The 72089-nt window shown below is 38.3% G+C and overlaps 2 protein-coding genes across 2 annotated transcripts; one reads left to right on the top strand and one right to left on the bottom strand.

The window, feature by feature from the left end:
- Positions 1 to 14007: 14007 nt before the first annotated feature.
- LOC127108114 (mitochondrial import inner membrane translocase subunit TIM44-2) lies at positions 14008 to 21519 on the top strand. The gene is made up of 14 exons (XM_051045528.1): positions 14008 to 14291; positions 14369 to 14463; positions 17204 to 17287; positions 17428 to 17503; positions 17863 to 17907; positions 17982 to 18386; positions 18466 to 18534; positions 18758 to 18822; positions 19812 to 19880; positions 19978 to 20050; positions 20374 to 20478; positions 20639 to 20710; positions 20817 to 20879; positions 21022 to 21519. The coding sequence occupies exons 1-14, from the start codon at positions 14226 to 14228 to the stop codon at positions 21151 to 21153; spliced, it is 1419 nt and encodes a 472-aa protein (XP_050901485.1). The 5' UTR covers positions 14008 to 14225; the 3' UTR covers positions 21154 to 21519.
- Positions 21520 to 25412: 3893 nt separating this feature from the next.
- On the bottom strand, positions 25413 to 28486 carry LOC127108113 (uncharacterized). Its single transcript, XM_051045527.1, has 5 exons — positions 28239 to 28486; positions 28017 to 28158; positions 26701 to 26927; positions 25926 to 26183; positions 25413 to 25823 (listed from the first exon to the last, which is right to left on the bottom strand). Exons 1-5 carry the CDS (start codon positions 28428 to 28430, stop codon positions 25518 to 25520), a joined length of 1125 nt encoding a protein of 374 aa, XP_050901484.1. The 5' UTR covers positions 28431 to 28486; the 3' UTR covers positions 25413 to 25517.
- Between the last annotated feature and the right edge of the window lie 43603 nt (positions 28487 to 72089).

Here is a 72089-nt window from a genome sequence, read left to right as displayed (position 1 = left end):
AGTGAATTATAGAACATCGTAAGGTACGATGTACTTAAGTAGAATACAAAATATGGTAAGGTACCACACGCTTAAGTGATTTTGGCATATCATAAGATATGAGCCACATACACTTAAGTGGGATTTTTAGCTTGCAGCCCACACAAATGGTTCTATAAATAGAACCCTTGTGTAGAAGCATTTGTGCAGTTGAAATTTTGTTTCTCTCTCTCTCTCTCACACACACACACACACACTCAAAGCCTTCATTTGTAGCAGCTAGCACTGAGATTGAAGGAATCCGTTCATGTGGACTGAGTAGAGGTGTTGTCACCATTAACGTTCGTGATCACTCCTTAGATATGCATCAAAGGTTTCAATCGCCACAAGAGGTAACGATTCTATCACTGATCATGCCCATTCGTAAGGATCACTAAAGGAGAAAATTTTAATTTCCGTTGCATTTTGGATCGCTATTCTCCTTCACTAAGGGCACCAAGTGAAGGCCCAAATGAGAGTGACAAGTTAGCATGGGTGTAGGAAAATCGAAATCCCAAAAAGCACAAAATTGACACATTTGGATACAAGTCAAATAAGCTTCAGCAGGTGTAGGGACCATAATTGTCTCATCAAAAGCATCATATTTGCATAACAAAGTGGTGGAAGAGGAATTGCAGAGCAGACATCACCCACCCTTAGCCAACAAGTTTGGTTTTTTACACATTTTTGGGCTCATACCAAATCAAAGTTTCCAACCCTAACACCTCACCCTAATCACTCCCTCAGTTTCCTTATATATAGAGCATCATTCTCCCTTAAATGATCAAGATTTACAGCCATCGAAACCCTGTTGAAAACACATCTCACTTCCCTAAAAAAACAGAGCATTTAGTCTGAACCTTAGAGCCATTTTCAAAACCATAAAAGCATTCCAACACCTTCCTTGAATCTTCCTGAAGCTAATTGAATCCATATAAATGGTTGAGACCCCCCCCCCCCCCCCCGCCACACACACACACACTCACATGAGCTCCCCATATATGTTGGAATCACCATCTGAACCTTTTTCCGATAAGGTAGTTAACACTATCATTTCATTCCAAACAAGTTACACTTTATTCTTCATGATCCAATGAAGCTTAACCTCATGTTTCGAGCCTTAATCATTGCACCAACATAATTTAATTTTTATTTTAGGTTTAAGTTTTCGTTCGTATTTGTCTGAAATTCCCCATACTCATAGTCAATCAATTGCTCATGCGTATGGAGGAGGCAACGATGACCAAAAGAGAAGTCAAATCAATGCTTGATTCCACTTGAAACTTCGAGTTGCAGAGATTTGATTTTCGTGCTTCCAAGGTTGAAGAAGATACCATGTTCGTTACTTCCTGCGTTTCAGTTTTCATTTTTTATTTAAATTTTTTGTCCTGCATGTTCTTATTGGTTGATTAAGGTGACATGTCTTCTGAGCTTGGATGTGTGTTGGTCAATGCGTGTGTTTGGTGTTCCCCATGATCTGGACCATCCTTTGTGCATACCTATTTTAAACAGTCAGATCAAAGGGTTGTGGTTGGTCCATTTAATTATTTTCAATTGAGGCATTTAATATATATTCATGCGCATGTTTGGTTACCAGCCAAACACACTTGGCTCAGTGGTAAGGGGTTTGGTCTATAACCCCAAGGTTGGGGGTTCAACCCGTGGTGTGTAACACCCTTCTAAATACCCCAAATTATTATAATTAAAATAACAATATATTCATCAGAGTAATCATGCCCCGAAGGGTGTCACACAATCATTTCACAAAAATCCTCAATCATTCCTGTCATGCTCATTTATTTAATCAACATAAGGTTCTTTTGCATAATTCGCAGCGGAATAAAATCCAACATCAATGTAAAACATGTAACACAATACATGTAAATCATTCAACCACAAATATCAAATTAATTAAAACATTCCCTCCCGATGTTACATCTATCAGAGCATGACCCATAAGAAACTACTCTAGACTCCAAGCATAAGCTTCTACTCAACTCATTTCTCGTTACCTGAAAAATAGGCGTAAGGGTGAGTTCCTCAATCAATATAATAAGCATTATAGAACAACATGTAATGCCAAGTAATTAACACATTAATTCACCCTAATTAGACTACGCATTCAGCAACAGTAATATCCATTCAAACATCATACTCAACAGTACAATCTCCATCATATTAAATCATTAACAACCCAACACACAACACACATATGATACTGGAATACATCCATTCATATCATATGCCATACATTCATTATGCAATGAGACTCTATGCATGCGGTACCGACTATGTTGTGAACATATAGTTCAACCTCACCGTCCAAATCCAGGCACGGCTACCAAGCTCACTAGTCCCACTCATTTGAGACATAGTGACTCACTCACTAATTCCTCACCATGGGAATTAGCTACCACCCCAAATGGGCCATGATATGCACGCTAATCACCTAGCATGCAAACAACAACAACAACAATCAACATGATTTACTCACTAATTCCTCACCATGGGAATTAGCTACCACCCGAAGGCCACAATACGCATGCTAATCACCTAGCAATGCAACATCAACGATAATCAAGAATAGACACATGCTCACACTCTAAGCTATAGAATAGTCTATTCACAAATGCATACATTCACAACATCATGTATACCATTCCATATTATCAACACAATTTATCACAAAAGCATATTATATCATGCCAAACAACAACCACAATATTAGCACACTCCACTAATATCTATACTGCTCAAACAGCGGGAATTAGTCTCTATTACATCATAGGCCAACATAGGCCAACCCTCAAATAGGCACACAACATTACAATTAACATTTTTCCACTCTGCAACAGCGTTAACCGGTTAACGCCCTGGGTTAACCGGTTAACGCAGCACAACACGCCTTCTGTCTCAAAATTTAACAGTGTTAACCGGTTAACGCCCTGGGTTAACCGGTTAACGCAGCACAAACAGCCAAATATCAGAAATTACAACAGTGTTAACCGGTTAACACCCTGGGTTAACCGGTTAACGCAGACAAAACAGCACATATTCATAATCCAACACAGTGTTAACCGGTTAACACCCTGGGTTAACCGGTTAACGCAAGACAGAAGCTGTTCCTGCGCTAACTCAAGGCAGAATGCAGAATTCTCCGCATTTTCCGCCATTGGAGGACTTCCGGACCTCCGAATCCGATTCCGTAAAAAGCCATACGATCGGGAAATTACAACAGTCTCAATTACCGACTAAATTTCAACTTCTAACACGGTTCATCCAACAAAATTTCAGTATTCACAGTTCCCAATTAGGGTCAATCAACAGCTTATCACTACCCATGACATGTTATCCCATAATACCCGTTAATTGACGATAAACCCCTCTTACCTGAGTTAATCCGGCGAATCTCTAAGCTCAAGCCCTTCCTTCTTCAACCTTCAGCCCTCGCTCTGTCTCTTTGCCCTTTTCCTCTTCTTTCACGATCGTTCTCTGTTTCACGTAAAACCTTTTCTTACCAAATGGGATATTTCCTTAAGTCCAACTTATATATTTTCCAAAATAATAATCCAATAATAATAATAATAAAATTTCCAATTATTTAATTAAATTAATAAATAAATTATTAACTCAATTCAAATAATTATTTTATTATTATCGGGGTGTTACAACTCTCCCCCACTAAAAGAGTTTTCGTCCTCGAAAACATACCTCAAGCGAATAACTCCGGATAAGACTCTTTCATCTGACTCTCAAGTTCCCAAGTCACATTGCCACATGCTGGTCCTCCCCAAGCTACCTTCACCAAGGCAATCTCTTTACCCCGCAACTGCTTCAACTCTCGATCCTCAATCCTCATAGGTGATGTTTCAACAGTCAGGTTATCTCTCACCTGTACATCATCTACTTGGACTACATGCGACGGATCATGAATGTACCTCCTCAACTGAGACACATGAAAAACGTCATGCAAATTCGCAAGCGACGGCGGTAAAGCGATACGATAGGCTACTTCCCCTATCCTTTCCAAAATCTGGTAAGGACCAATAAATCGAGGAGTCAACTTCTTTGACTTCAAAGCTCGACCAACACCAGTTATCGGAGTAACACGAAGAAACACATGATCTCCCTCTTGGAACTCAAGTGACTTTCTTCTCTTATCATGATAACTCTTCTGACGACTCTGAGCAATTCTCATCTTATCCTGAATCATCTTAATCTTTTCAGTAGTCTGTTGAACAATCTCCGGTCCAACCACAGCACTCTCACCGGACTCATACCAACATAAAGGCGTCCGACATCTCCTACCATACAAAGCTTCAAACGGTGCCATACCAATACTCGAATGAAAACTATTGTTGTAGGTAAACTCAATCAAAGGCAAATAACAATCCCAAGCACCTCCTTTTTCCAAAACACAAGCTCTCAAAAGATCCTCTAATGACTGAATCGTCCTCTCAGTCTGACCATCAGTCTGCGGATGATATGCAGAACTCAATCTCAACTTAGTTCCCAAAGCCTTCTGCAAACCTTCCCAGAACTTCGATGTAAATCTAGGATCTCTGTCCGAAACAATACTCGACGGAATACCATGCAAACTTACAATCTTCTCAATATACAACTCGGCTAATCTCTCTAACGGATAATCCATTCTGATCGGAATGAAATGAGCCGATTTCGTCAATCTGTCAACAATCACCCAAATAGCCTCAAAATTCTTACTTGTCCTTGACAACCCAGAAACAAAATCCATACTGATACTATCCCACTTCCACTCTGGAATAGCCAACGGTTGCATTAGCCCAGACGGCTTCTGATGCTCAATCTTTGACTTCTGACAAGTCAAACAAGAATAAACAAAACTCGCAATTTCTCTTTTCATTCCCGGCCACCAAAATAACTTCTTCAAATCATGATACATCTTCGTAGCTCCAGGATGAATACTCAAGCCACTACGATGTCCTTCTTCCAGAATACTCTTCTTAAGTTCAGTAACATCCGGAATACACACCCGACTACCAAATTTCAAAATACCATTCTCATCAACTCTGAATTCACCACCTTGACCTTGATTCACTAAAGTCAACTTATCAACCAAAAGCATATCGGATTTCTGACCCTCTCGGATCTCGTCCAGAATACCACTTGTTAACTTCAACATTCCCAATTTAACACTATTGTGAGTACTCTCACACACTAAACTCAAGTCTCTAAACTGCTCAATTAAATCCAATTCCTTAACCATTAACATAGACATATGCAATGATTTCCGACTCAATGCATCAGCCACTACGTTTGCTTTACCCGGATGGTAATTCAAACCAAAGTCATAATCCTTCAGAAACTCTAACCATCTCCTTTGTCTCATATTCAGCTCTTTCTGATCAAACAAATACTTTAAACTTTTATGGTCACTGAAAACTTCAAATCTTGACCCATACAAATAATGCCTCCACAACTTCAGAACAAATACCACAGCTGCCAACTCTAAATCATGCGTCGGATAGTTCCTCTCATGAACCCTCAGCTGTCTCGAAGCATAAGCTATAACCTGCTTATTCTGCATCAACACGCCACCCAAACCCAAAAATGAAGCATCACAGTAAACCTCAAATGGTTCCGACGAACTCGGTAATATCAGAATAGGAGCACTAGTTAACCTTCTCTTTAACTCTTGGAACCCTTCTTCACATTTTGAATCCCAAACAAACGCTTGCCCCTTTCTAGTCAACATCGTCAACGGTAACGCCAACTTAGAGAATCCCTCAATAAATTTCCTATAGTAACCTGCAAGTCCAAGGAAACTCCTTATCTCAGAAACTGACTTCGGAGCTTCCCACTTAGATACCGCTTCTATCTTAGAAGGATCAACAGCAACACCACCTCTTGAAATCACATGACCAAGAAAACTAACCTCTTCTAGCCAAAATTCACACTTTGACAGTTTAGCAAATAACTTCTTTTCTCGTAGAACTTCCAACACCACTCCCAAATGCTCAGCATGTTCTTCTTCAGATTTCGAATACACCAAAATGTCATCAATAAACACCACAACAAACTGATCTAGATACGGATGAAAAATCCTATTCATATACTCCATGAATACTCCAGGCGCATTAGTCACCCCAAAAGGCATTACAGAATACTCATAATGTCCATACCTTGTTCTGAAAGCAGTCTTCTGAATATCTTCAGTCTTCACACGTATCTGATGATACCCAGATCTCAAATCTATCTTGCTGAACACACTAGCACCAACCAATTGATCCATCAAATCATCAATCCTCGGTAAAGGATACCGATTCTTGATCGTCACTTTATTCAGTTGTCTGTAATCCACACACAACCTCATAGTACCTTCTTTCTTCTTAACCAACAACACTGGTGCACCCCACGGTGACACACTCGGACGAATAAATTTCTTATCCAACAAATCTTCCAACTGACTCTTCAATTCAGCTAGCTCAACAGCAGACATACGATAAGGAGCCATCGATATCGGTCTAGTACCAGGTACCAAATCAATCGAGAACTCAACTTCACGCTCTGGCGGTAATTCATTCACTTCTTCCGGAAACACATCAGGAAAATCACACACCACGGCTAGATCGCCAATCACCAGTTTATCTTTAGCCTCCAAAGTCGCTAACAGCATAAACAACTCTGCCCCATCTGCTACTTCCTCATTCACCTGCCTTGCTGATAGAAACAATTCCTTTCCTTTCTCAATCTCAGGAAATATCACAGTCTTATCAAAACAGTTGATAGAAACTCGGTTAAACACCAACCAGTTCATACCTAGAATAACATCAATCTGCACTAACGGAAGACACACAAGGTCTATCCCAAAGTCTCTACCAAAAATACTCAAAGGGCAACTTAAACAAATTGAAGTAGTAGTCACTGAACCCTTCGCAGGAGTATCAATCACCATACTACCATGCATCTCAGATATTTCTAATTTAAGCTTCACAGCACAGTCCAAAGATATAAAAGAATGAGTAGCACCGGTGTCAATAATAGCTACAAGAGGAAAGCCATTAATATAACACGTACCTCGGATCAAGCGATCATCTGCAGAAGTCTCAGAACCCGATAAAGCAAAGACCTTGCCTCCTGACTGATTCTCTTTCTTTGGCTTAGGACACTGTGGACTGATATGGCCCAACTCTCCACAGTTGAAACAAGTTACAGTCTTCAACCGGCACTCTGCAGCCAAATGACCACCTTTACCACACTTGAAACACTTCTTCTCATTACTGGTACACTCATGGATATGATGTCCAGCCTGACCACATCTGTAACACTTAACAGGAGCACTAGAATCTCCTCCACTAGGTCTCTTCATTCCACTCTGCCTCTGGAAACCTTTACCAGCTGCATACGGTTTTCCACGATCAATCTGACTCTTGCCTTTCCTATCAACCCTTTGCTGATAGCTCTCTGCTCTAGCCTTGGAATCCTGTTCGAAAATCCTGCAACAGTCAACCAAATCAGAAAACACTCTAATCCTCTGATATCCAATCGCCTGCTTGATCTCGGGACGCAACCCGTTCTCAAACTTCACACACTTCGAAAATTCTCCAGCAGCCTCACTATAAGGAGTATAGTACTTTGACAGCTCTGTGAACTTCGCAGCATACTCAGTAACAGACCTGTTACCTTGCTTCAATTCCAAGAATTCTATCTCTTTCTTCCCTCTGACATCCTCTGGAAAGTACTTCCTCAGGAATCTTTCCCTGAACACAGCCCAAGTAATCTCAGCATTTCCAGCAGTTTCCAACTCAGTGCGGGTAGCAACCCACCAATCATCAGCTTCTTCTGACAGCATATGTGTACCGAACCTGACCTTCTGGTTATCAGCACACTCAGTTACTCTGAAGATTCTCTCTATCTCCTTCAACCACTTCTGAGCACCATCTGGATCGTATGCCCCCTTGAACATTGGAGGATTGTTCTTCTGGAACTCACTCAACTGACGAGCAGCTCCCATTCCCACAACATTCGGATTTCCTCCAAGTACTCCAGCTAGCATACCCAGAGCCTCAGCAATCGCAGCATCATCTCTACCTCTTCCAGCCATCTCTATTCTGAAAACCCAAACAAGCTAAAACAATAAGTACTGATAGGGTTACACAACACCTATCCCGTACAGGGGAAACAGAATAATTACGACTCGACACGACCGACTATGCTCTGATACCACTAATGTAACACCCTTCTAAATACCCCAAATTATTATAATTAAAATAACAATATATTCATCAGAGTAATCATGCCCCGAAGGGTGTCACACAATCATTTCACAAAAATCCTCAATCATTCCTGTCATGCTCATTTATTTAATCAACATAAGGTTCTTTTGCATAATTCGCAGCGGAATAAAATCCAACATCAATGTAAAACATGTAACACAATACATGTAAATCATTCAACCACAAATATCAAATTAATTAAAACATTCCCTCCCGATGTTACATCTATCAGAGCATGACCCATAAGAAACTACTCTAGACTCCAAGCATAAGCTTCTACTCAACTCATTTCTCGTTACCTGAAAAATAGGCGTAAGGGTGAGTTCCTCAATCAATATAATAAGCATTATAGAACAACATGTAATGCCAAGTAATTAACACATTAATTCACCCTAATTAGACTACGCATTCAGCAACAGTAATATCCATTCAAACATCATACTCAACAGTACAATCTCCATCATATTAAATCATTAACAACCCAACACACAACACACATATGATACTGGAATACATCCATTCATATCATATGCCATACATTCATTATGCAATGAGACTCTATGCATGCGGTACCGACTATGTTGTGAACATATAGTTCAACCTCACCGTCCAAATCCAGGCACGGCTACCAAGCTCACTAGTCCCACTCATTTGAGACATAGTGACTCACTCACTAATTCCTCACCATGGGAATTAGCTACCACCCCAAATGGGCCATGATATGCACGCTAATCACCTAGCATGCAAACAACAACAACAATCAACATGATTTACTCACTAATTCCTCACCATGGGAATTAGCTACCACCCGAAGGCCACAATACGCATGCTAATCACCTAGCAATGCAACATCAACGATAATCAAGAATAGACACATGCTCACACTCTAAGCTATAGAATAGTCTATTCACAAATGCATACATTCACAACATCATGTATACCATTCCACATTATCAACACAATTTATCACAAAAGCATATTATATCATGCCAAACAACAACCACAATATTAGCACACTCCACTAATATCTATACTGCTCAAACAGCGGGAATTAGTCTCTATTACATCATAGGCCAACATAGGCCAACCCTCAAATAGGCACACAACATTACAATTAACATTTTTCCACTCTGCAACAGCGTTAACCGGTTAACGCCCTGGGTTAACCGGTTAACGCAGCACAACACGCCTTCTGTCTCAAAATTTAACAGTGTTAACCGGTTAACGCCCTGGGTTAACCGGTTAACGCAGCACAAACAGCCAAATATCAGAAATTACAACAGTGTTAACCGGTTAACACCCTGGGTTAACCGGTTAACGCAGACAAAACAGCACATATTCATAATCCAACACAGTGTTAACCGGTTAACACCCTGGGTTAACCGGTTAACGCAAGACAGAAGCTGTTCCTGCGCTAACTCAAGGCAGAATGCAGAATTCTCCGCATTTTCCGCCATTGGAGGACTTCCGGACCTCCGAATCCGATTCCGTAAAAAGCCATACGATCGGGAAATTACAACAGTCTCAATTACCGACTAAATTTCAACTTCTAACACGGTTCATCCAACAAAATTTCAGTATTCACAGTTCCCAATTAGGGTCAATCAACAGCTTATCACTACCCATGACATGTTATCCCATAATACCCGTTAATTGACGATAAACCCCCCTTACCTGAGTTAATCCGGCGAATCTCTAAGCTCAAGCCCTTCCTTCTTCAACCTTCAGCCCTCGCTCTGTCTCTTTGCCCTTTTCCTCTTCTTTCACGATCGTTCTCTGTTTCACGTAAAACCTTTTCTTACCAAATGGGATATTTCCTTAAGTCCAACTTATATATTTTCCAAAATAATAATCCAATAATAATAATAATAAAATTTCCAATTATTTAATTAAATTAATAAATAAATTATTAACTCAATTCAAATAATTATTTTATTATTATCGGGGTGTTACATGGTGCCCCCTTTGTCTCTTTTTCTCCTTATTTTTCTTTTACATGTGCTTCCTTATTTTATTTTTCTTTATTTAATTAACATCCTTTCCATTTTTAATTTCTTTTTTCTTGTTTATTTCTTTTAACCAAATATTTCATTAAGTACATTTCACCAAATATTTTATTTATTGCCATTAATGATTTTATTTTCATCATTTTAATTGGACCTTTTTGCCCTTGTGTTTGGTCATGGTTGATGATAATCTATTGATCATTGGTAATTGGTCCTAGGGTTGATTTAATCTTTAACACTTCAAACGCGTTAATGAATGATCAATGAATCATTCTTGACACTTTGAGGTGTTGATAGATTGCCCCTAGTTGATCATGTTTGAACCTCTTGGTGTATAGATGAGACATTCACTTGCTTGAGCCTTACTTTTTTATTTTACTTGTGTTACATTGTATCCATTGATCATCAACCATTAACACTTAGATTTGGATGTCTAACTTGTATCTTATTTGACTTTTAACTTGTAATTATTTGGGTGATACAATCTTCCACTCTTCAAATCATTGATAAATGGGCTTGAGGTTGTCATAACCTTCTTTGGTTCAAATATATTGGTAGATGATCATGAATCATCTTCAATACTTTGCATCAATGATGGGTTATCCCTCGATGCGCCATATTTTCAGTCCTTTGACTTGTGGATAGATAATCTCTAGGTAGTTACCTTGTGCAATTTGATTTTCTAACCATTAACTTTCATCACAAATCATTGATCTTGTTGACCTAATTTATCTTATTATCATTTATCTTTCTTGTCAATCTATTTTATTGTAATTTATTTTCAAGCATCCATCCTCATATTTATCATCATTGTGTATATACTCTCATGCATCTTTATTCCAGTTGTTATTTACTTATTGTCATTGCATAACTAAAAAGAATAAAAACATGATAAAATCAAAAGACAAAAAGAATGCATTCATCTGTGACCCATTGTTGGACTTAGAGATTTCATTAGGACCCTTGCATTTGGAACTTGCCCTAATTCTTGACCTAGTGCTCTAACTTGGATTTTCATCTATAACTTGCAATCTTTTATTGTAAGAATGTCATTCATGGCACTACCCTAGGGAGACATGCTCTTAAGTCAATTATCCACCTGTTAGCATAAGTCACTTTGCACACACAAGGCTTTCTCTTGGGCTACCTTACAATGAGACCCTTTATTTATCGCATTTGTTACCTTGTAAATATCCATGTATATCACCATTTCAAAATCAATAAGCAATAAACCCTTGATCCAACGTCAAGTGGTATTTTCTTAATCAAACTCAAAAATACAATAAAAATACGATTATAATTATGCTCCACGAACCTTAAGTGGTGGGGAATGAGTAAAAATGGAGTTTTCCTACCCTTACTCTGAGTATTTTGGACACAAAACGCTTGACTTGTTTGTCTGAAATATTCACCTCCGCCCATAATCTTTAGTGCAATTCTAATAAAAAACAATCTTTTAAAAAAAACCATAAAACAATATCAACTCATCAAACTTATTTTTGCGCCTTAGGGCATCACTTCAAAAAACCCTTTTTCAAGGTAAAATTAACCAACACACAACCATTTTCTACTCTGAACTATGGAGCTCTGATTCTTCATCCCCTGACTATGATACATAGGCACAAGAGCCTCAATCCTTGGCGAGCATAATAATAAAAAAACCAATCTCATTTATTTCCCTATTTTCCCTAATAAATAATAAAACTTTAAGATAAATACCCACAGACGTAGATAACATAAATGGTTTCCATGAAGTACCATGTACGCGAGGGGTGCTAATACCTTCCCCTTGTGTAACCAACTTCCGAACTCATATTTGGTTGCGAGACCAATCATTTTCCTTTATTATTTTTCTTTTAGGAGGGTTTTATCAACTACTTCCTTTTCCTCTCCTTTATATGAGGAATAAATAAAATCGGGTGGCGACTCTGTGTCAGATAACATAGTGGTTAGCTTTCGCGTATCGACAACCATTCTCCTACTCGCTTCATAATCTGATAAGGACCAATGAAACGTGACATGAGCTTTCTAGATTTCCAATCACGACCAACACTATCATCGGAGTGACTCTAAAAAGCACACGATCTCCCTCTTGTAACTCAAGTGTTTTCCTCCTCTTATTATGATAACTCTTCTGGCGACTTTGTGAAACTTTCCTTTTCTCCTGGATCATCTTGATATTCGCGATAGTCTGTTAAATAATCTCAGGTCCAAGTACAACACTTTCACCAGAATCATACCAACACAAAAGGTGTCCTACACCTTCTAGCATACAAATCCTCAAATAGTGCCATTCCAATACTATCATGGAAACTGTTGTTGTAAGTAAACTCAACCAACAGTAAGCAACTGTATCAGTCACCTCTCTGCTCTAAAACATAAGCTCTCAGCAAATCCTCCAAAAACTGGATAGTCCTCTCTATTTAACCATTCGTATGTGGATGATAAGCATAACTCAACCTCAACTTAGTACCCATGACTTCCTGCAAACTCCCCCAAAACCTCGATGTGAATCTCAGATCTCTATCAGAAATAATAGTAAAAGGAATACCATGCAAGCTAACAACCTTCTCAATATACATTTTAGCAAACTTCTGCAATGAATAACCAATATTAATTGGAATGAAATAAGCTTATATAATCAATTTATCTACTATAACCCAAACTGAATCATTCCCTTTAGAAGTCTTGGGCAAGCTCGCCAAAAAATCCATGGAAGTACCATCCCACTTCCATTCTAGAATAGCTAATGGTTGCATCAAACCCAACAATTTATGATGTTCAATCTTCGACTTTTGACAAGTCAAACACACATACACAATCTCGATTATATCCTTCTTAACTCCTAGTCACCAAAACATTTTCTTCAAGTCCTGATACATGGAGAATTTATGTTTGCAAGAGTTTGTGAGTTTTAAAAAATGAGAAGGTTGTGATTTCACAAAATCACAATGTAAATTACGAATTTTGTTTCTTTTGAAAATAAGATGACAAAATGAATTTATATGTCCTTAAGGTTAAGCATAAAAAATGGATGGAAAAAATTATTTAGATTCAAGTTAAGAACATTTTATGATTTGAGTCAAATGAGCAAGTGAAGTGGAATAAGAAAACTTGAAGAATTTGACCCATTTCTCGTGTAATTCAAATCACCTTATAACTCTTATTAGAGTCAGAGAGGCTCATCATTCAAATCAAGTAAAAAGTATGATTTGAGTCAATTTGGATAGAGCCAAACAGACAAATATGAAAAGCTTTCTAATTTGAGTCAAGTGTAAAGTCCGATTCAAATCAAATGAAGCAAAGAGGACCCATATCTGTCTAATTCGAATAAGGTGCAACTTGTGGTTCGAGTCAGAAAGCGTATGATTCAAATCAAGTTAAAACAATGATTTGAGTCGGTGATTCGTTGCCATTGACACACTTCAAATACTTTTTTAAAGGACTTCAAAGGACATTTCAGAAATGCATCTTCCGACATCCAAATAACATATGGAGATGCATCTTCAAACCATATTTTGATCAAAATGGTGTGAATCTCAGAAAAATAAAACCTGATATAATTTTAAGTGCGTTCAAAAATGTATCTCCAAATATATAATATACATTTTTAATTTTTCAGAGATGCGTCATATATACCGAAGGATATTAAAAAAAAAAACTTGGGCCAGAGGAGTATCGATCGTAAGTAACCCTAGCCCAAACTATAAAAACGAGAAAAAAAGAGAAAAAAAATAAAAATATATCTCACTGCGAGACTCGCTCGTATAATTTGCAGCAGCAGCTGCACCACCGTTAAAATCCTCTTCCCTTTCGTTTTCTTCTTGTTCAAGAACAAACCACTTCAATAAATACACACACCCAACAGTACCTAACAGTAACAACAAATTCATACACATATAGAGAGAGAAACTAGAGAGAGAAACGGTTATTCGAAACTCCAAATATGGCTACAAGGAAGCTGATTCGTGATTTCTTACTCTCACAACGATCTCTTATTCTTCCACGCCAAGTTCATATCTTCATCCTCTTTTGATTTTTCTTGAATTTAATTTTCTCCATTTTTATTGATTTTTGTTGATGTAATAGGGCGTGAAGACGAGGCTGTTTTTGAATTCGGCTGATAGGCGTGGATACAGTGTCTTCAATGAGTTCTCGAAGAAGGTTAAAGATGAAACTGTTAGGTATATTACTTTCACTCTTTCTCTTATAACTTTTTTTTTTTAATTTCATTTTCAGATTGTTATGAAATTACACTTAGGTTCTTAGGTTAGTAATAAATTGTATGGGTTTGGTTTAAGAATCAAATTAAGTGATTAACTCATGTGAGTTTGAAGACTCAGCATTTTAATTTTAGTTTGTTTAAATTTTTAGATTTCATTTATAAGTTATGAAGTTGCATTAGCTTTTTATAGCTAGGTTAGTAAATTGTATGAACTTGGTTTTAAAATTCAAATGAACTTATTAACTGGGCGTGTGAATTTCTATGAAGTGCATACAATGTTGGGTTTATAACTATTGAGGGACAATGTTGTCAATTGCGGATCACAAAAAATAGCACTTTGTTCAAATTCTGCTATGCTAAAGAGCCATGGCGCCGCAATAGCCACTATATATATGATAATACTTTGTATGTACTAAATGGCATATCATGGAACAGTATCGACTTGCAATAATCCCTATTTGACAATACTACCGGATACACTTTTTTTCCCCTTTGCTTTGACATATTTGTACCCATTGGACACGCTAGTATGAATACAGACATGTTTACACTTTTTATATAAAAAATCAGAAACTAATTTTTGTTTTTGGTCAAGTAGCCTAGTGGCTGAAATTTCACCATTTAAAGGTGAATAAACGGGATGTCGCGGGTTCGAATTCGCGCCCGTAGAGTCTGATGTCCCTACACACCCTACACAGATACCAACTGAGCTAGCTTAATGAGACGAAACTAATATCCTTTTAAATGTAATATAATCTTATTTTCATGAGACATTTGGAAATTTCATGCTTATGTACATTTTTCTTACTTAGACATCTTCATCTTTGGTTTATTTATTTCCCTTTTTCATTCTCCTAAGTTTTTACATTTGCAGTGTGGTGTCTAAGTGTCCGTATCTTATTTGTTGTTTATGCTTCATAGGTTAAATTTCACTAATTGAATAAGTCTCTTAATATATTTAGCATTAGAGATTTAGTTTTCTATAAAATGGCTTTGGCCATTTAGTTAGGTACAATGTATCCTGCGTGCCGCCTATGTGATGACATAGGAGATGTATTGAGTGGGAATACTCATATAACATGTCTTCTACCACAATATTCAACTTCACGTTGCCCTTGCAAAACAATCAACATATTAAATTCTTACCCAGTTGTCAGAACTCTAGGCTCATTCATAAAATTGATTAAGAATTATTTATTTTATGTTGATGGTTTACGAGGGCAGTGTAATTTACCAATATGAGCTGTGACAGGTCATGTTTTAACACATAATAGTGTTTTTGTCATAATCTAGTAGTTTAATGTCTTATCTAAGTTGTCTCTAATAAAGTTAAACAACTACCTATGTATTTTGAAATACATTGAAACATGTTCCTGTTCCTAATCCATGTAGACATTGGGATATATAACTCCTCAATACAGAACCCCAAGAGCTGCATAACATGATTCAAGACTAATGATTCCTTTTCAGCAACCTTACCTTAATTTATTAGTTAAAGGGGCAAACACACTCAACAAGAAATAAGGTCTGAATAGATGATAGAGTTTAGAGAGCATACATTTATACTTAAAAGATATTCGTGTATCTAACATGGCAAGAATCTCAGTAAACCAGAAATAAAATCCTAGTTTTTAAATATTAATCATAACTCTCAGTTCATTCAGAAAATTGAGCTTTTGGTGGGACTATCAGTCATATTTCGAGTACCATAATTTGTAGGTTCATGCAGCATAATTCAGAAAATTGTATAAAAACATCAACTAATATTTTATTGTTAAGCAGTTATTCTTGATAACTTGGAAACACTAAATAGAATCAAGACATCCAACTCAAAGCCAAACCAATAAAAATATCAAGTTTTGGTGTAGAAGGTCTTTGATGAATCTCACCTTATGTTCTCACACTAGTTGTGATCCCATGGTACATTCGTGTTGCACTATTCAGAGGTTCTATTGGTGGCAATCACAGAAATTAGTGGTATGTTCAAATTCTTCTATGCAACCGTGGCGTGTTATAGTGCCACTACAAGATTTAGGTGTGGTGCAGACGACAGGTGGTGATTATTGGGAAAAAGGAGAAATAAAAGTACATGCTTGAGATATTTTATGTACTAAAACAATATGGATTTTGATTGCTCACAATAGGAAATGATATTGTTCCCTTATTCTTAGGTGGGGTAGCACTATAGTAGAAAAGATGGTGGAAAATAGGTTTAGGTGGTTTGAGCATGTAACAAGAATGATTTGTAGATTCTGTTGTAAGGAGAATAGATCGGATGAAGAGGAGTCAAACAACTAGAGGTAGAGGAAGACCTAGAAAAACTATAAGAGAAACTATTGAGAAAAATCTCAAGATTAACGAATTGGATCGAAACATGGTCTTTGATAGAACATTATGGCGTTTTTTGATCCATGTAGCCGACCCCACTTAGTGGGATAAGGCTTGGTTGTTGTATTCTTATTTATCATTTAATTTGTTCTTTCTACTTTTCTGCAGTGTTTATTAGGGCAATAGGGATGTTAGTATACAGGGAAACCATTTACTGTAATTGAGTTAGGAAACAAATAAAGGAATAGATCTAACCTTTCATGCTCGAACATAAAAAAACTTGCTATGTTGATTGTCTCATAGGTTTTCTTTCCTCTCACTTGTAGATTTTAGTGTCTGCCCTATTTGATTCTTGTTGTTGGTGGTTGCAGAAACCCAGAATTCCAACAGTCTGTGAAGGAGCTGAAGGAAAAAGCAGAAGAATTGAAAGGGGTAAAAGAAGGTCTGAAAGAAAAGTAAGTTTTGTTTTGTTGTGACTATAATGTAACATAAAACTTTTAAAGTTATTCATTAATAGGCTGAGACATACCATTGTATGTCAAGGCTAGCTCGACACTTAAAAGGAGTGCCTGAGATGGTTGACTGGCGAATGCAGAACAAAGCAGACATTTGAGCAGCTGTACAAACAAGCAGACGGCGTGTGGACAGAAGCTGAAGCTGCGGCAAGAAAGGTATAATGAAAATAAGAACTATATAATCTCAAGATAATTCACGATTCAAGTCATAAAATTAAATGATGAAAGAAAAGTGTCTGGCTATAGGTTGTGATTCATGTCATTCATTGATATTTGTTTCAATTGGATTAAGTTTTGTATCAAAATGGGATTTTTATATATATTGTAAGATACTAGTAACACAGGTATACCTTTGGAGCTTATTTATGTTATTGTTTGTTTGTGTGGCTAAAGCTTTTGATTCTTCTATATTGCCTTGTTATTGAACTTTTGGTTGGGAACTTGGTATCCCGTAATCTATTGTGCATAACTTGACATGTTTCTTGGGATTTGATTAGTAATTTTACTTTTTGCAGGTTTCTTACAATGTTAAAGAGAAAATTTCAGCTGCAACTGAAAAGGTCTGATTTACAAATCTTCCAGCGAAACGTGATCCACAATTGATGGCTTACTGATATTACTCATTTTAAATTAGGTGAAAGAAACTCCTGGGATAGGAAAGCAGGACTCTTCAGGATCAACTGATTCTTCAACAAAACATGACACTGATGCAAAGCAAGGAAGTCAGACATCACACGAGGAAGAGAAAACACAGCAATTTACGTCTGATAATGCTTCAGAGTCATTGTTTGGCAAATTTAAGTCAACCTTTTCGTCTCCAAATGTTTCCACTTCCTTTCAAAAATTAAAGGATGCAAAAATTGTGGACATAACCAAGAAAGGTTATGACATACTAAAGGAGGAATTGAGTAGTAACCCAACTAAGAGACGGCATGTTCAATCTACTTTTAGTGGCGAAACAAGCACAAAAACTGATCTTGTTGTTACGCCCTCTACCCAATCTGGGTGGAGTAAGAAGTTTGATGAAATCAAGGATAAGGTAACTGTATTACAATTCTTTCGTTATTGGATTACCTACAATATCTTTCCATTAAGATATCTTCTGTCTTTTCATTTAGGTGAAAAGCCTTCCTGCATTCAAGCGATTCATTAAGTATACTGACCCAGTGAAGACAAAGAGCCAGGAGGTATGTTCTATTCCTGAGGTTTTGATTCTAATGTAACAATTTTTTTTCCTACCGGCTTTTTTTTCTATATTATGTATTCTGCAGTTTGCCTCAGCCCCCTTAAAAAATGTTGGTGTTCAGTGTGCTAACCCATGATCGTGGATAGAGAAAATTAATTTTTTCATTGGACTTCCAAATCACCTTTTATTGGCTTGGTATTTTACATGTCTAGTGAAATTGGCAGATAGTAGAGGATTTGCGGGAAAAATATGACACAAGTGACAACCCCATTATTCACAAAATACAGGAGTAAGTCTCTCAGTTTCTCTTGTTCTTAGAAATACCATGTGGCTGGTTATTGTAAACATGGTTAGTGCAATATTTGTCTGGTTATAATCTAAATATCTGTAACATATGGTGCAAATCACAGTAGTAATCTATTAAACCCATTCACTCCAAAATTGCTTAAGTATCAGTTTCATACCCATATCTAGTATCAATAATCATATGAACATTCTATTTATGTATCCTTGAGTATTCTCCATTTTTTAGTTTTAAAGAAAATATTGATTGGCGATACATTTGGGATTTGTGAAGCACTGATAAAGACACAACACTGACACCGGTAATAATTTAAGAATATGAAATGATTGGATGTAACCACGTGTTGGTGTTGTTTTAGTCTATGTTGCACGTGTTGGAATCCGTACATGCGTTCAATATGAAGTGTTGGTGCTTCATAGATTGGGATACATATTGTCTTCTAGTTGTGTGTGGATTGGTGTACCGACTCCTTGTACATTCAAGACGATGTGCACAATCTACTTGATGGTGGTGCTGGATTTCTTGAATTGGTAGACATGTAATCTCTTGATGAAAGCTACGCATCCTAGATAATGAGAATATGATAGATAGAAATGATATCTTCAGCACGAGAAAGTTGATAGGAAACAATTGGGTTGAGTCAGTACTTTTTGGTACATTCTAACATTAGTCATGGAAAACAGTACATTTGTTTATTGTAGCATGTTTACCAGGAAAAGAAGATATTTTGATGTAGAAAAAAGAAAGATACGTGTCTATTTTTCTGTTATGATTGCACGTACCTTTTTGTAAATTGTGATTGTCATCTACTATATCATATATTAATATTTCGCTTCATCAATATTACTTTTATGCAAAGCATGTATATTTTTTTATTAAATCGTATCGACATATCTAGGCCATATTTGTATCTTACTTGTGTAATATTAAGTATATGGCTTCATACTTGCTGATTCACCATACTTCTTTTACAGCATCAACGATACCATGTTTCAAGAGACTGATGCTGCACTTTCATATAAAGAAATACGTCAACGGGATCCGTAGGTTCAGATTCCTTTTGTGTTTTCTTTGTCTTAACATTTCAATATTATTTTACTTGCTAACACCATTTTCTTTCATTTTGGTCACACAAGCCAGTTCTTTTTCCTTAACGGAGTTTGTGGGAGAAGTACAGGAGGCCATAAAACCAGTGCTTAATGCTTACATCAAGGTTAGTGATATATGATGACTCTGAATAGGAATAGAAAAATTGAATTATATTGATACTTAAGGTAACTCAACCAAAGAAATAATCAGTGTTGCAGAGTAGTTTTAATGAAAACTTAAAATGAAAAATATAGCATATGCACTTTATTTTAAAGATTAGGAATAGAAAAATTGTTAAAAATGCTACCTATGTCACTTGATAAATGCAAAACCCTGATATCAAGGGATAAAGATAAAGCAGTAAGAATAAGTTTTGCATTAAATTTATTTTTTGTTTGCGCTGATGCATCTACGATTTATGAATTGGCTTTAACTTGTAACATACAGGGAGACGTTGAAACTCTGAAGAAGTACTGCAGCCCTCAGCTAATCGAACGTTGTAAAGCAGAGCATAGTGCTTATAAAAGTCATGGCATCTTCTTTGATAACAAGGTGGGATTATAATTTATTTTTTCAATCTTCTATTGGGATAAACTGAATTTATTTGTTACCATACACTGTAGTCAAAGCTTGATTAAGGTACTTTAGAGGATTGTATGCATCTATTAGTTACGATGCTGTTCGTTTTTAACACTGAACTCTTGATATACAGATCCTGCATATTTCCGATGTGGATGTAAGAGAAACCAAGATGTTGGAATCATCTCCGGTCATTATTATTGTGGTATTGCAAATTATTACTTTCAGAAGTTCATTGCTAGCTTGCAAAATTTGCTCTTATGTAGTAGAAGAAAAACTTATCCTAATGTTTCTGTTCAATGAATTTTCAGTTTCATACACAGCAAATCTATTGTGTACGAGATAAGAATGGGGCAATAACAGAAGGAGGCAAGGTGAATGCTGTGTTTTTTACTCTTCTTATTTTTATGTTACAGTGTAAACAAAATCAGAATCTGTGAACTTATGATAAACCTTTTGTCATCTTTTCCCATAATCTTGATGTAATTTGGGTCCATTATGCTATTGTTTTACCAGGATACAATCCACACTGTGTACTATCTATGGGCTTTGCAACAAATGGATCGACAAGATCACGGAGAGGAAGCGATTTATCTAATGTGGAGACTAAGAGAGATGCAGCAGCAAGGCATACAAGCTCTCATCTAGTTTTTCACTCCTTCCCTTCTTTTAGGGATTTGTATAATTGAGCATTTGCTACATATATATGGATTTCATTTCTTGGCGCCAAATTCCCATAATCAGCTGATACAGGCTTTTTTGTTTTTTTTTGGTCAAGCGATACAGGCATTTTAAATTGTCTGATTATTCAAGCTGTTTCTTATAAATAGGATTAGAAGGAGTATTTTTTTGCTGATGATATCAAAAAAATAACATGCCCAAATGTATTCTTTTATGTATTAGATATGAGTTAGTTTAATGCATGGTTAATTACCTTCTAGCTTTGTGCTGGAAGTGACAAATTGTTATATGGAGGACAAGTTCTTTATTTATAATAATGAACATTCTTATCCATTCATGGGGTGTTTTTTCATCACAAGGTCTGTGTTTTTCTGTCTCTAAACATGCAAATGTGATGCCTCCTATTTTCATACAAATCAATGTGATCAATCCTATGGTAAAAATTGTTCCTACATGGTGTTACAAAAAAATTATAACTTCACCTTTCATCACAATGTCCTTGGCGTCTGCATTGGGCCTCATGAGGAGACGTTAATTCATCTGGTGTATACACTCTAATATATTATTTTTAATTTTTAATTTTATTTATTTATCAAATAATAAAAAATAATGTAAAGAATTTTTTTTATTCATGATATAATAAATGTTACATGGGGTTGATAAAAATTTAATGACCGGTTCGATCGAAACGCCCCCCTTGTTCCACATCCAGGTGTGTTAGTTTGTGTCCGAGGTCTCCTACGATTTTCCTGAGGTGTTTGGGGTCTTTGTGTGCTGACCTAATCGAATGATGGCTGGTCCGACGGAAGTTCCAGCGGTATTTGACAGATGTGTCATCATTTGTTCCCAATATCCGGAGGGGCTTTGGCCAACGACGCTTCCGTAATGGAGTTCGGTGCCTATGTCATCATAGTTAGGTCGATGAGGTTGGGTGGATTGCGGATGATATAGTTGCCTAAATTGGGACAATGAATCGTTTTGGAAACGAAGCAATGGTTCTTGGGGCATACTATAGTTAAATAATGGTTGTTTGTTTTGGTGATGAGATGTTTGAGTGTTCATTGGTGGGGGGCTACGATGAAGTGACCTATATGAATCATCTGGACTATAGACAGTTGCGGTTGAAACGTATGATTGTTGGTGGGTAGGGTTTGATTCTTGGTTTTGTGGTTGGGTGGGTGGCATGAATGGATTGCAACGTTGAGTGGTTGGTTGTTAGGTGGATGACATGAACGGGTTGCGAGGTTGGGTGTTTGGTTGTTGTGTATGTGGTAGGTTGATGTTGTGAGGTTGGTTGTTGGGTTTGAGTGGTTTGGCATTGGTGTTGGACAGGGAATTGTTGTGGGGCGTACGATGACGAAGCTAGTTGGCGTGGATCCATCAAATACCACCGCTCAGACACAAATTGTTGAGTTGTTACCGACCTAAACCATGCCATATATTGTTGAGTTGGTCTTGCACCATGGATGACTGATTCGTTTAAGATGTGTTGTCGTCGATTCCTCCATTGACGACACATCTCTTTTGCAAAGTCTCTCAGTATGAATAATCCCATTGGGCATCAACTCTTTTTTGATGTTAATTCCCCAAACATGTGGGAGGTTCTGGAATCTATTATTGCATCCCGAACTGCAGTTTGACCCGGTCACTCTGGTGCATTTCCACAGTAGTGAACCGGATAATCGGTGTCTTTCCTGTCCAAACTACATCATCATCATGGTTCACATCATGACCAAGACCCATATATGGCCTCCAGATAAACTGTAAAACAATACGAAACGATTAGATGATAAATAATTTGATAAGTATTCTAAAATTAAAATATAGTTGTGTAGGAGTATTACATCGTCAGGTCCAATTTGGTCCAATAGATTGCAATAGGGAATGAGCGTCTGTTTGGACTATTAGGGCAGAGATTCTCTTGTGAGATTCCTTGGGCTCATGTGTGTTCTTGGGTGTGTGGCATGAATAAGATAGTCAAACGAAGATGCAGTACGGTGGATCGATAGTATTCCATTGGAGAAGTGGACTAGGGCATACGACAACGGTCAACATTGGGGCAACATGACAATAAATCTTGTGGAATCAATGAACTTTGTCTTCAAAGGCATCTGTAATCTACCTATAACAACTTTGGTGCAGGCAACATATTTTAGGCTAGGGGCGCCGTTTGAAACCAGACGCTCCAAATGGAGTTTAGTGTTGCAATCTTGGAAGTTGTTCAGTGATGCTTCAATGAAATTCATTAGACATGAAGGTGCCAAAGCAAACACAAAAGTGATTACGATGTTTGACCGCACTAAAGGTTAGTATAGTGTTGTCGAGTCCATGGATCACAATGAGGGTATGCCAATGGGACAGTACCGAGTCGAACTAGATAGAGGTTGGTGCGATTGCGGAAAGTTCAAGACTTTCGTACGCCCTGCTCCTATGCCATTGCGATATGCTCAAAGGTTCGAAGGACTTCATCCTACTTTCTATATGAAGTTTACAAAGTCACTTGCCTACCAAATATTTATAAAATTAGTTTTTCCGTAGTGGCAAAAGAGGATTACTGGCCAAAATATCAAGGGGACATCATCTGACACAACGAAGTTATGCGAAGGAAGAAAAAGGGTCGCTCTAACAGCATCCGGATTCGAACCGAAATGGATACGACGAACAAAATGGTTAGATTATGTAGTTCATGCCGTCAGCCATGTCACAATCGTACTAACTGTCATAGTGTTGGAACAAGCACAACCAAATAAATTCAAATGTACTTCTGTTGCAATATATGAAAAACTAAATTTATTTCATATTATAAGTTTGTGAGCATATATCATTACATAAATAACAACGTAAACAATTAAAACAACCACAATACAATAACTAAGCGATTACAACCATCAAAACAATTTTGAACATGTAATGCATCATCCTACGAACGTATCAGATAGTCTTAATATCCACCCATTCACGCACTTCTCCATTTTGGTTGAACGTCGACACAAACTATTGTATTCTTCTAATCCTTTCACCATCTCCAATTTCTCCATCTAACCAACTGTTCAACATCCGATTAAGACGTTCAAACGAATCTGTATTCCAGAGACGAATCTTTATCGGAGACGCAACGACGAAAAATATTAAATCGGCATTTCGCTTGTGAATGTATTCAGACATGGTTAAAACACAAAAACTTGAAGGAGAGTGAAGTTAAATAAGAGAAAATATGGTAATAGAGAAAGATTTTGTGTGAAAAATATTACATCCAAGACGAAGTATTTATAGAGAGGAGGTATAAAATGCATGCGCCAAGAGACTAGGCGCACAACATGGCAACACATACAGGCGCCAGAGGCATTGACACCTCCTCTTAAGACACCATGCAGGCGCCAGAGGCATTGGCGCCTCCTCATGAGGCCCATTGCAGACGCCAATGGCATTGACGCCTCCTCTGAGGCTACCAATGCAGGCGCCAATGCCTTGGACGCCTCCTCTTGATCCATATGGGATGCACCGGTTCATCTGACGCATTCTCTTTAAAATATGGTTATTTTGGATTTTTTTTTGAAAAATTTGTTATTTTGAAAATATTTTTGAAAAAGTTGATTATTTAAAAAAAAACTTCTATTTATATTGTAAATATCTTGTTGATAAAATTTTATATAAATTGTAATATTTCTTATAATCTATAAACAAATTATTCATATTTATAAATCAACATTTAAAATAAATAAATAAATATAAAATCAAAATAATATTTTTTAAGATATAATTCTATGAATATATTTATTGTTTTTTAATGTATGCTCCCTTTCTAATAATATCAACTTATTTTTTGGATCAAGTGTTACGTGGTTGAAATTCACAATTTAATGGTGAACAAGTAGGATGACGCAAGTTCAAATCCACGCTGCTGCTACTACACCTGATGTTCCTGCTTAGCTTAGGTACAAATTGAACCGACTTATTAGAACACAATATATCAAATTTTGATCAAAATTTGATTTTGAATGTTTAGTTATTGATGGAATTCTATTGAAAGGATATACACCAACTTAATCACATAAATGACATAGCTATTGAGAAATAAATCATATTTGTGGATTTCATGATTAGGACAGTTGAAGTATGAAATGAGAGAGTATTCTTGGAACAAAACAAAGCCATAGGTTTGAATTATTGAATATCATGACTATGATAACAGAAAGGTGGTAATTATTTAAGCACAGCAACTGATGTTGAGCAAAATAGTCCCTTTTATTTATCAAAATAAAACAGTTTCTTTCAACAGGTACCCAACAAGGACTTAAATGTTTTAATACCAACAACAACAACACATAGCCTCATGGTATCAACACAACAGATCCAGAGGTTTTCCTATTCTCCAAGTCTTCGTGTGCTTTTGCTGCTTCAGACAGTGGATAAGTATGATTAACTCTAATCTTCAATACACCTGAAGCAACATTAGCAAACAGCTCACCAGCAGCCTCCAATAGCTCATCGCGAGTGATAACATATTGAAACAAGGAAGGCCTTGTTAAGAACAGAGCTTTGGCAGCCAAAGACGACAATGGAACTGGATCAGGTGAACCAGAAGACTGTCCGAAACTGACCATGTAGCCTCTAAGCTTCAAGGATGCCAGAGATCCCTGTACATATCATAGAATATCATCAACAACTCGGTTTGAATAAACAACTAAGCACTACTAGTATACACGTTTATCATATATGGCATAGAATAAGCACGCTACCTCAAAGGTATCCTTTCCCACAGAATCATAGACGACTTCAACACCAGCGCCTGACGTAATTTCATTGACACGTGCCACAAAATCCTCTTCTTTATAGATTATAACATGATGACAGCCATCCTCCTTGGCTTGAGCTGCTTTCTCCTTATTGGATACAGTTCCTATAACAGTTGCACCAAGTGCATTTGCCCACTGGCACAACAGGGATCCAACTCCTCCAGCTGCAGCATGGACAAGAATTGTGTGACCAGGTTCAACCTGCAAACCAAAAAGAAAAATGATAACAAAAATTCTAACAACAATCTATGACATGCTAATAAAAATAAGAGCAAAGAGGCTTCCTTCAAATATGATTCTTAAAAATTTGGAGTGAGTTCAACTAAATCCTCCAAAACAAACTTGTAAGGTGAGAGATATCTCCCACTTTCCGGTTATATCATCTAATTTGAGACTCTTGACACGTATCTATCAGTTATCACGTCCAAGACTGGATATATGGAATGTCATTCAAGGGAACCGATACCAGATAGCCCAACGAATCTTGAATAGGCTCTGATTCCATTTTAAAATTTGAATTAGGTCTAACTCAACCCTACAAATATGTCTTGTAAAGTGCGAGATGTATCTTTAAATCTGAGTTTGGTCGTAACTAATCCTACAAAACCTGTTTGTAAGGTGAAGAATATCTCCCATTTATAAAAATTTCAGACATCTCATCCAATGTAGTAGTAGGACTATTAATCATGATCGTAAAAAATAATTTATTGTAACCAACCTTGAAGCAACGGCGGAGCAAAAATTGAGCTGTCATGCCTTTCAGCAAGACGGATGCTGCAACAGCTGGTTCAATGGAGGAAGGGATAGGAATTACTTTGTTTGCAGGAAGAATCTGCTCTTCGGCATATGAGCCCATTGGTTGACCAGCGTAACCTACAAGATCTCCAACCTGTATACCAGTGCGGCCGGCACCGACAGCTGTCACAATGCCAACAGCCTCCATACCTGCCACATTAAATATGGAAAAGAACTCACTCAATACATGATACTTTGCATGATGAAGATACATTCGGCGAAATGTTTCAAAACTCATCATCAATGCATGTGCTCAACTGTATATAAAGACCATGTTTGGATAAACTTCTTAACAAGCACTCAGGAAAATAAATAAATACTAGAAGAACAACTCCTAGGGGTTAGCCAGTTGATGAAGACGTGGGTCCCGAGAGTGTGCTCCTCTCAAAGTTTTAGGTTTGAATTTTGCTTGGTGCTAACAATTCCTGTGTTTAAATGGGCCTTCTCAAGTGGACGGATACTGTGCTTTCAAAAAAATAAAAACTACAAGAACATTACTTCTCCATCTCAACTTATTTAGAAGCTCTCTCATTTTAACTTCTTCAAAACTCCTATAATTAATTTATTTTGAAAAATTAAAGGGGCTTATTTATAAAAGATAATCAATAAACATGATTTAATTGAGAAGTTCAGATTAACTAAAAGGTAAAAGTTAATAAAAAACTGGCCAAAATTGTTGTTTCACAAATTTGAGACCAAATTTCCCAATCTCTAGTGATGATCCACTCATTAAAGTTTTCATATTATCAATGACTTCTCATAATTCTATCTTAGATAGTTTATTGAAATAAGCTGAAAATAAGTGCAAGTTTGGTTTCACCTTTGGAGCACCCATAATTAATTGATTTTGGATGCTTAGAATTGGTTTTATCATGTTTGGTAACTCTAGAGTAGAGTTGATTATGTTTTCAAAAATTGATTTTAATTTCTACTTGAAGCTATGATTTGTAGCTTTTAACTTTTGCAGTAATTTACCCAAACATAAATCATTTTACCTTCAACTCACTTTTAGCCCTAATCAATTTAACAAAATCAATTCACTCAAATCAATTTTCTTCATCGCAGAACCAAGCACACTAAGATAAACTCAAATCGCGGCAGTTCAAAGTGACTCTGGCAATCCAAACATAAGATAAACTCAAAAAAGCTATAAATAAGCCATTCCAAACACACTAAAAATATTTTTTTTTCTTCAATTCAATTAAAAAAACAACACAATTTGTTAGAAAATGAGTAAACCTGGAGTAAAAGGTGAAGAAGGGGCCTTATAAACCCCTTGACGAAAATAAACATCAATGAAATTAACACCAATAGCTTTGTTCTTAACACGAACTTCCCCTTCTTTAGGTTCTCCAATTTCAACATCCTCCCATTTCAAAACCTGTATTCAAATCACGAGATCATCATCATGTCAATTCAAGTCACGCGCGAGCAAGAAACATAAAAAAACAGAAAATTCACCTGAGGACCACCAAGTTCATGAACGCGAATAGCTTTCACCATTTCTGAGGAAGATGAAAAGGCTTCTGTGATGAGTGGTGATTTTAAGGTGACTCTGGATGAAGAGGAGACGAAAGAGGAAGAAATGGTTCGTGTTGTTGGTATAAGTAGAAGAGAGTGACGGAGAAGGTTTTGGTATTTCAACAATGACATTTGATTTTAGTCCTAATTTTGACTTTTTTTTTGTTTGTAAATGTAGAATGTAGTAAGATGTGGATAGAAATGGGAGCTAGTGACACATTAATTAACTTTACTTTTTTAAATACACTTTTGGAATAAAAAATAATTTTTAATGATATCTTATTGTCATTAGAATAATTTTGTTAATTAATATTTTTTAAAAAACAAATTAATAATAATTTGTTTAATTAATATTTTTAAAAAATTAATTGTTTTAAACGATTGGGTTTAAGTCCAATTCATAACATCATCAAATTTAAGTTTGTGTCTTAAGAAGATATTGAGTAATGTATTATTGACTTTTATAAACACTAAAATTGTTTATGAAAAAAATGATGCGAGACTCTAGTGCAATTACAAGCTTATATTATTTCACCATATTCTTTGCTTTCATCTTCCAACCGACTCTTACTAAACACAACAATATTTTTGGGATATGATGCTTGGTGAAAGCAAATTTGTCAGCAATGTTTTTAGGACATGGTGTTTGGTGACATCTATTGATACATCTGAGTTGTAACTTTCTCATGGTAGCATCAGATATCATAAACTGCCGGTTGTTAATACCTTACAAACAACTGCATGTCATCAGTATTTCGCTTTCCATAAGGATTATTGGGGGTTGAATCAATGGCTGCCTCCATCAACTCCACACTTGTCATTCTCTAGTGAGAAACTTTTTAATGTTGTGGAGAATTGCGGCATAGTGATGTCAATATTAGCCGACTCTCATATAAGCTTGATAGTAGAGTTGAAGTCAGAATAATACATCAAGTCTTTGATGGAAAGTTCTGTAAGTTGTAAATGCGCCTAAGAGGGGGGGGGGGGGGGGGGGGGTGAATTAGGTGGTTAAAAATTCTTCGATCATGTTTCCGGTTCTTGGTTATTTTTCGTTTAAGTGCGGAAAAATTCCCTTCATAATCCGAAGGTACATCCACTCCCCTTTCGACTCGAAAGAGATTTCACTATAGTTAGAATTATTGTATAGCCTACTCACACCAATGGTGATGCTTACTATCTAACCTATAGGTAATCAAGTGTGCAAGAACAATCCTCTTGCAACACCAACCCTTGTGTCCAACAATCCTGGATCACAAGTCAAACAGAAATAAATCTTTTTGATGATTTGAATAAAGTGTAGTATTATCAATCTTCTCTTGATTGATCTTCTCCTTAGATAAATAATTCACTCAATGAATAATATATAAGTGTTCAACAAAAATGGAATGAGATGAAAATTTGGTTATGAACACTTTTATGAAATATTGAAAATATGAAAGAGTGATTATCTTAAGTTTTTATGAAAGTTCTTGGAGGTGAATTTTCATTTTAAAAATTCAAGAATTTATATTGACAAAACACCTTTTCAAAGAGGTATAATTTTCTTCATAAAAATTGATGAAAAGGTATAAGTTTTTTGAAAATCATTTTTTCACTGAAACGAACAGTGTTAACCGGTTAACCAAATGGGTTAACCGGTTAACGTGTATAACGTTAACAAGGAAGTTCAAAAACAGGTCCGTTAACCGGTTAACCCATATGGTTAACTGGTTAACACTGTTGAAATGCAGAAAAATACTTTAAGAAAAAATGTGTCTTTCATTTCAACATGTTAAAAATTGGTTAGGTTAAATATGGAAATGCAAATCATGATTGTTGAACACTTGTATACTAATCTAAGAGTGAATTAGATATACCTTAGAAGTGAATCAACAAACTTGCAAAAGGTTGGCTTGAAAAAGAAGCTTGAACCAAATGTTGCTAATGCATATGTGGCTTGATCACTTTGATGCTTGAATTCTCTTGAAGCTCTTCTCTTTTTGCATTGATACATGTTGTCTTCATCAAAATTCTTTTTGGATTGAAGCTTGCTTCTACAATCTCCCCCTTTTGATGATGACAACCAACTTTGAGATAGATGCTTAAGAGTGAAGTTTCTCTAATTTGATTCTCCCCCTAAGTTCAAGAACTCCCCCTAAATGAGAGGCATAACCTAAATTTTTTTGCATAGAGAAACCATTAGAGAAACAAGTCTTCTCCCCCTTTGGCATTAGCAAAAATGAAGAAACTTATGAAAAAGAAAAGCATACAAGCATACACGCATGATGTGATCATTAAATAAACATTCAAGCACATATGATGACAGAAATATAATTGGATTAATTGTTAAGTGTACGGTAAACATAATCAGCATAATCATACTCTAGAACTAAAAACAGAACAACACATAACAATAACACAGATAAAACATAGTGCTTTAATCTTCTTCCGAACTGTCTTCATTCTCCTCGCCTTCCGCTTCACTACCGGCTTCACCTTCATCATCTTCCACGGGAAGGTTGCGAGAACTCAACACAAGGTTTCAAAGGCTTTTGATAGCGCGAGTGGTTTCACGGTGTTGGCTCATCATGGTGGTATATAGGAACTCGTTTGTAATGCCACCCTCCGGAATAGGGAAGTTTGAAGAAGAAGACCCGTCATCATACTTGTAAGATCCGTCATTGCATTGAACAATGCCGATATTCTTCATAATAGTAACGCCGTTGATCTCATTAGCGGTTGTGGTCATAGCAATAAACGGTTCTCTTCCGATTTCCATGTCGGTTAATTCCAAAATCCTTGAAATAAGACGACCATACGGCAGCCTAGTCTTGAGGGAGAGTTGTTGTTTGAGATGATACATCATAGTAGGAAGCCAATTAATTCTGATCTTGTTCTTTACAGCAAATAGAACCTGCATCTCCAAGTCATTGATTTGTGCAAGATTTGAATCCTTTGGCAGCAAAACATGGCAGATAACATAATGTAGCATTCGATCATCAACAAACAAGTTCTTCGCATAACAAAGTATGCGAGAAGTACGTTGTCCCGACACAACAACATCCCTTGGAAATCTACAGATTGAGTAATAATACTCCATTTTATCATATTGAGCCCATTTTCCATCAACATGGTTAACACCTTTCCGAAGAAAAAATCCCGAATAGGGAATCCTAAGAGACGCAACCAGCGAACTTAGGTCTGTCTCAATTTCACAATCTCTCACAGTGGCAAACAACATATGTTGATCATCGTCATTCAGATTCAAGGTGAAATGGTTCAGAAAGGATTTTACCAAATCAGTATAAATTTTGCCATTATCAGTGATAAACTCATGCAACCCTTGATATTTCAACAGTTCAGGGAAGGTGAAAGTAATAGGTGTGAAGGATCTGAGGTTCACATACTTACCCTTGAGAAGATGTCTAACCCTGACTTTGAAATCCATTCTTCTCTTCTTTGCTGTTTCCATTTTCATCTCTTCCTCTTCACTGCTAGATGCTGATACGGGAGCCTTTCCCATTCTTGGAGGAGCCATGGAAGAAGATGGAGATTCTAGGGTGTTGAGAAGGATTTTCGGAATAGGATTTTGAGAGTTAATAAGAGGGTATGGTTGAGTGGGCTTTAATGGGGCTTTAATGACACTCAAGAAGATTGAAAGTTGAAGAAGTGAGATGAGGGGTTTATGGTGAGTAAATGTGGGAAGAGAGAGTTATGAGGTGTAGGTGAAGAGTAAAGCACATGCACCAAACATAAACACACATACCAAAATTTAAAATTAACATTAAAAAGGTATTAAACATTCTGTTTAAAAAAAAGCGCAAAACTGCTTTCTGTGAAGCGTTAACCGGTTAACCTATTCCGTTAACCGGTTAACGGACTGAAATTTAAAAAAAAAAAAAAAAAAACAGCAGCTCTGTTTTGAAAAATTGGGAAGAGATTTTCACAAGAAATTTTCACAAAGTATTAGCACATATCAATATGCAACTTTTGATCAAAAAATATTTTAAAACCGATAATATTTGGACATGCGAAAGTAAGAAAAACTAGAACCGGCGAAAAAGAAGTGCTAGCATGCATAACATAAAAAGTGAAAATAAGCATATTCGAAGTTACTATACCACATAACAAGCAATTTTAAGAAAAGGTTAGATGTCACCTTCATTGAGAATACCAAGTTCTCGCCGAATCTTGAAAAATTGCTCTTTAGCCAATGGTTTTGTGAATATGTCAGCGAGTTGGTTATGTGTATCTACGAATGTAACATCTACATCTCCGTTCAGCACGTGATCTCGAAGGAAATGATGTCGGATATCTATGTGCTTTGTCCTTGAATGCATGACCGGGTTCTTTGTGATGTTGATGGCACTTGTGTTATCGCATCGAAGAGGAATGCAGCCGGGGTCTACACCAAAATCCAGAAGTTGTTGCTTAAGCCATAAAATTTGTGCACAACAACTGCCTGCTGCAATGTACTCCGCTTCGGCCGTGCTAAGTGCGAAACATGCTTGCTTCTTGCATGCCCACGACACTAGTGCATTCCCGAGAATGTGATAAGTACCACTTATGCTTTTTCTATCGGTCTTACATCCTGCATAGTCAGCGTCAGAATAACCAATCAAGGAGCATATACTACCTTTTGGATACCATAGACCGACGTTCGTTGTTCCTTTGAGGTATTTCATAATCCTCTTCACGGCGGTGAGATGCGATTCCTTCGGGTTTGCTTGAAAGCGTGCACACAAACACACACTAAACATAATGTCAGGACGGCTTGCCATCAAATATAGTAATGAACCAATCATACCTCGATATTTTGTAATATCTATTGAAACTCCGGATTCATCTTGATCAACGTACGTTCCGGATCCCATAGGAGTGGACATCACTTTGCAACTATCCATATCGAATCTTTTCAACAATTCCTTGCAATACTTGGATTGGTTGATGAAGATGCCATCCTTTGTTTTCTTGATTTGTAGTCCAAGAAAATAGTTCAATTTTCCCATCATGGACATCTCGAATTCTCCTTGCATCATGATTGAAAACTCTTCGCAGAGATCTTTGTTTGTTGAACCGAAGATGATGTCGTCGACATAGACTTGAGCCAATAAGGTATTACCCTTGATCTTCTTTATGAACAAAGTCTTGTCAACCTTTCCTTTTACAAATCCCTTTTCACATAGAAAGTTGCTGAGGCGGTCATACCAAGCTCTTGGTGCTTGCTTTAGGCCATATAGTGCTTTCTTCAATTTGTACACATGTAAAGGATTCTTGAAGTCTTCAAAACCCGGAGGTTGTTTGACGTAGACTTCTTCATTGATATAGCCATTTAGGAAAGCGCTTTTGACATCCATCTGAAACAATTGAAAATTCAAAGAACAAGCATAAGCAAGTAATAATCGAATTGCTTATAACCTTGCTACCGGAGCGAACGTTTCATCAAAATCAATTCCTTCATGTTGGTTGTATCCTTGTGCGACCAATCTTGCTTTGTTACGAACTATGATCCCATTCTCATCAAGTTTGTTCTTGAAAACCCATCTTGTTCCTATGATGTGCTTGTTGTCCGGTCTTGGTACAAGACTCCAAACTTGGTTTCTTTCGAATTGGTTGAGTTCTTCTTGCATTGCTACTATCCATTGATCGTCGCTTAAGGCTTCATCGACTTTGGTTGGTTCTATTTGAGATACAAAAGCCATGTTGAGACAAGCATCCTTGAGATTTAGTCGTGTTGCAACGCCTTGGCTAATATCACCAATAACTTTATCGATCGGGTGATCTCTATGAGTTCTCCATTCTTTCGGTAGATCATGATGTTCTTCAATGATTGGTGAGACATCTCCTTGTGGTATTGGTTGATCATTTGAAAGTTCCTTTTGTTGTTGTGACATATCTATTATATCATCATCATCAACAACAATAATGTTATCCTCTTTCGAGGTGTTAGTTTCATCAAAAGATACATGCATTGATTCTTCAATAGTAAGAGTTCTTTTATTGAAAATTCTAAATGCCTTACTAGATAGGGAGTAGCCAAGGAAGATACCTTCGTCGGATTTCTCATCGAACTTACCAAGGTTGTCCTTTCCATTGTTGAGGACAAAACATTTGCACCCAAAGATGTGAAAGAAAGATATATTAGGCTTCCTTCCTTTGAAAAGCTCATACGGAGTCTTTTTGAGAATCGGCCGAATGTTGACACGGTTGCTAACAAAGCATGCTGTGCTAACTGCGTCCGCCCAAAAATATTTAGGAAGGTTGGAGTCACTGAGCATTGTTCTTGCGAGCTCCACCAAAGATCTATTCTTTCTTTCTACGACACCGTTTTGTTGTGGTGTTCGTGGTGCGGAGAAGTTGTGGGAAATTCCGTGCTCTTCGCAAAATTCTTCAAAGAATGTGTTTTGAAATTCTCCACCGTGGTCACTTCTTATGGAGGTTATTGTGAGAGACTTCTCATTTTGAATTTGTTTCGCATACTTTTTGAAAGCCTTGAAAGCATCGCTTTTCTTCACAAGAAACAATGTCCACGTATATCTAGAGAAATCATCAACAATCACTAAAGCGTAAATATTACCCCCGAAGCTTTTCGTTCTTGATGGACCGAAGAGATCCATGTGCAAGAGTTGAAGTGGCCTTGACGAAGATACAACATTCTTGGATTTGAAAGTTGTCTTGGTTTGCTTTCCCTTTTGACATGCGTCACATAACTTATCCTTGATGAACTTAATCTTTGGAAGACCAACAACTAGATCATGCTTTATCAACTTGTTCATGTGCTCCATGTGAATGTGAGCGAATCTTTTATGCCATAGCCAAGCCTCGTTGTTGTTCGTCATTAAGCATTTTACCTTCAAGGAAGAGTCATCAAATGAAGTCATAAAAATATTATTAACCCTTTTACCTTTTAGCAGAATGTCATGGGTGACTTCATGTTCTATCACACATTCATCCTTTGTGAAGTTGATTCGGAACCCTTTGTCACACAATTGACTTATGCTAAGTAGGTTGTGCTTTAGGCCTTCAACATAAAGGACATCTTCGATGATAGTAAAAGGAGGTGCTCCAATGGTTCCTACTCCAAGGATCTTTCCTATAGTGTCATCACCGTATGAAACATATCCTTTGGCCTTTAAAGATAGATGTGAAAATTTATTGACATCGCCCGTCATATGCTTTGAACAACCGCTATCAAGATACCATTGATTCGAAGTTGTCTTCAAGCATACCTACAAAACAAAATTAAGTTTTGTTAGGTACCCAAATTGCTTTGGGTCCTTGGTAGTTAGTACCCTTTTTAACCCACACATAATTCCCTTTTGGAACGCTAAAGTTTCGCACATAACAAGCATTAGGTGTGTGGCCTTTGATTCCACAATAAAAGCAAGTAGGTTGAAAATGACTTCTATATCTAGGAACATAATTCTTCTTCTTAGCAATCATTTTCTTTTTATGACTTTGATGCACACTTTTAGAATTGTTTACTTTCTCTTTAACAACTTGTTCACTTGCTTTAACAAAAATGGTCTCATTTGTGCTTGGTTTGGAAAACTTAGAATATCCTAATCCACTTTTATCATTAGAATACCTTTGGTGCTTAAGAATTTCCTCCAAGCCAATTTGACCTTTTTCATATCTTTCTAAAACTCTTTTAAGTTGAACAATTTGAAAAGATAAAGACTCACAATTCTTACATACAAGACTTTATTTTTCATCCATCAACTTTTGTTTTTCACTTTCAATATATTTTTCCAAAGCAATATTTTTTTCTTCTAGGGATGAAATTTGTTTCTTTTGGGATGAAATACTTTTATACAAGGTCTTGCATTCTTTTAAGAGTTCATCTATAACATCTTGTGCGTCATTGTCATAAACTGAAAAATTGCTACTAACCTCATCGATTTCTTCATCGGATTGATGTGAAGCCATAAGAGCCATGTTCGCACATTCATCGCTTTTCGATTCCGAAGATGAACTGATCTCATTATCGTCCCAAGCAACATAAGCCTTTTTGTTTTTGAATTCCTTCTTGCCTTTGAATCCTCCTTTCTTTGCAAGTTTTGGACAATCCGGCTTTATGTGACCTTGTTGTCCACATTCATAACAAGTGACGTCTTGCATTGATGTGGATGCTTCCTTTTTCCTGAAATGTTTATTATTTTTAGGATAAGAGGAATTTTTATTTTTATTAAAAAACTTACCAAGCTTCTTCACAAGAAGCATAAAGTTCTCATCTTCGGACGTCTCATCATCTTTGTCATTTTTTGAATCAACCTTCAAGGCAATTCTCTTGGACTTCTTTTCTTGACTTTCGTGCTTCTCGAGCCTTCCAAGTTCCAATTCGTGTTCTTGAAGTTTGCCAAATAAAGACGCGGATGTCATCGTTGAGATACTCTTCTTTTCCGAAATAGCGATCACTTTCGGTTGCCATTCTCTTGTCAATGATCTTAGGGCTTTCAGGTTGAGATCATCATTAGTGAAGGTTTTACCAAGAGAAATCAAGTGATTTATTAGATGGACGAATCTCTTTTGTAAGGCAACTATAGATTCACCGGGCTGCATGCGGAACATCTCATATTCTTGACTTAGAGTGTTTAGCCTCGATCTCTTCACTTTGGTGGTTCCTTCATGTGTTTCTACCAAGGTGTCCCAAATCTCCTTTGCCGATTTACATTGAGATATACGAAAGAATTCGTCCATACTAAGAGCGCTTTGGAGTATGTTGATTGCCTTCTTCTCATTCAGAATCTTTTTCCTATCATCTTCGTCATAAGTGTTTTTCAACTTTGGGGTACCAACTCCATTCACCACATTCACCGGTTTGTGTGGACCCTCTTCAACTGCTTCCTATATACCTTCCCCTTGGGCCTCAAGATGTGCCTTCATTTTGATTTTCCAGAAATCGAAATATTCTCTGGAGAAGAGTGGAGGTTTGTTGCTGTAACACCCCGATAATAATATGATAATTATTTAAATTAAGTTAATAATATAATTATTAATTTAATTAGATAATTGGATTATTATTATTATTATTTTTGGAATAATAATTATTGGAAAATATATATAAGTTGGAATTTAGAAAAATCCCATTTTTGGTAAAAAGGTTATTTTCACGTGAAAAGGGAAAAGAGGCAGAAAAGTGGAAAAGGGCAAAGAGAGCCAGAGAACGAAGGTTGAAGGAAGGAAAAAGCTTGGAGCTCAGAGATTGCCGGATTTACTCAGGTAAGGGGGGTTTATCATCGATTAATGGGTATTATGGGATAATATGTGATGGGTAGTGATAAACCATTGATTTGCCTCTGATTGAATGATGTATGATGAATTTGTGAACTTTTGGGGATGAACGAAATTGGGATTAAAATTGAAGAAATTCGTAGGAATTAGAGGTAGAAAGGTTAGCAAATTGTGAAATCGAAAGTGTATGATTCGTGTTAGATGAGATGAATGAATTGTGTGTAAAATTTGGACTGTGGAAGGTTGAATTGGATAGATCTCGTAGCTGGAAAAGCCATTGCAGATCTGGAAATTCTGGTTTCTGGTCATACGCGTATGGCACTAGGCAATACGCGTATGAGATGGCTGGTACGCGTATGGATGAGGCCTTACGCGTATGGGTGAGGAAAATGATATTTTGAACGTAGATTTGCCTCTGTTGACACGCGTATGAGAGAGTGGTACGCGTAGCATACGCGTATGAGGCAGATGATACGCGTATGGGTTGGGCGAGGAAACGCGCCATACGCGTATGGGCATAGGCGATACGCGTATGAGCAGACTTGTGGCTTTTCTGAACTGTTGTTATGCAGTTTTTGGTCGTTTAGGCTGAGTGATGTAACTTAGCTGAGGTATGACGTAGTAGGGATCATTTCCCGTTGTTTTGAGTAGTATAGGCATTAGTAGAGTGTGCTAATGCTGTGATTGATTTTGTGGTGTGACATGATATGATTATGTGGTGAATATGATGATGATGTATGATGATATGCATAATGTTGTGAATGTATTGATCATGTCTGAGATTATGTATGGACTGTTTATGGCTTAGAGTGTGAGCATAGGTCCATTGTAGATTGTTGTTGATGATATTGCATTGCTAGGTGAATTAGCATGCACATTGTGGCCTTTATGGTGGTAGCTAATTCCCATGGTGAGGAATTAGTGATGTTAGTCATGTTGGACTGTTGTTGATATTTGCATGCTAGGTGATTAGCGTGCATAGCATGGCCCATTTGGGGTGGTAGCTAATTCCCATGGTGAGGAATTAGTGATGTGAGTCACTAGGTCTCAAATGAGTGGGACTAGTGAGCTTGGTAGCCGTACCTGGATTTGGTCGGTGAAGTTGAACTATATGTTCATGAATAGTCGGTACCGCATGCATGGAGTCTCATTGCATAATATATGTATGGCGTATAATATGAATGGATGTATTCCAATATTATACGTGTGTTTGTGTTGGTGTTGAGTATTATGTTGAGTTGATGTGCTGTTACTGAATATATGTTTGGATTAGGGTGATGAAATGTGTTAAAATTACTTAGCATTACATAATGTTTTATAATGCTTATTATATTAATTGAGGAACTCACCCTTACAACTATTTTTCAGGTAACGAGCAATGAGTTGAGTAGAAGTTAATGCTTGGAGTCTAGTGTAGTCTCCTTAGTGGGTCGTGCTCTGATAGATGTAACATCGGGATGGGTTGTTTAACTTGTCTTAAACGTTTTATTGTTGGTTGAGAACCATTTTACATGTAATGTTTTACATGATTGATGAAATTATATCCGCTGTGTTTATGCAAATGTTTATGTTTTGAAGTAATAAAAGAGCATGACCGTTATATTGTTGAATGGTGTGGAATATTGTGTGACACCCTTAAATGGCGTAATTACTCTGATGATATACTGATATTTTAATTAAACATTTGGGGTATTTTAGAAGGGTGTTACATTAGTGGTATCAGAGCATAGTCGGTCGAGTCGAGTCGTAATTATTCTGTTTCCCTATACGGGATAGGTGTTGTGTAACCCTATCAGTACTTATTGTTTTAGTTTGTTGGGTTTTCAGAATAGAGATGGCTGGAAGAGGTAGAGATGATGCTGCGATTGCTGAGGCTCTGGGTATGCTAGCTGGAGTACTTGGAGGAAATCAGAATGTTATGGGAATGGGAGCTGCTCGTCAACTGAGTGAGTTCCAGAAGAACAATCCTCCAATGTTCAAGGGAGCATACGATCCAGATGGCGCTCAGAAGTGGTTGAAGGAGATAGAGAGGATCTTCCGAGTGACCGAGTGTGCCGATAACCAGAAGGTCAGGTTCGGTACGCATATGCTGTCAGAGGAAGCTGATGATTGGTGGGTTGCTACCCGCACTGAGTTGGAATCTGCTGGGAATGCTGAGATCACTTGGGCGGTGTTCAGGGAGAGATTCCTGAGGAAGTATTTTCCAGAGGATGTCAGAGGGAAGAAAGAGATAGAGTTCTTGGAATTGAAGCAGGGTAACCGGTCTGTTACTGAGTATGCTGCTAAGTTCACAGAGCTGTCAAAGTATTATACTCCCTATAATGAGGCTACTGGAGAATTTTCGAAATGTGTGAAGTTTGAGAATGGGTTACGTCCCGAGATCAAGCAGGCTATTGGATATCAGCGGATCAGAGTGTTTTCTGACTTGGTTGACTGTTGCAGGATTTTTGAACAGGATTCCAAAGCCAGAGCAGAGAGCTATCAACAGAGGGTTGATAGGAAAGGTAAGAATCAAAATGATCGTGGGAAACCGTATGCAGCTGGCAAGGGTTTCCAGAGGCAGAGTGGGATGAAGAGGCCTAGTGGGGGAGACTCTAGTGCCCCTGCTAAGTGTTATAGATGTGGTCAGGCTGGACATCGCTTCCACGAGTGTACCAGTGCTGAGAAGAAGTGTTTCAAGTGTGGTAAAGGTGGTCATTTGGCTGCAGAGTGCCGGTTGAAGACTCTGACTTGCTTCAACTGTGGAGAGGTGGGTCATATTAGCCCACAGTGTCCTAAGCCGAAGAAGGAGAATCAGTCGGGAGGCAAGGTCTTTGCTTTATCGGGTTCTGAGACTTCTGCAGATGATCGTTTGATCCGAGGTACGTGTTATATTAATGGCTTTCCTCTTGTAGCTATTATTGACACAGGTGCTACTCATTCCTTTATATCTTTGGATTGTGCTGTGAAACTTAAGTTAGAAATATCTGAGATGCGTGGTAGTATGGTAATTGACACTCCTGCGAAGGGTTCAGTGACTACTACTTCGGTTTGTTTAAATTGTCCTCTGAGTATTTTTGGTAGAGACTTTGGGATGGACCTTGTGTGTCTTCCACTAGTACAGGTTGATGTTATCCTGGGTATGAACTGGTTGGTGTTTAACCGAGTTTCTATCAACTATTTTGATAAGACTGTGATATTTCCTGAGATTGAGGAAGGAAAGAGTTTGTTTCTATCTGCAAGGCAGGTGAATGAGGAAGTGGCAGATGGGGCAGAGTTGTTTATGCTGTTAGCGACCTTGGAGGCTAAAGATAAACTGGTGATTGGTAATCTGGCCGTGGTGTGTGATTTTCCTGATGTGTTTCCGGAAGAAGTGAATGAATTGCCGCCAGAGCGTGAAGTGGAGTTCTCTATTGAGTTGGTACCTGGTACTAGGCCGATATCGATGGCTCCTTACCGTATGTCTGCTGTTGAGTTAGCTGAATTGAAGAGTCAGTTGGAAGAGCTGTTGGATAAGAAATTTATTCGTCCGAGTGTGTCGCCGTGGGGTGCACCAGTGTTATTGGTTAAGAAGAAAGAAGGTACTATGAGGTTGTGTGTGGACTACAGGCAACTGAATAAAGTGACGATCAAGAATCGGTATCCTTTGCCGAGGATTGATGATTTGATGGATCAGTTGGTTGGTGCGAGTGTGTTCAGCAAGATAGATTTGAGATCTGGGTATCATCAGATACGTGTGAAAACTGAGGATATTCAGAAGACTGCTTTCAGAACAAGGTATGGACATTATGAGTATTCTGTAATGCCTTTTGGTGTGACTAATGCGCCTGGAGTATTTATGGAGTATATGAATAGGATTTTCCATCCGTACCTGGATAAGTTTGTTGTGGTGTTTATTGACGATATTTTGGTGTATTCGAAATCTGAAGAAGAGCATGCTGAGCATTTGAGAGTGGTTTTAGAAGTTCTAAGAGAAAAGAAGTTATTTGCTAAACTGTCTAAGTGTGAATTTTGGTTAGAAGAGGTGAGTTTTCTTGGTCATGTGATTTCAAGGGGTGGTGTTGCTGTTGATCCTTCTAAGATAGAAGCGGTATCTAAGTGGGAAGCTCCGAAGTCAGTTTCCGAGATAAGGAGTTTTCTTGGACTTGCAGGTTATTATAGGAAATTCATTGAGGGATTTTCCAAGTTGGCGTTACCGTTGACGATGTTGACTAGAAAGGGGCAAGCGTTTGTTTGGGATTCAAAATGTGAAGAAGGTTTCCAAGAGTTAAAGAGAAGGTTGACTACTGCTCCTATTCTGATATTACCGAGTTCGTCGGAATCATTTGAGGTTTACTGTGATGCTTCATTGTTGGGTTTGGGTGGTGTGTTGATGCAGAATAAGCAGGTTATAGCTTATGCTTCGAGACAGCTGAGGGTTCATGAGAGGAACTATCCGACACACGATTTAGAGTTGGCAGCTGTGGTATTTGTTCTGAAGTTATGGAGGCATTACTTGTACGGGTCAAGATTTGAGGTTTTCAGTGACCATAAAAGTTTGAAGTATTTGTTTGATCAGAAAGAGCTGAATATGAGACAGAGGAGATGGTTAGAATTTCTGAAGGATTATGACTTTGGTTTGAATTACCATCCGGGTAAAGCAAACGTAGTGGCTGATGCATTGAGTCGGAAATCATTGCATATGTCTATGTTAATGGTTAAAGAATTGGATTTAATTGAGCAGTTTAGAGATTTGAGTTTGGTGTGTGAGAGTACTCACAATAGTGTTAAATTGGGAATGTTGAAGTTAACGAGTAATATTCTGGATGAGATTAGAGAGGGTCAGAAATCCGATGTGTTTTTGGTCGATAAGTTGACTTTAGTGAATCAAGGTCAAGGTGGTGAATTCAGAGTTGATGAGAATGGTGTTTTGAGATTTGGTAATTGGGTGTGTATTCCGGATGTTACCGAACTTAAGAAGAGCATTCTTGAGGAAGGACATCGTAGTGGCCTGAGTATTCATCCTGGGGCTACGAAGATGTATCATGATTTGAAAAAGCTATTTTGGTGGCCGGGAATGAAAAGAGAAATTGCGAGTTTTGTTTATTCCTGTTTGACTTGTCAGAAGTCGAAGATTGAGCATCAGAAGCCGTCTGGGCTAATGCAACCGTTGGCTATTCCAGAGTGGAAGTGGGATAGTATCAGTATGGATTTTGTTTCTAGTTTGCCGAGGACAAGTAGGAATTTTGAAGCTATTTGGGTGATTGTTGATAGATTGACGAAATCGGCTCATTTCATTCCGATCAGAATGGATTATTCGTTAGAGAGATTAGCTGAGTTGTATATTGAGAAGATTGTAAGTTTGCATGGTATTCCGTCGAGTATCGTTTCGGACAGAGATCCTAGATTTACATCGAAGTTTTGGGAAGGTTTGCAGAAGGCTTTGGGAACTAAGCTGAGATTGAGTTCTGCATATCATCCGCAGACTGATGGTCAGACTGAGAGGACGATTCAGTCACTAGAGGATCTTTTGAGAGCTTGTGTTTTGGAAAAGGGAGGTTCTTGGGATAGTTATTTACCTTTGATTGAGTTTACCTACAACAATAGTTTTCATTCGAGCATTGGTATGGCACCGTTTGAAGCTTTGTATGGTAGGAGATGTCGGACACCTTTATGTTGGTATGAGTCCGGTGAGAGTGCTGTGGTTGGACCGGAGATTGTTCAACAGACTACGGATAAGATTAAGATGATTCAGGAGAAGATGAGGATTGCTCAGAGTCGTCAGAAGAGTTATCACGATAAGAGGAGGAAGTCACTTGAGTTTCAAGAGGGAGACCATGTGTTTCTTCGTGTTACTCCGATAACTGGTGTTGGTCGAGCTTTGAAGTCGAAGAAGTTGACACCTCGATTTATTGGTCCTTATCAGATTTTGGAGAGGATAGGGGAGGTAGCCTATCGTATCGCTTTACCGCCGTCACTTGCGAATTTGCATGAGGTTTTTCATGTGTCTCAGTTGAGGAGGTACATTCATGATCCGTCGCATGTAGTCCAAGTAGATGATGTACAGGTGAGAGATAACCTGACTGTTGAAACATCGCCTACGAGGATCGAGGATTGAGAATTGAAGCAGTTGCGGGGTAAAGAGATTGCCTTGGTGAAGGTAGCTTGGGGAGGACCAGCAGGTGGCAATGTGACTTGGGAACTGGAGAGTCAGATGAAGGAGTCTTATCCTGAGTTATTCGATTGAGGTATGTTTTCGAGGACGAAAACTCTTTTAGTGGGGGAGAGTTGTAACACCCCGATAATAATATGATAATTATTTAAATTAAGTTAATAATATAATTATTAATTTAATTAGATAATTGGATTATTATTATTATTATTTTTGGAATAATAATTATTGGAAAATATATATAAGTTGGAATTTAGAAAAATCCCATTTTTGGTAAAAAGGTTATTTTCACGTGAAAAGGGAAAAGAGGCAGAAAAGTGGAAAAGGGCAAAGAGAGCCAGAGAACGAAGGTTGAAGGAAGGAAAAAGCTTGGAGCTCAGAGATTGCCGGATTTACTCAGGTAAGGGGGGTTTATCATCGATTAATGGGTATTATGGGATAATATGTGATGGGTAGTGATAAACCATTGATTTGCCTCTGATTGAATGATGTATGATGAATTTGTGAACTTTTGGGGATGAACGAAATTGGGATTAAAATTGAAGAAATTCGTAGGAATTAGAGGTAGAAAGGTTAGCAAATTGTGAAATCGAAAGTGTATGATTCGTGTTAGATGAGATGAATGAATTGTGTGTAAAATTTGGACTGTGGAAGGTTGAATTGGATAGATCTCGTAGCTGGAAAAGCCATTGCAGATCTGGAAATTCTGGTTTCTGGTCATACGCGTATGGCACTAGGCAATACGCGTATGAGATGGCTGGTACGTGTATGGATGAGGCCTTACGCGTATGGGTGAGGAAAATGATATTTTGAACGTAGATTTGCCTCTGTTGACACGCGTATGAGAGAGTGGTACGCGTAGCATACGCGTATGAGGCAGATGATACGCGTATGGGTTGGGCGAGGAAACGCGCCATACGCGTATGGGCATAGGCGATACGCGTATGGGCAGACTTGTGGCTTTTCTGAACTGTTGTTGTGCAGTTTTTGGTCTTTTAGGCTGAGTGATGTAACTTAGCTGAGGTATGACGTAGTAGGGATCATTTCCCGTTGTTTTGAGTAGTATAGGTATTAGTAGAGTGTGCTAATGCTGTGATTGATTTTGTGGTGTGACATGATATGATTATGTGGTGAATATGATGATGATGTATGATGATATGCATAATGTTGTGAATGTATTGATCATGTCTGAGATTATGTATGGACTGTTTATGGCTTAGAGTGTGAGCATAGGTCCATTGTAGATTGTTGTTGATGATATTGCATTGCTAGGTGAATTAGCATGCACATTGTGGCCTTTATGGTGGTAGCTAATTCCCATGGTGAGGAATTAGTGATGTTAGTCATGTTGGACTGTTGTTGATATTTGCATGCTAGGTGATTAGCGTGCATAGCATGGCCCATTTGGGGTGGTAGCTAATTCCCATGGTGAGGAATTAGTGATGTGAGTCACTAGGTCTCAAATGAGTGGGACTAGTGAGCTTGGTAGCCGTACCTGGATTTGGTCGGTGAAGTTGAACTATATGTTCATGAATAGTCGGTACCGCATGCATGGAGTCTCATTGCATAATATATGTATGGCGTATAATATGAATGGATGTATTCCAATATTATACGTGTGTTTGTGTTGGTGTTGAGTATTATGTTGAGTTGATGTGCTGTTACTGAATATATGTTTGGATTAGGGTGATGAAATGTGTTAAAATTACTTAGCATTACATAATGTTTTATAATGCTTATTATATTGATTGAGGAACTCACCCTTACAACTATTTTTCAGGTAACGAGCAATGAGTTGAGTAGAAGTTAATGCTTGGAGTCTAGTGTAGTCTCCTTAGTGGGTCGTGCTCTGATAGATGTAACATCGGGATGGGTTGTTTAACTTGTCTTAAACGTTTTATTGTTGGTTGAGAACCATTTTACATGTAATGTCTTACATGATTGATGAAATTATATCCGCTGTGTTTATGCAAATGTTTATGTTTTGAAGTAATAAAAGAGCATGACCGTTATATTGTTGAATGGTGTGGAATATTGTGTGACACCCTTAAATGGCGTAATTACTCTGATGATATACTGATATTTTAATTAAACATTTGGGGTATTTTAGAAGGGTGTTACAGTTGCTACTTCCACCATCTTTGAAAACTGGGTTTATGCTTGCGGAAGCCATGCTGGATCTCTAAGAACAAGTTACCTATAACTTGCTCTGATGCCAATTGTAAGTTGTAAATGCGCCTAAGAGGGGGGGGGGGGGTGAATTAGGTGGTTAAAAATTCTTCGATCTTGTTTCCGATTCTTGGTTATTTTTCGTTTAAGTGCGGAAAAATAAATTGCGGAAAGTAAAAAGACACCGAAAATTATAGTGGTTCCCTTCACAATCCGAAGGTACATCCACTCCCCTTTCGACTCGAAAGAGATTTCACTATAGTTAGAATTATTGTACAACCTACTCACACCAATGGTGATGCTTACTATCTAACCTATAAGTAATCAAGTGTGCAAGAACAATCCTCTTGCAACACCAACCCTTGTGTCCAACAATCCTGGATCACAAGTCAAACAGAAATAAATCTTTTTGATGATTTGAATAAAGTGTAGTATTATCAATCTTCTCTTGATTGATCTTCTCCTTAGATAAATAATTCACTCAATGAATAATATATAAGTGTTCAACAAAAATGGAATGAGATGAAAATTTGGTTATGAACACTTTTATGAAATATTGAAAATATGAAAGAGTGATTATCTTAAGTTTTTATGAAAGTTCTTGGAGGTGAATTTTCATTTTAAAAATTCAAGAATTTATATTGACAAAACACCTTTTCAAAGAGGTATAATTTTCTTCATAAAAATTGATGAAAAGGTATAAGTTTTTTGAAAATCATTTTTTCACTAAAACGAACAGTGTTAACCGGTTAACCAAATGGGTTAACTGGTTAACGCGTATAACGTTAACAAGGAAGTTCAAAAACAGGTCCGTTAACCGGTTAACCCATATGGTTAACTGGTTAACACTGTTGAAATGCAGAAAAATACTTTAAGAAAAAATGTGTCTTTCATTTCAACATGTTAAAAATTGGTTAGGTTAAATATGGAAATGCAAATCATGATTGTTGAACACTTGTATACTAATCTAAGAGTGAATTAGATATACCTTAGAAGTGAATCAACAAACTTGCAAAAGGTTGACTTGAAAAAGAAGCTTGAACCAAATGTTGCTAATGCATATGTGGCTTGATCACTTTGATGCTTGAATTCTCTTGAAGCTCTTCTCTTTTTGCATTGATACATGTTGTCTTCATCAAAATTCTTTTTGGATTGAAGCTTGCTTCTACAAGTTCCTAGGCCAAACGCAAACCATGATATATCGTCATCAACTCAACATGAAGGATGTTGGAATAACCAATATTTCCCGCAATATCGTGAACCCAATCACCATCAACATTTTGAATAAATCCACCAAAATCCGAGACACCAGGATTACCGAGGCTACTTCCATCAATATTCAAAATCATATTACTATCTTTGTGTGCATTCCACATGATCGTTCTCGTTGGATGAGACATATTATGCTTGAGAAAACATTTAGCTAACAGATTAACATAATTCACTCCGATGAGTTTCAACGTATAGGAAGATACCACTTCATTCACAAGACACAATTTGTTCCTAACGTATCACAACCACCAACAAGCACTCAAAAAGATAGAGCCAACATCAATGTCATATCTAATCCAATCATATAAACTATCTCACTAGAAGAATAATGGGTCAAAGAAGCTAATAGATTTCCAAAAGCGAGTAGTAAAATAACAACCTCACAGGCAGTGTGGATTCGTCTTAGCGTCCTGATTGCATCTAGGACATAGATCAGTTTGGAGCATACCACGATGACACAACATCGACTTTGTAGGAAGATACTTATGTAAAGCCATCCAAAGGAATAATTTTACCTTCTAAAGAGCAGGAATATGTCGCACTCGCTTACAAGAGTTATTGTTTGTTGTATTCTAAACAAGTTCAAGTCTATTGAGCCAACTATATCCATCCCGGGCAATATAAATACCTTAAAAATTGCCTTTCCAGGATAAGCGATTAGGCGCCATAGAGTTCAAACACATGGGGATTGCTTTCGGGCGGTCACAAACACCCGAAGAAAAATTGGTATATAATGAATTGAAGTTCCAATTCCCATCCAAGTAAACATCATTTATTCGCATTTCCAGATCGTGGATATCCACATAGAGAACACGTTCCTCTGATTTCTCTACCCCATACCAATTGGTAAATATAAAAAAAGGAGTACACATTCCCTAATCTAAATTCAAAGCCATGTTTGAAAGCAAATAGAGCTTTCCTAATTGCATTCCAAGTAACTGATCCAGATTTATTTTTCATCTTAAGGAAAATTTCTTCACTAATGTACTTATGCTTAAAATTTATACCCATAGGGAATCACAATCTCGGTGGAGACCCCAAACCAGACCCCAATGGCAGTTTGTTGCGTTTGAGCCAGGTGGAAGGAACTTAAAGCAACTTTCACCGGGCGAGACAGAAAATTCCCAATTTTGTATAAACAGGTCCAAATCAGATTTTTAAGTATGGTTCTGGGAACTTTTAACCTCAATTCCATCACCACCATTTTTTATAGTTAGGAGAGATAGATACTTAGAAAACAACAAGTGATGGTGCTTCTTGAATATCTGGAATTTGATTTGCCTCTATCATTAGGAAACCGCGGTGGATGTTTGTTCATCTTCATTCTTCTCCTTGTAATCTATTTCTTGTTGGGATTGTATGTACGTTCACTTTGATAGTATGTATTTTTATTAATCATGGCGTTATGTATAATCTATTCATAAATCTATATTGATGTTATCCTTGTTTATCTATTGATTTGAACCGTTATTGAGAAATACTCTTCGAATCTAGATCTAGGATAATCATCTGTTAGACGCTAAACTCTATGCATAGATTTAGGTTTAACATTCGTGTGAGTATCGAATCTTAATAGTCCGTGTTGTTTGATAGGCTGAGAGATCGTCAATTAGACAATATGGTAGAACTCTTAACGAAAGTTTAGACATGAACCCTATTGTGAGCTATACGTGATGATATTGATTAATGTTTAAATTGTGCATAACTGGTTGGTAAATTACAAGTTCGCATGGTGGATGAAATTCAATCTTGTAAAGCTCTCAGATCTCTCTGAAGCTTTATTTATTTATTCATTCGTTTTACAGAGCTTAGTTTTAAATTTAATTTTGCAAACATAAGCTTAAAAGCATAGAGATTGTTGAATGTCATTGATATTACACTAATCCCTATTGTCATACCCTAATTTTTAACCCTAAGATCCTACACACCATTTGCATCCTTGTATACAACCAAGATCACCTCTTGGTCCCTCTCCCTCTAATATTTGGATTTGCCTTTTGCAGGGATCAACAAGCACCTCTTTGTTGGTGTTTTACCTTTGTTTTTATATATTCATTACTTATCTAACCACTAACCAAAATAGCAAAAATATGTTTTGTTTTCTTTAAGTCTATTGTGCAAGGTAGGGACTTTTCCATCAAGAGCATCAAACATGGTTCCTCAGCTAGGGTTTATTTTGATTCCTCAGCAAAGTATTTTCAACCATTTATTCTGAAGAGGATTATCTCTTAAGCATGATATATAAGGTCCTCAAGCACATTTCAATCCCATTTGGATCAAGAGCATCTCTAAGTCTTGTGGCTTACTTCTCATGAAAAGTTAAAGATTCATGTGTTTATTTCCATGCGTTCTTCAACAAGCTACCTCAAACTTTGAGAAACTTAATCAAGATACATTCAATTACACCTTATTTTTAGCATCCATGTACTTTGTAATGCAAGGAAATTCCAAGTGCACAAACTTGTTCCACGTGGTTTGACCAAAAAGTCAATATTTGAAGTCAAAGTTCCAAAGATCACAACTCCTCCAGTTCTCAACATTTTTGAATGCTTCTTTTTGCATATGAATATTATCATTATCCTCTACAACTTATTTTTACATGACAAAGCCAATTATGCTTGGATGATCATCAAAAGTTTGAAGACATTATTGGTCATTTGTGGACTTAGTGAAATTTGACCTATTTCCAAGTGATTTTTTCTCAATTTTCAAGGATTACAAATTCTTCAATTTTTAACATTTGAGGCTGATTAATTTTTTACGATATCATTTGTGATGCCCTTTACAAGTTTTCTTCAAGGATCAAAGTCCAATTATGTTTAGAAGACCATGGAATTCATTGAGACATTATAGGTTATTTTCAACCATTTGGGACTTAGAATTTTCTAAGTTACATGATCAGTTTTTCGTGCCAACTTCAACATGACATAACTTTATGCTAAAGCATCCAAATTCAACCTTTATTGGCACATTATAATATTTGTTATGATATCAACACATTGTAAAAAGAATGGGATCAAAAAGTCTCATGAGTAAGATACCCCATTGAGCTGAACATGGTGACTTGGAATTGAAGAAATTACCATGGTCCGAATTTGAACTTCACTAATTCTCAATTACAAGCCAAATTACCACGTGTTTTTGTCCTAAACATGTTTAACCAAGTCTCCATAAGTTAATTGACCCTTGAAATGCATCATTTGGCTGAGTTTTGATGTATTGGAAGTCACACTTTTCTCACTTCATGATCAAATTTGTTTTGCACAAATTAAGCTTGATTCCACACGTATTTGGATCCAAACACATTCGCTATAAATAAAGGAAGCTATTGCATTCATTTCCAAGCTTTTGAGAGCCAAGAAATCCTTGCTTATTTATGAAATTTTCTAGAAAAATTCAACTATCGTGTTTTGAACTCCAACTTGTTTCAATCCAATTTCTTGATTCCATTAGCACCTTTGATATTCTATGAAGCTTTTGCAACAGTTCCCAAGCTCCAAGACCTCCTGAAGTGCTCTAACCATATCTAGTTTCATCATCATCTGATCACCATTTGGACAAGGTAGTTCTAAGCATCATTTGAACTCAAACAAGTCACCACAATGTAGTCTTCCACTCTCTGATGTTGATTGATCGTGTTCAACATTTAATTTTATTTTTCGTGGCTCTCTTGCTTCTTAAACTTCTCTGAAATTCCCCATACTCAGTTTAGATAAATGAATTTGTAGCATGAGGTTGAATTCATGATGAGGAGGCGATCATATTGGTGATGGTCTCGTGTTCTGAACTTACCAAACGATGAAACTCTGGTGAGGGACCATCGAAGAAGATGACCGAAGTTTATCTCGGGTCATATGAGTTTGGAGACACGTTGGACATTCAAAATGTTTTGATTGGTCCAATTTGAATTAGATCCCGTGTTTTAATTTGGCTAATTTCCACCATGCATCCCATCCTTGTGATTGTTGGATCTGCCATGTCAGTTAATGAAGTCAGATCCAACGTTTTGTGTTTTATTTTATTTTATTTATTGTTAATTTTTATTTTAAATTTCATTTTCTTTTAAAACTTCATAGAAAATTCATTTTACATCCAAAAAAACCAAAATAATTTCTAAAATTCTCTTTTATTTTTTTCATCTGATTTTTTATTTTTCAATATTTTATTTTCTTGATTTTCTATTTTTATTGAATTCTTTTCTCCTTTGTTTTAATTGTTTTAAAAATACTTTTATGCATTTTAAAATTCGGAACAATTTATTATATGCTTCTTATTTTATTTCCAACCTTCTATAATTTTCTTAGCCATTTATTTGGTGTTTTGGAGGACTTTATGGATTTTCTCTTTTATTCCTCTTTTAAAATTCATTTTAAAAATGTTTTTTTATGCATTTTATTTTATTTTATTGCATTTTATATTTGTTTGACATTTGTTGACTTTTGTTGGCCTTGGATCATGGTTGTTTTGAACATATGTCTCATAAAATTCAATGGATCTTGGATGTTGATGGGGTGAAAACTCTAATCCACCAAAATGGATGATTGATTTTGATGATGATTTGATCAAACTTTTGATCCAATTTGGGTGTGATATCTATTGTCCTCTTCTTCTTCATCTCTTTATTTTTATCTTTTGATCAATTGGATGGGTTGTATCCATCTTTTTATTGATGTGTGGATTGGTGCTTGATGAACTTTCATCATTTTAAATCTACCTCTTAATTGATCATGGATCATTTAAGGTACTTTGAATTGATGCAAAAGCTTGTCCTAAGTACTCTGAAGTATGGATTAAAGTAATTGACCATCCTCTTAGCCTTTGTGTTTGATTATTTCTCTTTTTTGTGGCATAGCTTTAGGAGAATGATTTACATATCATTTCTCTAGCATGTATTAACACAAACATTATTATTGACCGACCTCAGATAGTTGTGACTTCTACATGAATCCATTTACGATTATTGAAAATAGCACTAAATTTGTCCCTAAAGAAAGTCATTTTCATAAATGAGATTGTAAGTCTCCTACTCCTCATGATATTGTGTGAAACATATTATTTCCTTTTCACTTATGAGAGCTAGTGGCATACTTATTGATTTTATCCGAGTTGGAGCCCTTCTCATAGGTGATATAAATGTCCATTTTTTTTCATGTTTGTGGATGAATAGTTGAGTGTTCTCCAAAAAATAACAATTTGTCTTTCTCTTTTTGATTACTAACATCATTTACTAACATTATTTTATATTAACTTTACTTTAATGTCATTTATCTTATGTTTTTCATCCTTTTGTCATTTACTTTATGATTTTATTTTAGTATCTCATACCATATTGTTTATGTTCATGCTCTTTTACTCTTTGTCCATTTGGATTTCTTTTTCGTTTAAAAACATTAATAAAGGAAAAATCCTTAAAAAATGGTTCTCTTGATTCATGGACACATGGTTACTATCCTTAGCATTTTCGTGGAGTTATGGACTCAGGACTAAGATCTTAACCCTTGCTTTGAGAGTTGGTGATTTTAGACCTTAGGATTCATCTAGTACCTTTGACTTTACTCTTCTTTTGAAGACTTGGCTTGGTTATCTTGGTTTCATCTGATACATGATTTATTTTTTGCTCATTTGACTTGCTTGAGGCTTAATCTAAAGGAGGGAATTCTTGCTTGACTTATGTCATAAAGCTTGCTATCTCTTGGTTATATCTTCCCTCTCTGGCTTTTACTTTATGCTTTAGAATAGTCTCTTCTTCTCCCCCCTCTTTAATTTCCAAAATCTTCTCTCTTTATTTTTCAAACCTTCTTATTTTAAACTTGAACAATTTTCTCAATAAACCTTGACTTTTGTCAAGTAATTTTCAAAACCTTTTTACCTAATAAATGCTAATACATCTTAAGCATATCCAATTTTCTCAATAAACCTTGACTTTTGTCAAGTAATTTTCAAAACCTTTTTACCTAATAAATGCTAATACATCTTAAGCATATCCAATTTTCTCAATAAACCTTGACTTTTGTCAAGTAATTTTCAAAACCTTTTTACCTAATAAATTCTAATACATCTTAAGCATATTCAGACCAATTTCAAAAGACTAAAAAATGCATAACTCATTTAAATCATTTTGTGCCCTTGGTGCATTTTTTTTTCTTTTAAATTTTTCTCAAAGCTTATACATGAGTCATTTCCATAGTTGAGGTGTAATTCTCCTATCCCCATAGTATTGATGATAATTCTTTTTCATCCAAGAGAGCTAGTGGCATACTTGTTGATCTTTATCCAAGTTGGAGTCCTTCTCTATGATGATGAAAGGTTCTCATACTTGTGGGTGACTAGTTCAGTATTTTCCTTAAAATGACAAAATTCATTTTCACTAAAAATGAATCAAAACAAACATCTTTTGTTATTTTTTTCACGAACTATGAGGTTTTGATCCTCCATTGCACTTTGTTGGTATGTAGGCATGAGACTCAGGAAGTCTTGGAAAATATAAAAATTGTAAAAAACATTTCTTTCCTCATCTCCGAATCATTTGCAAACAACACCATTTTAAAGCCAAAATACACAGATTTTCAAAGAGATTCCTATAGAGTACTATATATGTTTAGAGTGCTAATACATTCCCTTTGCATAACTAACCCCCGAACCCTTATCTCTTTTTTTATTAGTTTTATTTTAAAACTTCTTTGGGTTTTGTTTGTACTTTTTTCCCCTTCCTTTGGAAATTGCTTTATGAGTTAAGTTAATCAATAGCTTAGTCTCAAACTTTTTACAGCTACACATCTGGAGATGATAAATATCAAAGTACTTACTTTTTCTTACTGCTTTACCGCAATTTAACAAAATGTCGTTGTTGTCGGGGATTGATGTTTAGAAATTGAAAACATCGCAATAATTTCTATCTTTTTTAATCTTTGTACATTTTTGTATAGTATATAGATACTTTTATATAAACTTGTCTATATTGTATAGATATTTGTGTTTTACTTGTTTGTGATACTTACTTATATTGTATATATTCTTATTTTTCGTAAAGTTTTTTCAAGTAGATAGTATAGAAATTTTTGTGTTTGTTCTCAATTTTTTTTTGAGTGGCTTGAAAAAGTATTGAGTGATTATTTTAAGTTTGAATGTTTCAACTTGCATTTGTATGGTAATGATATGAGCTGAAAATTTGATACATTGTTAAGGTACATGTTTAATGCTTTCTATAACATAACATGAATATGAAACTTAGGCTTTGTACAAATGTCATGCCACTCATTCTTTTGTAATACTTGTTCATAATTGAATCGCTTTATATCATAACCAAATGTGAGGAACCTTTCCATTGCTTAGTATATGCACAGGCGACCAACAATCCTTATTTTAACTCGGGTTTATTATGTTTAATCTTTCATTTGTGTTGAATTGTATGAAAGCATGAAAACGATCAAGGCATTTTGTTTGATTTTGGGCACAACCACTTGACTAGAAAGTAACCTACCTTGTGAGTGAGTGAGAATTTGCTTACCCCATTTGAGCCTTGGGTCAGGATCCATTTTGATGTTAAATTTTAGAACTTGTACATAACTAATTAGTTCATTGTTGATTTTAAATTGGATTTTGATGTTTTTCTTGAACCCTCAACCATAAATTGTGGTTTGAATTTTTACCATTGCCTTAGAAATTTTTGGAGCATTCACATTACAATGATTGGTTACATTTAAGTTGGGGAGAAAATGTTGGTTACTATGAGGTTGAGAAAGAAAAATAAAAAAATTTAAGAAAAAAAAATAAAAAGAAAAGAAAAATCATTGAAAAAGAAAAAATAGAAAATAAATTATGCTAATAAGTTGTGTGCAATGGTGTAACAATTGGGAAAAGAGAAAAAAAGGTGAATTAAGTTGTGAATGCTTGAGAATTTGGAAAGTGATCTGTCTCATTTATTTAGGCAATATTTTTGTTTCAATTATCTTAAGAAATGACATTTCTTTGCTACCCAATCCACATTACAACCCTTGAAGTCCTTGTGATTTGTGTTTTATACTTTCAATATGAGTTTTTTTAGATGAATGCATAATTTGATCAAAATGTTAGAAAGATTGTTGGGTGTGAGTTAAGTCCCTCATGTTTGTTTTTCATCCCTTGATGAATTTATATGTTAGGTGTGATTCATTATTGAATATGTATTGCATTAGAATTTTGACATGCACTTTGTGCTTAGAATTTTGACATGTGTTTTATTAATCATGGCGTTATGTATAATCTATTCACAAATCTATATCGATGTTATCCTTGTTTATCTATTGATTTGAACAGTTATTGAGAAATACTCTTCGAATCTAGATCTAAGATAATCATATGTTAGACGCTAAACTCTAGACATAGATTTAGGTTTAACATTTGCATGAGTATCGAATCTTAATGCTCTGTATTGTTTAATAGTCTGGGAGATCATCAATTAGACATTACAATAGAACTCTCGACGAAAGTTTAGACTTGAACCCTGTTGTGAGCGATACATGATGATATTGATGAATATTTAGATTGTGTATAACTGGTTGGTAAATTACATGTTCGTATGTGTAACACCTCAAAATTTGCCCTCCTTTCTTGGGACTAAGCTTAACATTGTGCATGCATTTTTAGGTCATTAGGCATTGCATATTGCATATCATGTGGTTACATTGTGCAAGCTATCCTCTCAAGTCTTGATCAGAAGATGAGGAAGTCAAAGGCAAGCCTAGGGTTTATTGACTGATCATTGGCCATCTGAGGATTGGGCTACAAATTAGGGTTTCATGATTCTCAATGGATGGTGGTCTTCATCTTGATTGCAATGATACATCATCATCGTCATGGTTGGTTATCATCAGAAGAATCAAGTGTTGAAGCAGATCCCTTGAGATTAGGGTTTTGACCACTGGTCAACCCTAATCAGTTGCAGTGGGCCAGCCAGGGCATGATCAGGAGATGGGGTTTATGATGGCTATCGGGATCATTCTTTGATTGTATTGAGATAATTGAGGCTAGGGTTTCACCCTTGAGCCATTTCAGTTGAAGATTGGAGCTCAATTTGATCTATGCATTGCCAGATTCATCTATCAGATGAAAAAGTCAACTGTGGTCAACTGTACATGATTTGATGGATTTGGAGGTGGAAATGAGTTGTATACACTTCATTCATGTTGGAACAAGTGTTATTTGACATCTCAAAGCTTAAAAATGAAGAAAATCAAGTCAGGACAAAAACTGCCAAAAATAGAAAGTGACTTGTAATAGAAGTTTCCAAAAATGGAAAGTTTTGGACCTCAAGACCACGTGTCCAAAGAAGCTTCAAATGAAAAATTGTTCAACATGAAAGTTGTAGATCTTGTTCTCACCTTTCCAAAAAGTCCAAGAACTTGAAAATCCCATGTATGGTTGTCAAGATATGGCTCAGTGAATTTCAGAAATGACCCATAATCAGGAGGCCATAATTTCCACATGGTTTGTCCAAATTGCAAGTTCTTTATATGCACAAACTCCATTTGACATGTACTTTCATGGTGCATAATTGGATTTTCTCAAAAGTGGTCAATGCAAAAAGTCAATTTTCAACTGGACAGTTAAAATGGACCAAGGGCAAAATTGTCCGACTTGTGAAATAATTGGAATTTTTGAGTGGGGATTTTTGCAACACCTCATAAATGGTATTTGAAAGTTGTTGGAATCATCATAACATGGCTAGGCCTTGTGATTTGGAAATTGGCTTGAAAAATGAACTTGTAAAATTGGACAAAGTGGCATTACATGGTGAATTTCAAAAATACACATCCAATGAGAGTGAGGCAAGTGGCAACAGCTCACACATGGCATTTGGAAGTTGTGTGAGCTGTCAAAGAGGTGGCAATGAACTGGCTTATGAAATTCCATTTTTGCCCTCACTTGAAAATTAACATTTTCACTAACAAATGCAATTTGGTTAATTAGCATGGTTAATCATGGTTTAAGCACACATATATATTCCTAATCACATGATAATCATAACAGAAAAACACACATCCCAAAACCAGATCTGAAAACTCTTCATTCTCTCAAAATTCCTCAAGAACACAAAACCTAAAAATTCATCAAACTTCTCCAAATCTTGGTCAATCTTCGAATTTCTTTTTGCATCAATCTCCTTTCATCATCATCTTCAACTGTTTGTGGAGTTTGGATTGGAAAAGGCCTTGAATCGTGACTGCACACACGAGCTCCATCAATGGCAAGTTGAGTTTTCGCGCGCTAGGAGTGGAATCAATTGAACCTGAGCCTGGAATTCAACTTCTTGAAGCTTGTTTCGTATCTGTTTGAAGCCAAAACGCGTCAAGAACATCAACACGACACTGCCGTTCCAGGTTTTGCAATTTTTCGAATCTCATGATTTGTTTGAAGCTTATGTGCGTTTTAAAGTTCATTCCACGTAGAGTTCAGTGATATGATTAGTTTTAGAAATAGATAACTGTAGCGCATGAAATCTGGATTTGAAGTTTCGAACCAAAACCCTAAGTTGATCGATTCGCGTGATATAGCAACATTTAGGTTAGATTAAGTTGATATTTGAGATCTACATGTTTAGACGAGTCCAACGGCTATCCATTTGTTCATTTTGGTTGAGATTCATGGATCTTCATGTTCTTGCTTTTTCTGGAAAATCTGGGCGAAAACGATGAACAAAGCAGCATTTGATCTGAAATTCCGTTTGAATTTTCAAATACGGTGTTTACCGCCCCCGCCTTAACTAATTACAGAAATGCCATTGGATAATTCATTTTAATTTAATTAATTGTTAAAAAATTCATAACATGTTTAAAAATTCATAAAAAATCATAGAAAATTCAGAAAAATATGAGAATTTTTTCTTTGACTTCCTTGTTGACTGTAGATGTTTTTTGACCTATTGGTCAAAGTTGTGCATGGTAGAAATTATGTTTGACTTAGGTTTGTTTCACATGTATGTTAATTTGATACACTTTGCCATTTTGTTCATGAAATTATCATAGTTGCAAATGAATTCTTGAAATTTTTTGTGATGATTGTTGACTGGCTGATGTTTATTTCCATGTAAATTTCATGAATTTTTGATACCTGGCCTTTGAGATATGAATTTTGGAACTTAGGTGTGACAACTTGTGTCACACCTCATTATGTCAACTTGCTGGATTTATTTGAATGACCTAGACTTGTTAGAATGATGTGAAATTTTGCATGGATGTTCATTAACATGTTGAGATGCTATGTGAATTTTTGTGGAATTTTATGTGGCATTTTCAATTTGATTGCTGTTTTTCATCTCTGTTGGTCAAATGTGCAAGCTCATGTGACATATGTTGGTAGATCTTTTGTGAAATGCTCATATGGTATTGAATGATCATGAAATTTGGTAGGAATGTTATAGACACATTGTATGACATCCCTGTTTTGGTCTCATCCATTTCTTTATTGTTTTCATGGATTTATGAATTTTTGAAGTGGCTGCATGTGTTGATGTTGTGATTTGGAGCATGTAATTGTGTCTGTTTTTGTTGATTTTCATTGACATGGTTTCCTTTGCCCAATTAAGCTGAAATTTGGTGTGCCATACCTTGAATAGACCCTGTTTAGGTGTAATTTATTTGAGATTTTTTGGATTTGTTTTGATATGGATTTGAATGCAATAGTTCTGTTTGGATGTTTTGTGTTCCATTTGACATAAGTTGACATGTTTTGATCATGAAATGAATATAATGAATGATATGGACATGGGACTAATTGTGTGGGCTTTTGTTTGACATTAATTTGACTTTGGTTAGAGATACCTTGCTGTTTAGGAATTTTTCTTGCTTTTGGACCCTAGGCTTGGCCTAGTGGTCTAGTTGCTAATATTTGCTTGATTTTTCAGGATGAATAGCATAAGGCTCATGGAGAATGAATCAAGTTAAATGCAATTGATGTTGTTTGATGTTTGTACACTAACATAACATTGTTTTGTAGGTTGTGAAGCTTGGGCTTGAGCTCATAGCTTGCCTTTGTGTGCCTTGGCTTGCATAGTTTGACTGATTAACTTGTTGTTTTCTGATTGGTTGTCTGAGTTATTAACTGGTTTGCTTTTGTACAGGTACCTTTAGTCGCTCTAGTTCTTTTAAGAACTTGCTTGGTAGCCGCTGCTCGGTTGTGTAAACCGCTCGAGGTAGGTCCTCTTGACTTCATGTAGTCTGGGAGACCCGGCTGTTACCGGGCCGGGCAAATGTCTGAAGTCCTCCTTAAGAGGCAATGATTGTGGTTGTTTATTTTTTGTGCCAAGAAGGTGAAAGTCCTTTAAATAAGGCAATTGGTGGAAGGTAGGGGTATGCAGCCTACCCCCCACTATTCTGTGAGTCTTCTCCTTGCTCCCATTACATGGTTGTAGCATTGAGATCACAAGCCCAAGATCTTGTGCAGTGCACATTGTGTCAGAGTCTCTGAGTATAGAAGGGTTCCCCCATTCTGGACCCATGCTCATTTGTCAGAAGCTCTCCCTGGTTAGGGATAAGAGCTGTGAGGTCTCATCCTCACTTCATCCTTTCATCTGCTTCACCTTAGCCTCGTAATGGCAAGGTTAAGAGCAAACCCAGCCCGTACAGACGACTCGCTTCGGCAGTCAAACCTATTGATTGAGCCCCCTTGTTTGGCTATAGTGCGTGCTATGTGGATATCTGATTGACATGCTTGTTTGAGATGCTTGTTCTCATTTGATGTATGCTTATATTCTGTATGCTTGTGTGTTTGCTTCTTTCCTGGATAGGAGTAGTTTGCTTATGCAAGTAGGATAGAAAACCGAACTTAGGGTAAACGATGCATGACAACACTAGGCTCGAGTCCAGCTCCCTAGTAGTGTGTCTTTCCCTGGTTTCTGGCTAGCAATTCAGTCCCTTTCAGGGGAACTACATCGCCCTGATCCTCGTTCCAGACGAGGTATGTAGGCAGGTGGTCGTGCGAGACCACTCCGGGCACCTTTTTTTTCTTTTGTGTGTGTTTGTTTGTTATCTGATTGTGTTTTGGTTCGGATGCCGACGTAAGCCCAGTGATTGGCTGTCGGGCTCCACGTCCGTTTTGTGCGTGTTTTGGTTCGGATGCTGACGTAATTCCATCCAGTGGTTGTCGGGCTCCATGTTTGCCACCCTTGCTTGTTTGTATGTTTTGTGTTGTTTGGCGTGCGTAAGCCGAACTACAGTGGCTCTGATTCTTGTTCCAGACAAGATATGTAGGCATAAGGTGCGATACCTTATCGAGCTCCCTTCTCCTAACCCCACCTGCGTTCCCCGTGTGTGTGTGTGATGTTTAGCAACCTATTCTTTATTCTAGGACGCGGATCCCGTCGAGTACGACGGACGTGAGGGGTGCTAATACCTTCCCCTTGCGTAACCGACTCCCTTACCCTGTCTCTTTGGTCGCGAGACCATTTCCTTTCCAGGTTTCTCTGAGCGTTTCCTTTCCCTATCTTGGGATAAATAACGCGCAGTGGCGGCTCTGTGTGTGTTTTTATCTTTAGCTCGCCGGTTGTTTTTTCGCGGATGCGACAGCTGGCGACTCTGCTGGGGAATACGATGTAGACCTATGCTGGTCCATCGTCCCTAAGCGAGTCCTTCCTAGCGTTTTAGGATTGGTTTGGGTTGCTTATTTTGCTTTATTTATTGCATTTATTATTCTAACCAGTGTGTATCTATATTTGCATTAATGTCTGCATGCATCATACTATCATGTTGTTGCCGTTCTCTATGCAGGTGGTTCCTCTGTGTGGGGTGGGTGTTCTGAGTGGGGCTAAAACCCAGGCCCGAGTATACACCTAGGACTAGTGTGGTCTCATGTTCCTCATTTGCTGGATCAGCATATTGTTGCAACGTGACATACCACAAGCCAGACGAGGTTCATTTTGATAGTGCTTTCCTCTGTGGGGTACTCCACTTTGGTTGAGTTACTTCATCTGAACTATTGACTCTAGTGACCGATCATTTCCCGGATCTTTGGTTTAGACGATCTCAGGAGAGCTGCAATGGCACACCTGAAAGGGCAAACCCATTGAGTATCTCTGCCCGATTGTCGAGACTATTGTCCGCCTTAGGATGACCTGTTTAGAATTTACCTGTGAGGGGAGGGTGATTCTTTCAGATGCATGTTCAGATGGTGACTTTGATGGTGACTAATTGTTCCGTGGATCAGAGTCCTATTTATAAGTCGGATTTATGGCCGTTTATTTCTGAGACGCCGGAGTGCTGTCCGTGATTTATCAGTGGGAATCCGTTTATTTCAGGATTCCCCGGGCCGAGTTATTTATCAGTGGGGATCCGTTTATTTCAGGATTCCCCGGGCCGATTCAGATGATGATGGGTATCTGCTCAGAGTTTTGTCTGGTGATGATGATGATGTATCTGTCTTCCGTTTATTTCGGAACCCTTGGATCGGATGGGTGATTGTACATTCCTCAGATGGTTATGATCAGTTCAGAGACCAGGTTTCAGTACAGATGATCAGATGGCTTGGAGGATGGCAACGCATTGCATTCATTCATCAGCATCATTACATTTTGCATTTACCTGCATCTAACACATGTTTATCCATATGCAGGGACATTTTTGATCGAAATCCTGGTTGAGAGACTTTCTACTAGAAATGAGAACCGGCTTGAAGCATGATGTTGTCTACAGTTTCTTCAACCCAGAGATTGATGAGTTGAGAGACATGATTGCATTGATTACACCTGACCATGTGGGGATGTTCAGGGAGTCATACGGTAGTATCCTGAAGATGGTTTTCAGACTCACTGACAGTGACAGAAGCGCCATTCATACTCTTCTCCAGTTCTATGACCCGGGGCTGAGGTGCTTTGTATTTCCGGACTATTTGTTGGGACCTCTGATGGAGGATTATGCTAGCATCCTGGGTGTTCAGATCCGCGATCAGATTCCTTTTTGTGCTATTAGGAGAGAGCCTGACGTCCTTGGGATTTCCCGTGCTCTTTATTTGAGTCCGGAAATAGTCAAGGAGGGTTTGAAGGAGAAAGGAAAGTTACCAGGTTTTCACTTGAGTTTCTTGGAAGCTAAGGCCAAGGAACACGCTGCTGTGGGTGATTGGAAGACGGTTTGTGCTTTGATTGCTGCGGGCATTTATGGGGTTATCCTGTTTCCTAATCAGAAGAGCTTTGTGGACCATAATGCCATCAGATTGTTCATGCAGAGAAACCCTATTCCTACTCTGGTCGGAGATGTTTATTACTCGGTTCATAACAGGAATGAGAAGCGGCGTGGTGGTTTGATCCGGTGCTGTGCTCAGTTACTCTTCAGGTGGTTTATGGGGTATTTGCCTTCCAGAGGTGCTTTTGCTCATCTTGATCCTTCGGTCAGGTGGTCCTTCAGGTTGATGGGGTTGCGGGCTGAGGACATAGCGTGGACTCATAATGGTTTGGCTGGACGGAATTTTATATATAGCTGCGGGGATTTTCCCAATGTGCCTCTCATAGGAGTTCAGGGTTGCATTAATTACAACCCAACGCTTCTTAGGAGACAGATGGGATTTGCTATGGAGGTTCCTCCCCTTGAGTGTGAGACTCAGGAGTCCTTTTACTTCCCGATTGAGGGCAATCAGGCCAAGTTGATACAGGTGTACGGGGCATGGCGCAACATTCAGAAGAAGGGTAAGGTTCCATTTGGTAAGGTCAACTGTCGGTATTTTCCTCTATTCGAAGATTGGTTGCGGAAGAGGATCGAAGCCACATTTCTACCATTTCCGGGGGGTGATCCTGTGTGTCCTATGATTGAGGGTCCAAGTTCTTCTGTCGGCATGGAGGAATTCCTTGAGATGAAGAGGGCCAGAGATCAATTACTTGCAGAGAAAGCTGAATTGGAAAGAAGTGTTGCTCGGTTTCAGGCAGCTAATCAGGAGATCAAAGTAAAGATGGAGGATCAAGACAAGCGACATGCCTTGGAAGCCAAACGCTTTGAGATGGATACAGCCTACTATGGGAAGATCAGCCAAGCTTTAGCATCATCCAACCGGGAGCACGACATCACTAAGGATAAGCTGTTCAGAGCATCGAAAGTCATTGAAGATGAGAAGAGAAGGCAAATACTTGTCAGAGATCAGAGGGACGACAGAGTCCGAGTCCTCATTGCTGAGTGGGAGACCAAGCTGAAGGTCAAGGAAGCAGAGAATCTGAAGATCACCGCTGAGAGAGATCATTACAGGGTAGAGAGAGACCACTACTTCAGGCAGATGAAGATTCATCAGAAGGAAGTGGGGAGACTACAACAGGAGAATACCGAGCTCAGGTTCGCCGCAGAGTTCGCGAGGATGGAAGATGAGATAGGGCCATCTGTGGGACCCTCATCGAGCTAGATCTTTCATTTGTGTTGGATTACCGTCAGGCTTGTTGACGGAATTCACTTGTTTGTAGTTCTTTCCTATTCTGGAGGATTGTATCTGATTTTATTTGACTTGATGTATGACTATGGCACTGATTGTGCGGTTTTGGTTATGTGATGGTTCTTTTCATTCAGTATTTGATCTTCAAGCTTTATTTGCTTTACCGTATGCACTCACACAAGCACACACATGGTTGGGGGTATCATGCTGAATCACATATCTCCGATCTGCACGATAAAATCAGATGCTGAATATCAGAATATTGATGCCGGATTATTATTTGTCTCAATGATGCCAGGATCGAGAGACAAAGTGTCCTTCATATGGATAGACACTGCATCCATGCATTGATCATAATAACTGTGTTTTATTTTGCAGGTATGTGTTACTAACGCGCTTGTCTGTGACAGGAATCATTGCTCGCGCTCGAAGAACAGTACCCTTGCACTCAACACGCCCTCACAGATATTATACCAGAAGAAATACTCCCAGACTCATGGAGCTTCCCAGCGCAGATATGCTTGAGCTAAAAGATAAAATGAACGAACTGATCAACATAATGCAAGGCTTTGCAGTTGGTCAGAAGGCTCTGGCGGATAAAGTTGAAAAGCTCGAGCGGGCTTCTGCAGCAAACAGCGGAGTTAACCTGGATGGAGTCTCCAACCAGGGGCAGGGGTCTCGAGACGGCGGAAAGAGGACGACTGTGGGTCTCGTGAATAATGCTGGTGGTCTTGGTGGTGCGGGTGGCCAACCGGGTCAGAATCAGAAGGATAACTTTGTGCCTCCGTTCTACGGGTTCGAGGAAGACCAGGAGGAAGATAGAGAGGCTGATCAGTTCTCGATGCAGAACGAGCCGTTTGTGCCTTACAACGTTCCACCTCAGAATAAGGAGATTCAGCTGCTGGCTGAGAAGATTAAGGTGTTGGAGAGTTATACCACGCCCGGGGTGGTGAATATGTCTAATATGGGGCTGGTAGAGGGGATTGTGATCCCACATAAGTTCAAGGCGCCCGCTTTTGACAGATATAACGGGAGTTCTTGCCCAGAGACGCACTTACAAGCTTTTGTCCGCAAGATATCTGCGTACACGATGGACCAGAAATTGTGGATGTACTTCTTCCAGGACAGCCTGTCCGGAGGCTCCCTGGAATGGTATACTAAGCTGAAATCGTCTGATATAAAGAGTTGGCAGGATCTTGGAGATGCTTTCTTCAGGCAGTACCAGTTCAATGCTGACATGGCTCCGAGCCGTACCCAGCTGCAGGGTATGTCTCAGAAAAATAATGAAGGATTCAAGGAGTATGCTCAGCGGTGGAGAGAATTGGCTGCGAGAGTTCAACCTCCTCTCGTTGATCGAGAAATGTCTGACTTGTTTATGGGGACCCTGCAGGGGTCGTTTGCGGAAAGGATGGTGGGTTGTCCTGTCACCAATTTCTCTGATATTGTGGTGGCAGGGGAAAGAATAGAAAGTTGGTTAAAGCTGGGTAAGATTCAGGGTACTGCGTCGGCGTCTTCTTCCGGTTCAAAGAAGCCATTCGGTAATGGTGGGCAGAGGAAAAAGGAAGGAGACACCAGCGCTGTTTATACTCAACGTGGACCCAGTAGGGACCGTTACTTCCAGCACACTGCTGCGGTAACAATCCCTGCTGAGCCTCAACCTGCACCGCAACAGCAGCAACAACAACAACAGAGACAACCCTTTCAGCAAAGGCAGCAAAGGGCTGGTTATCAGGTCAGGGGCAGAGCACAGGATCGTCAATTTGATAGGCCTCCGGTGACCTATGCTTTCTTGTTCAAGAAGCTGCAGGATTTGGGCCTCGTGCAAACCAGAACCCTGGCACCTTTGAGACCTGATCAAAGGCCAGCCAGCTATGACGAGAACGCCAAGTGTGAATTCCACTCAGGTGCGCCTGGGCATAACATTGAGAACTGTAAAGCTTTTAAGCACACAGTTCAAGATTTAGTGGATTCAAAGGCCATCAATTTCGCACCATCTCCCAATGTCAATGCAAACCCCATGCCTGCGCATGGTCAGAGGGGAGTAAATGCCATTTCTGCGGAGAATAGAATCGGACTGTCTGATGTTGATCAGCTGAAGACGCCTTTGGCTGAGGTCAAGAGGCAGTTGTTAAAGAATGGGGTTTATCCGGGCTGCGGTCGTGTGTGTGCTGAGTGCACAGTTTCTGTGAACGGTTGTGAGCTTCTGAGGAGGCATGTCCAGGGTCTGATGGACAGTGGTAATATTCTGATTGAAAGGACTGATGAAGGGAAAGAGGAGGTCTCCACCATAACCATTTATTATGATCCGGTGGATTTGTCGAACCTTAGTGAGGAGGCTCCAGTTACCATCACGGTACCTGGGCCGATTCCTTATGACAAAGATGATGCCGTACCGTGGCATTATGGTGGGGAGGTGTATTGCAACGGCGAGAAGGTGGAAGAGCAATCTGCAAGTGAAACCACCGTGCTAAAGGTGGATAATGCCGGTCCCAGCGGTTTCACTCGCAGCGGTAGGCTATTTGCTCCTGATGCGTTGAGGAGAGGGGAGGAAGAAAAAGATAAAAAAGAAAAGGCCGAGGCTTTAGCCAGGGCAAAAGGAAAAGCTGTGGTGGATAATGGTGGTACTCCTGTGATGACACCGGCGCCTGCGGGGTCGGATAATAAATTTGATGATGAGGCTGAAGAGTTCTTAAGGATCATCAAAAAGTCGGAGTATAAACTGGTGGATCACTTGCAGCAAACTCCTTCCAAGATCTCAATTCTTTCTTTGTTGCTGAGCTCAGAGGGGCATAGGGAGGCCTTATTGAAAATTTTGAAGAAGGCTTATGTTCCTCAGGAGATCACCATCAATCAGCTGGAGACGGTCGTATCCAATGTGCACGCTAGCCATGGGTTGGGCTTTACGGATATGGACCTGACAGTGGATGGCAGAAACCACAATAGGGCGCTACACATTGCGATGGAATGCAAAGGAGCCGTGCTTTCGCATGTGCTGGTTGATACCGGCTCCTCATTGAATGTGTTGCCAAAGAAAGCTTTGGCAAAGCTCAACTGTGATGGGCTGATTTTGACCCCGACTGATCTGATTGTGCGGGCATTTGATGGGTCTAAAAGGGCCGTGTTCGGGGAGGTTGAATTGCCGGTGAAGATTGGCCCAGAGGTGTTTAAGTCCACATTCTATGTCATGGACATCCAACCAGCTTACAGTTGCTTGTTGGGTCGCCCATGGATTCATGCTGCGGGAGCATTTACTTCGACTTTGCACCAGAAACTGAAGTATGTCTGGGGAGGTCAGGTTGTCACCGTCTGCGGAGAGGAGGATATATTTGTCAGCCACCTGTCTTCATTCAAGTATGTGGAGATGGATGGTGAGATCTGGGAGACGCCTAGCCAGGCATTCGAAACCGTTAAGGTGGAGAATGCTCTGTTCGCAAAACAGGAGGAGGAGAAACCATCCATCACTTCTTACAAACAGGCTGCTGAGGTGGTTAAGAATGGAGAGGCTCCTGGTTGGGGCAGAATGATGGAGATTCCTGAGAAGAAGGATAGATTTGGGGTGGGATATCAGCCGGGCCGAGGTTCAGGGCGAGGAAGAGGACGTCGTACGTCGGTAACCTTCACAAGCGCCGGAATGCTGGATCCGGATCACATCTGTATGATGAGTGAAGATATTGATAGTGACTGCGACATCGACCAATGGATAAAGCCGTGCACACCAGGGATGGAAATCCAGAACTGGAAGGCCGAAGAAATCATCCGGGTCACTCTCCTTGAAGAGTAATATTTTTCTTGTTTTCATTCTTATTTGCATGAAAGCCATATGTGTTGCCCGACACGTAATGGTCCATTGTAAGGGCCACCTCATGTTTAAATTTGCAAGATTTTTGCATCATTAATAAAGGATGTTTTTCAGTTAAAAGCGGTGTTCCCTGTTTTTCATTTATTTTTGCAGTTTAAAAATAAAAACAAATAAAAATGGCAATGTTTTCATTTTTCTTTTGTTTTCTCACACCGGTTCTAAAGCAATGCATGAATCAACATTCATGCAGATGCGTTTCCTCTCCGGATCTCATTGATAACAATCCTGTTACACCCTTGTATGACTTCGACAATCCGATCTATCTTGCTGAAGAAGAAGACGAAGAAGATTGTGAACTGCCAGGGGAATTAGCCAGGTTGTTGAAACAAGAGGAGAAGGTGATTCAGCCGCACGAAGAGCAGATTGAGGTCGTGAATCTGGGTACCGACGAGGTTAAGAAAGAAGTGAAAATCGGGGCTGCTTTGGAGGAAAGTGTCAAGAGTAGATTGGTAGTGTTGTTGAAAGAGTATGTCGACATCTTTGCCTGGTCTTATCAAGATATGCCAGGGTTGGATACCGATATTGTGGTGCACAAGCTACCATTAAGAGCAGATTGTCCTCCAGTGAAGCAGAAGTTGCGCAGAACTCAACCCGACATGGCGATGAAGATTAAGGAAGAAGTGCAAAAGCAGTGGGATGCTGGTTTCCTTGCTGTCACTAATTATCCGCCATGGGTTGCGAACATCGTGCCAGTCCCGAAGAAAGATGGGAAAGTGAGGATGTGCGTGGACTACCGAGATCTGAATAGAGCTAGTCCGAAGGATGATTTTCCGTTACCTCACATTGACGTGTTGGTAGATAATACAACTCAATTCTCGGTGTTTTCCTTCATGGATGGCTTTTCTGGCTATAATCAAATCAAAATGTCGCCAGATGATATGGAGAAAACGACGTTCATCACACCGTGGGGTACCTTCTGTTACAAGGTGATGCCATTCGGTCTCAAGAACGCCGGTGCTACTTATCAGAGAGCCATGGTGACTTTGTTTCATGATATGATTCATCATGAAATTGAATGCTATGTTGATGACATGATAGCAAAGTCCCAGACAGAAGAGGGGCATTTGGTAGATTTGGCCAAGTTGTTCGACCGGTTGAGACAATTCAGACTGAGGTTGAATCCGAACAAGTGCACTTTCGGGGTGCGGTCCGGTAAATTGCTGGGGTTTATTGTAAGTGAGAAAGGAATCGAGGTTGATCCTGCAAAAGTAAAAGCAATAAAAGAAATGCCTGAACCGAGAATAGAGAAGGAGGTTCGTGGTTTCTTAGGTAGATTGAACTACATTTCGCGGTTCATATCTCATCTAACAGCCACGTGTGAACCGATTTTCAAATTGTTGAGAAAAGATCAAACGGTCAGGTGGAATGATGATTGCCAAGCGGCATTTGAAAAAATAAAAGAGTATTTGCAGGAGCCTCCGATTCTGATGCCTCCTGTGGAGGGAAGACCGCTAATTCTGTACCTGACAGTCCTCGAGGGGTCTATGGGGTGTGTATTGGGGCAGCATAACGAGTCTGGTCGAAAAGAGCATGCCATATACTACCTTAGCAAAAAGTTTACCGACTGTGAAACAAGATATTCACTGCTCGAGAAAACTTGCTGTGCTTTGGTCTGGGCTGCTCGCCGACTAAGGCAGTACATGTTGGTTCATACCACTTTATTGATTTCCAAGATGGATCCAATCAAGTACATTTTCGAGAAGCCAGCATTGACCGGAAGGGTTGCGAGGTGGCAAATGATTTTAACTGAATATGATATACAGTATACCTCTCAGAAAGCGATCAAGGGGAGTGTATTGTCTGATTACCTCGCCCAGCAACCCATTGATGATTATCAACCAATGAAGTTTGAATTCCCTGATGAGGACATCATGTTTCTCAAATCGAAAGATTGTGAGGAACCAATCCCGGAGGAGGGGCCTGACCCTGAATCCGAATGGATTCTGATGTTTGATGGGGCCGTTAACGTGAATGGAAGCGGTGTTGGTGCTGTTTTGGTTACGCCGAAAGGATCCCACATTCCTTTTGCTGCCCGGCTAACATTTGAGTGCACCAACAACGTAGCTGAATATGAAGCTTGTATATTGGGGATTGAAGAGGCGATTGATTTGAGAATCAAGAACCTTGTCATATATGGAGATTCAGCTCTGGTTGTGAATCAGGTTAACGGAAAATGGTATACGCATCAATCTCATTTGGTTCCGTATCGAGATTATACGAGGAGATTGTTGACGTTTTTCACCAAGGTGAAGATGCATCATGTGCCCAGAGAGGAGAATCCTTTGGCTGATGCTTTGGCTACTTTAGCTGCCTTGATTAAGGTGCAGAGGTGGAATCAGTTCCCTAGTGTCGAAGTTGGACGTCTGGATAGGCCGGCTTATGTGTTTGCTGTTGATACAGCACCTGATGATGAGAAGCCGTGGTATTTCGATATCAAGCGCTATCTTGAGACGCAGGAGTATCCTGAGGGAGCATCTAAGAAGGACCGGAAGACTCTGCGGAGGTTAGCCATGGTGTTCTACCTGAATAAGGATGGGGTTTTATATAAAAGAAATTTTGATTGGGTCTTGCTCAGATGTGTTGATGATGCAGAAGCAAGCCAGTTGATGAAAGAGGTTCATGAGGGATCGTTCGGTACCCATGCCAGTGGGAATGCAATGGTAAAGAAGCTGTTGAGGGCAGGCTATTACTGGATGACAATGGAGGCCCAATGTTTCAATTTCGTGCGGAAGTGTCATAAATGCCAGATTTATGCTGATAAGGTGCACGTACCTCCAAATCCTTTGAGCTTAATGTCGTCTCCATGGCCGTTTGCTATGTGGGGCATTGATATGATTGGAAAGATTGAGCCTACGGCTTCGAATGGGCACAGATTCATATTGGTGGCTATTGATTACTTCACCAAGTGGGTTGAAGCAGCCTCTTATACGAATGTGACGAAGCAGGTTGTTGCCAGATTCCTCAAGAGAGACATCATTTGCCGATATGGGGTTCCCGAGAGAATCATTACTGATAATGGTTCTAATTTGAATAATAAGATGATGGCAGAGCTTTGCCGGGAATTCAAGATTGAGCATCACAATTCTTCTCCCTATCGTCCGAAGATGAATGGGGCGGTTGAGGCAGCTAACAAGAATATAAAGAAGATTGTGCAGAAAATGGTGGTAACCTACAAAGATTGGCATGAGATGTTGCCGTTCGCATTGCATGGGTATCGAATGTCGGTACGTACATCTACTGGGGCAACTCCTTTCTCATTGGTATATGGGATGGAGGTTGTATTACCCGTTGAGGTTCAGATTCCCTCTTTGAGAGTCCTGATGGACGTGAAATTGCAAGAGGCTGAATGGGTAAGGACCCGGTATGAAGAGTTGAGCCTAATTGAAGAAAAGAGGCTAGCAGCCATCTGTCATGGGCAGTTATATCAGCAGCGAATGAAGCGTGCTTTTGACAAGAAGGTGCGACCTCGGGTATATCACGTAGGTGATATGGTGTTGAAAAGGATCCTTCCTCCTCAAAACGATCGTAGGGGCAAATGGACGCCGAATTATGAAGGTCCATTCGTGGTCAAGAAGGTTTTCTCTGGCGGAGCCTTGTTGTTAACGACCATGGATGGCGAGGATTTTCCATCCCCTGTGAATGCGGACGCAGTTAAAAAATACTTCGTATAAAAGAGACCCGCTGGACGAAAAGAACAAAATAGTCCAGGCAAAAATGGGCATCCCGGCGAACCAAAAACAGAAAAAAGGTTCGGGCAAAAATTAGGGATAAAATGAGAAAATTGTACACCCGGCAAGTCGAAAACCTGAGAAGGCGACTTGGGCAAAAAAGAGTATCCCGGTGGACTGAAAACCCGAAAGGGCGGTCCAGGCAAAAGAGGGATTGGAACGAACAACTGCGTCTGGCATGATCGTCTTCGCTTTGGTTAAAGCATCATGGATAATACCCGGTAGAGATCAGTCGGAATCGTCTTGTTCAGAAGGCAGAATGCACGGAGAGTCTGAGGACATATGGGGTGTAACCGAGTTGGAACTCGATGAGATCACGGGTTTCACATTGCCATTAGGATAGATTTTTCCTTTTGAGCGCAATTACCTCTTTTCAGGAATTGCTTCCTTTTGTATTGCTCATTTGAGCCACACTTTTCCAATCAATAAAATGCACATTCAGTCAAATAATTTTGTTTTTGTTTTTCATTACCGCTTTGATTGCAAAAACATCCGATTGTTTTGATAAAGAATCTTGCATTTTAAAACATACAGGTTCCTTCCAATGCATGTCTATAAGATTGAAGCTTGAAATCTTACTTGGAAGGTTGAGTGACCCAAGTGTTGAAATCTTGACACGCCTGGGGCACGGTTTTATCTGACGGTCTGTTTTGCAGGTACTGTTAGATATTCTTCACTCACTTGCAGGTTGTGATGTGGAAGCTTTGTAGCAGATCCCCAGAGAGTTCGCTCAGGAACTAATGAATGAAAGAATGACGAAGACGTTGCGGCGTACGACGATCCTTGATGGTAATCAAGAAGACTCTTCAAAGTCGAAAGGCTTGAAAGTATGTAATTCCCCGCAAAGTTCGATCAGGGACGAGTGCACGAAGAAGGGCGACGAAGAGACGACGAGAGACGTCCGACAACCCTTGAAATTAATCAAGAAGACTCTTCAAAGTCGGAAAATTGAAATTTATGTATAAATCCCAGGAGCACGTCCCTCGTCGAGCGCGGAGCGACTTGGAATACAAGATGATGGAGCAGAAAAGGTCCAGACGAGT

Source organism: Lathyrus oleraceus, chromosome 7 (genome assembly GCF_024323335.1).
Source record: "Lathyrus oleraceus cultivar Zhongwan6 chromosome 7, CAAS_Psat_ZW6_1.0, whole genome shotgun sequence".
NCBI classification, from domain to species: domain Eukaryota; kingdom Viridiplantae; phylum Streptophyta; class Magnoliopsida; order Fabales; family Fabaceae; genus Lathyrus; species Lathyrus oleraceus.
The sequence above is the reverse complement of the archived record's forward strand: the minus strand, read 5'-3'. Positions and strand labels throughout refer to the sequence as shown.

Excerpts from the sequence above, each read along its gene's own strand:
- LOC127108113 (XM_051045527.1), bottom strand. The coding sequence starts at position 28,430 with ATGTCATTGTTGAAATACCAAAACCTTCTCCGTCACTCTCTTCTACTT. Across the intron at positions 26,184-26,700 it reads TGCTCCGCCGTTGCTTCAAG|GTTGAACCTGGTCACACAAT; the intron begins GTTGGTTACAAT and ends TTTGGTTTGCAG. Across the intron at positions 25,824-25,925 it reads TGGGAAAGGATACCTTTGAG|GGATCTCTGGCATCCTTGAA; the intron begins GTAGCGTGCTTA and ends TGATATGTACAG.
- LOC127108114 (XM_051045528.1), top strand. The coding sequence starts at position 14,226 with ATGGCTACAAGGAAGCTGATTCGTGATTTCTTACTCTCACAACGATCT. Across the intron at positions 14,292-14,368 it reads CTCTTATTCTTCCACGCCAA|GGCGTGAAGACGAGGCTGTT; the intron begins GTTCATATCTTC and ends TTGATGTAATAG. Across the intron at positions 14,464-17,203 it reads GTTAAAGATGAAACTGTTAG|AAACCCAGAATTCCAACAGT; the intron begins GTATATTACTTT and ends TGGTGGTTGCAG.